This window comes from Vigna umbellata, chromosome 5 (assembly GCF_029865625.1).
Source record: "Vigna umbellata cultivar VRB3 chromosome 5, Vumbellata_1.0, whole genome shotgun sequence".
NCBI lineage: Eukaryota > Viridiplantae > Streptophyta > Magnoliopsida > Fabales > Fabaceae > Vigna > Vigna umbellata.
This window is the reverse complement of record NC_142169.1, coordinates 12,518,663-12,590,751: the sequence shown is the minus strand read 5'-3', so window position 1 is coordinate 12,590,751 and position 72,089 is coordinate 12,518,663. Positions and strand designations below refer to the sequence as shown.

At 36.5% G+C, this 72,089-nt stretch overlaps 4 protein-coding genes and 1 pseudogene across 8 annotated transcripts; 2 read left to right on the top strand and 3 right to left on the bottom strand.

The window, feature by feature from the left end:
- Positions 1-1,308: 1,308 nt before the first annotated feature.
- LOC148197716 (DNA repair protein UVH3-like) lies at positions 1,309-18,487 on the bottom strand. Of its 4 annotated transcripts, none has more exons than XM_088091822.1 (19): positions 18,345-18,487; positions 18,005-18,255; positions 17,149-17,300; positions 16,979-17,068; positions 16,714-16,837; positions 16,364-16,441; positions 10,298-10,476; positions 10,101-10,224; positions 9,510-9,587; positions 9,371-9,424; positions 8,890-9,074; positions 7,020-8,727; positions 5,368-5,562; positions 5,196-5,281; positions 4,757-5,048; positions 4,516-4,652; positions 3,829-3,913; positions 3,123-3,665; positions 1,309-2,346 (listed from the first exon to the last, which is right to left on the bottom strand). In XM_088091822.1, exons 1-19 carry the CDS (start codon positions 18,430-18,432, stop codon positions 1,663-1,665), a joined length of 5,133 nt encoding a protein of 1,710 aa, XP_087947948.1. In that variant the 5' UTR covers positions 18,433-18,487; the 3' UTR covers positions 1,309-1,662. The 4 variants fall into 4 exon arrangements, with proteins under 4 accessions (XP_087947948.1, XP_087947949.1, XP_087947950.1 ...); XM_088091823.1 differs by having other exon boundaries at positions 16,714-16,828; XM_088091824.1 differs by lacking the exons at positions 18,005-18,255; positions 18,345-18,487 and having other exon boundaries at positions 16,979-17,060; positions 17,149-17,266.
- A 20,825-nt stretch (positions 18,488-39,312) lies between these two features.
- On the top strand, positions 39,313-42,154 carry LOC148197715 (6,7,8-trihydroxycoumarin synthase-like). The gene is made up of 2 exons (XM_088091941.1): positions 39,313-40,206; positions 41,546-42,154. Exons 1-2 carry the CDS (start codon positions 39,313-39,315, stop codon positions 42,152-42,154), a joined length of 1,503 nt encoding a protein of 500 aa, XP_087948067.1.
- A 990-nt stretch (positions 42,155-43,144) lies between these two features.
- LOC148197713 (uncharacterized) lies at positions 43,145-56,862 on the bottom strand. Of its 2 annotated transcripts, none has more exons than XM_088116237.1 (5): positions 56,209-56,367; positions 55,832-56,044; positions 55,305-55,451; positions 53,904-55,196; positions 43,145-44,495 (listed from the first exon to the last, which is right to left on the bottom strand). In XM_088116237.1, exons 1-5 carry the CDS (start codon positions 56,230-56,232, stop codon positions 44,232-44,234), a joined length of 1,941 nt encoding a protein of 646 aa, XP_087972363.1. In that variant the 5' UTR covers positions 56,233-56,367; the 3' UTR covers positions 43,145-44,231. The 2 variants fall into 2 exon arrangements, with proteins under 2 accessions (XP_087972363.1, XP_087972362.1); XM_088116236.1 differs by having other exon boundaries at positions 43,151-44,495; positions 55,832-56,109; positions 56,209-56,862.
- LOC148197714 (uncharacterized) lies at positions 45,635-49,972 on the top strand. Its single transcript, XM_088116235.1, has one exon. The coding sequence runs from the start codon at positions 46,792-46,794 to the stop codon at positions 49,966-49,968; it is 3,177 nt and encodes a 1,058-aa protein (XP_087972361.1). The 5' UTR covers positions 45,635-46,791; the 3' UTR covers positions 49,969-49,972.
- A 1,167-nt stretch (positions 56,863-58,029) lies between the features above and the next one.
- Positions 58,030-59,759, bottom strand: LOC148197712 (protein NTM1-like 9; annotated as a pseudogene).
- Positions 59,760-72,089: the final 12,330 nt, after the last annotated feature.

Here is a 72,089-nt window from a genome sequence, read left to right as displayed (position 1 = left end):
TTCTAAAAAAAGGTAGGACCCAATTGAATATTTACCCCATTTCGAAGGATCAAAAGAGGTATTAAACCTTATTTTTAAAACAAAAAATTAAAAAGCTATTTCTTTCCTCTAGAACCAAAAAGTTTTTTCTTCCTCCATAAATGATGACAGTCACCAGAAACAGCCATAAGCCACTACATTCACGAAAACATTGTGAATGGCAAACCAAACCAACACCTAAACTAACAACCACGACCAGAACCACTCTGCCTCCATTGTCTTCCTCAGAGAAAAATGTGAGTTCACTACCATCTAACACCTTCGCACCTGCAAAAATAGATCTAGGTTCGTTTAACCACAAATTAACGAACAGTTCAAGAGTCTCATCCTCAATCTTCTCTCACAAAACAACAACTCCAAAATCTAGAAGTCAAATAGTGGAAGTCATTTGAATTTTCAAATCAAGTTGCCATGGAAACCATCTGCAGAAAATCAGAAACCAACATCTCTTCATCCACTACAGCTCTCTCGCACCAACAACCATCACAATCCTCAATTTCACTTAATCAATCCCAATTTGAATGATAAAACACATAAACCTTAATTTCGCCAAATGTAAATTCCTTAAAAAAAATTCCAAATTTGATTTTAATTATATTTTACTAATTTTTTGTTTAAAATATCAAAATTCACATCACTACCTCACGTAAAATATCCTAAGTCTTCAGCTAATTTAACAGCAGCAAAGGTTCAATTGTATCATTTTTTTCAAAATTAAAATTCAATTGAAATAAAAAATAACTGAATGAGCTATTTAAGAAAAATAACCATAAATAAAAATCAATGGTAAGATTAAACGATTTTATTACCAACTCATGTAGCTTCCCACGAGTATAACCAACAAACTTAGGATCTTTGAATAAGGTTTGCGTCATGCTTGAGTTTTATTTGTTGGAAAACTAGAGCATGCACATGCTTTCTTGTTGGATTGTCACACTGCACTGTAAGATCATCCTACCGGGATGTAAAATTAATTTTACAATTCAGAATATAAATTTTATATGAATTATATAATTTGTAGATTTTATATTCCAATTTGTATAATTTGATTTGTAAATTTTATATTTACGTTACAAAATTTAATATATATATATATATATATATATATATATATATATATATATATTGTTTTGAATTACATAAATAGAAAGACTAACAGATTATACCATTCAAAACTTAAATTGTAAAATGAAAAACAAAAAATATAATTGGTATTTTAAAGATTATGAACATGTGCAGGAAAGCAATGACCTTTTATAAGTATGCTGATGACGAAAACCAACTTCTATCGAATTAAAAACTACAATGAATTCCAAATACTTATGGTAGGATTGGTGGTCATCCAAAAGAGATACATTACTAACAGCTATACGTCTTAGGATTTAATGTAGCCACTTGACAATCAAAATTTGATAGTCACTTGACAATTTACATTCTCTTCGATATTAAGTTAATGAATATGCAAAATATATACCTCATAAGAGTCACCATGAGTGTAAAGCCAAAGCTTCCAAGAATCCCTTCTCGTAACAATTAAATAACAAGAAAATAAATAACTAAAAAGTCAACAATTTGGAGGGTTGACCAATATGTGCTCAAGCCTCACTCTAAGTTAGAGAAGTTTCACTTTTTCCTTCTTTTCCTCAAAAAAGGCATAGCACTGAAAACTCCAGCGGAGGCTCCACTATTGTTATGAACATTCTCTGGTTTCAAGATCCCTACGTCAGAATGATCATAACTACTAGTATTTACAAGGTCATTTCGCTTTATACCAAAGTCATAAAAGTCTCCTCCACCTTCTGACCCATTTTCAGGCTTTTCAGTGCCAGAAAATAATATATCTGAACTGTTTTTATCACGGTTAGTTTCATCCAAACAATCAGAAAAGTGTGAAAAGTCTTGAGTAGAATCCACTGTGGCAGTATTGACATCGTCAATTGTGTCCAGCTTGTCTGTCTCACCATCATCTAAACAGAATCCACCTCCCATTTTAAGGTAGTCATCAGAAGAGTCATGATTTCCAGTAGAAGAATCATGATTGCCAGTACTAGGATGATTAATTTCACCTGCATGCACGCAAAACGGACCTTCTGACTTGAAAGGGTCGGTTGGTGAGTTCTCCCTTAAAGGAAAATTCATTGCACTGAAATCTGTTGGACCATCTTCAGATGCACCATGAATCTGAGATAATTTTTCTTCAATTGGACCAGTCCGATTACTATGATCAAAGGCATCATCGGCATCTTCGGCATCTTCATCTTCAGGATCTTCGAAAGAATAGTTGACAGGTTTCCGAGATCGCAATGACTGCAAAGTACACAAATTATTAGTGACACATTCTTATTCATTTTCATACTGTTTTTTTTTCGAATGAGATCACATTCAATCATCTTCAAATGTTTTCAATACACTATAGAATTTGTCTCATTCACTCTGATTTTTTGACAGTGTTAAGATAATGATTCTGCTTTACTTGAGAAATTTCTCATTCCCGTTCTCTTCAACGAAACACTAATTTAAGTAACCAAATCAAGATTTCATACTGACAACTGACAAGTAACAGCAGGTTTAAATCCAGTTTATCAGAATGGCGGGTTACTTTTTGTTTATTACCATTTCACTTAAGCACTGAACACAAGTGTGGATCTATTCTTTTACACATAGAACTTCATAGAGTTGAGATGACTGCAAGGACCAAATGGCAGCTGTCTGTTTATTACTTTATTATTAGTGATTAAGAGAATAAAGGAAGGTTGTCAATAAAGAAACAAGTTGATTACCGTATAACTGTCCTATTTGAATATACTTTTCGACAAGTACTTGTAAGAGAAGAAAATAATGTAAAACAAATTGAGCTTCTCACATAAGCTAAAATCAACTTGCAAGCTTAACTTTTATAGAAGCCATTTTCATTTAACTTCTCCAAAAGCTAAGGCACATAAGTTGAATATAGGCTATGGAGAGACTCAGTAATAGTAGTAGTACAGTGTTTTTTTTCTCCTACATGTACTGGATAAATTTATCAAAATAGAGCTTATACATCTTTCATTTCATAAATCAGAAAACTCAAGATGGAAGTTTACCTTTCTCACGTGTTCTGAAAACTTATCCACATGCACTCTTGATCCCTGATCATCAATGTCACTGCTAGCAGATGAACTGAGATTCTCATTGTCCCTTCCTCTTTTTATTCCCATACCTCTATGTCTTCCTCGGCCACTTGTATTCTGAATTAATGCCTTACCATCACACTGTTCTTCTGTCTGCATACTTGGCTGTAAATTCTCCATCTCTGATGTACCAGGTGCTGAAGACGGATCATCGTTGTCTTTCTTTTTCTTTGACTGTTCCTTGGCAACAGTATCATTCTTCCTTTTCGTTGACTGTTTTATTTTTGATTTGCTTTGACGTTCAAGACGTTTGTCTGTTCCCCCTGAAATCTCTAATGTGCTATCCTCGGGTTCTCTCCCAATCTTCCTACTCTTGGACAACACCTCTGCAGAATCATCTATCATATCTGAAGGCAGCTTACCAGTTATTCCTTTTACTGCCTTCTTAATTCTTTTGCTACGGATTTTCGCAAATCTCTCATTAAAACTGTAAAATGCTTCCAACCGCAATTGAGTCTGCATTAAAAGATTAACGTTTTCATAATAATATGAAGATTTGAGAAGACACTAGACAATCAACAATTGGAAATCTTGCTTATTTAGTGATCAAAGTAATTTTTTAGTACAATAAAAATGTCAGTAAAAACAGGGAGGAGATTATTAAAACAAAGTTTCTAACCTCACGTTTATTATACTCCTTTAACACAGGTAATAGCAATTCGTCTGCTTTCTGGCCAATCCAGCCAAATTTCTCCCAGCACAATCTGTGGACAGGAAGTAACTTAAAAAATTTCCAAGAATATACAAACATATATTACATACGGGTTTGATAGAAAAAGATTAAGTAAATTCCAAAAGGGAGATCAATAGTGTCTCAAAGGTCAATATATACAATAAATATTTTTAGATTTATAACTTCAGAAGAAAAGCATGGACCAAAATCCTGCAAGTTTATCAAGCCATAGTGCTCACGTACAAAAAGTATCAACCCATTTGAAGAATCAAAGATAGTTTTCAAAGAAAAGCATGGACCAATATCAGGGAAAACTTAAAGTTTATCAAGCCATACTGCTCACACATGGCACAAAGTTTCAACATTCAAACCCATCAAAAGAATCAAATCCAATTCATGTACAAAGTAACTGTCCAAATAAGCACCAAAATACCTTAAACGAAACTTAAACTCTCAACTAATCCCAACCCCCTAAAGGGCTTGGTAATCAGGCAAAGTGGATTTTCCCAATAGAAAAGTAAGCAGTTGAGGAATAGAAGCACCAATAGATGAATAGATGAAGAGAAATGAGAGGCTGGCCCATTGATTTAACATAAAAGTTATGGAAACAAGTACATTAACATATAAACTCACTTCCGAAGAACAAGGTGATCTGGCTTCCCCCATGTGAAAGGCTCGGTTGATTTATCAACATGTGGAGAACAATAAGCAGAAATAACTGTTTCACTTGGAAAAGAAGAAGGGATGTGCCAATTCTTGCTAACATTTCTCTATTAAAAGAGAAAAAGAAAGTCACAAACAAAGATGATCTAATAAACGAAAAACTATACTTCATTATTTTAACACAGAACACCAAAGGCTGAAAATCAATTACATGCTTATTGAAGAAAGTTTGCTTTGTTTCTTGAATGTAATCTGGCAACTTATTTTGCTCCAGCGCATGGGGGAGGTTCTGCTCTGATGGAGACTCTTTAGCATCACAATTTAAGGAATTTATCTTTTCTTCAACTTTTGATCCTTTCTTTCTGGAATTTGATCCACTTTTTGCATCCAACCTTCCAAGGATGGTGGGATCTGGTGACTCAACCCATTTCCGGAATTTCAGGAGGCCATCTTCCTCAGGGAATGCATTCAAAACCTCAATAGCATTAACGATGCCAATCCCACTACATACATGCAGCAACACCAAAATTATCTAGTCAAGTTCATCGATGCAGAATATATATGTGTGTATGTATATATACATAAATTTACAAGGACATCTACTAAATATTTTATTATAAAGAGTAGGACAAAGGTAAGAATGTTCACACCTTACACCTTCGGTATAATCACTCCCAAGAAGTAGAGCCATGCGTATTAATTTTTCTCTAGTCAGTCCAAGCTCCTTTTCAATGTCCTGAACCAATCATAAAGAAAGGCATGAAAACAAAATGTTATTACAACTGAAATTTATTTAAGCTACAGTATTTAGCAAGTCTAGACCTCCATGAAGTATGTCTCTACATATTTTCGGTCATCAAATATATTTTTGTAGACACTGCGTGCCCCAAATAGAAGGACATCAGAGTCATCAGTTACAACACCATCAACTAGTTTCTCAAGTTCCAAATAAGCACATTGAGCTTCTGCTTCCATTGGAGCAATAATATATGGCAAGCCAAACATTTGCAGTAGTTCCTACAGAGTGTCAGATGCATCAGAAACATACGGGATTAACATACTAAATCCATGGAAAATCATTACTGATCAATGGCATTTGTGAATAATAACCGATATATAAAGCCATAGTCTAATCCAAAAAACTTCCAAATGGGTTCGTGAGGTGGTAGTAGTAGTAATACAAATAATAATAATAATAATGATAATAATAATAATAATAATACAAATAATAATAATAATAATAATAATGATGATGATGAAATAAAAATAAAAAGTTTGCTATTAATAATAAAAAAATATTAAATATCCATTGTGGGGTCATGACTTCATCTAATTGACACACAAATTGTTATTAGGCTTATTGGGTCATGTACTATTAGACTATTATTGGACAATTCATGGATGTTTTGGTTCAGGAAAATTCACATGTACAATGTCTAATACTCAACGCAACTGGAAGTGTTAAAGATTCCACATCATCCAATGATATAGTAAAATTAAAATATATAAGCAGGGGCAACTGTTAAACTAGAAACCGGTTTCAAAGGATTGAACCACTACTAAACCCAAATTCTAAAGTTCATTTATGTTAGATGGGTTTAACCTTGCGCAACCTACTAATGCAGTAATCAGATATGTTACTTCTTGATTGCACAATAAGATATACAAGCATAATAATCATCTTTAGTCACAATAGTATTCGAAGGTAAGAAATATTTGTGTCAAATATTTGTGTTCTAATTTTAAGAGTATGAATACCTTCTTTCAAGACCTAATTTTGAGCAGAACCTTTCACATATAACAACTAGGTTAAAATTCTAGTTCAATGTGTGCAGGTAAGGTTTCTCTCTGTTATTCTGTGAAACATACAAGTTCCATCCTTTGTGCTGTCAATGCCAATTAATTTCTGCTATATTCTTGAAGGCAGAAATAAACAATCAAATACGAGATAAAGTTTTATACTCAATCACGCACCACAAGAATGAAAAATACATACCATACTACATTTAATTTTTTGACTACCACACACACCTCCAAGAACTTAGCATATGTGAGTATTTGACAGGGGAAAACTAATTGTATGTTTGGGTAGCACTTGAAATCATGGTCGTGGGACAAAAACTGTTTTAATAGTACATTTCTTGTTTGGGTGCCTTCCAAAATTTCAAAATGAATTTTGAGGCAAGAATTGATATCAAGAACTGGAAATATTTAACTTTTTCTGATAAAAGAATTCATTGTGGGTGAGAGATCTTAAATATATCTGCTCTTACATCTAAAAGTGATTCTAACATACCATCCATACAAATTCTTTTAACCTCACTTTTAAAATATCCTTCTCAACCTAAATCTAGAACAAATTAGTTCCTAAATTGGATGAAAAACAATGAAAATCCAAGTAATAGGTTTTATGAAATTTAATAACTAGTCACAATATAAATCACATGTATTATAGATCAGACTCAGTTTAGCACCTGACATTCAGTGAATAATTCACTGTTTACTGACTCTGCATTCCGCTCTAGCTTCCTCTGCTCATTCTCTAGGTTAATATATTCTTGACCAAGAATGTGAATTTCTTTCTCCAGGCTAACCTGAGTTGCTAGAGCAGGAAAATCCCCTGGGCTGTTAACCGTATCACTGCCATGGCTACTGTTCCTTTTGTCAAAAAAAATTCCATTATTACCCTCTGAAGCCAAGTTTGGCTCAATAAGCTCTTCTGTTACTCCTTTCAAGGATGACTCCCCCAAATGAATAGTGGGTTTGGTAGTGTCAGTACAATTACTAAATGGTTCAGGTTCCTTAATATAGTTCTTTTTCTCCTCTTCAGTTGCGCCAACTGGAACAGCCTTGGGTGTATACTTATGATAGGAAGACACTTTATCATTATCATGTTCATCAGATAACTTCTTTTCAACCACAGGGACCTGGTCCTTCGTCATTATATTTGTATCTGAAATTGAATCTTCAGAACAAGGGTGACTGTCCCATCTGCAAGTTGTGTCAATCAATGTCTCAGTTTTATCTGAAATAAAAGTCAAAGCTGGCTTTGAAGGACTTCCATGAAAATGGAAAGTTTGTGCATTATTAACGGAAACAAAATCAGGCGTTTTATCTCTATCTTCAGTTTCAAGTAATTCCTTTTTTTCAGTACCATCTTCCCTACACAAAGTGATTCCCACCATTTTATTTTTATTATTCAGGAACCTAGTGTTCTCATTTAAAGCCATTGGGTCAGAATGATCACCATGTTCAGAATGATCACCATGTTCAAAATCGTGATCCAATTTGTTCTCATAAGTATTTGATTGCGCATCAAGCAATGACATACATTTGTGTTTTCCATCCCCTGCACTTTCAAGACTTCTCCTTATTGCCTCTTGCAAATTGGACTCCTCCTCCAACTGCCCTCGGGATGCATATTTTCCTGACAGTAAGCTGCTGTTAGCACCATCACAATCTCCTTCCTCCCATTCCACTTCACTTTCATTATTATTATCGTCATCTGCAACAGAAGACTTCAATTCCACCTTATCCTGTTTGGGAAAAACAGTACTCTTACCTTCAACTATTCCTTCTTCCCAATCAGAATGAGAAGGTTGCACTGTTGCTGCAGAATCATCAGTGTCAAATATCGCCAATGGATTTCCTCCTACTAAACTAGAAAATATATCATCCTCACCATTTGCAAACTCATTTTCGCAACCATATTCAAAAGATATATCGATAGAAGCATTCTGGTCTAGCATAATTTGTTCATTTTGCACATTCTCTCCAACTAAGTCAACATTCACCTCTTGTGATTTACCAACAGGCTGGATCCCAGAACTTTCTGATGAACCCTTAGTTTCTCCATTTTTAATTGTTCCAATATTTGAAGCCTTGTTCACCTGTGCACTTTCCTGCTCGAACTCCTTCATCAAATCCAAATTTCTTTGTATATCCCGGGTCATACGCATCCCCATTGCTCTCAATCTACTTACACGAAATTGACCTCTGTCATCAATATATGTCTGAATATTTTCATCAGCAGGCTCACCAGGTTCATTGGAAATCAATTCACTTGATTTATTAAAATCATTTCCAGCCAAAATGCTATTTGCAAGATTCTGAGAATAATGTGTTCCTTGTGCCTTCTCTTTTGTACTTTTATTTTTCTCTAAGCCGGTGGAGGTAAGTTCACTGCCATATTCAGGAATGCAAAGGCCAAAGAAGTTGTCAATTAAATTTCACAGATTATCATAATACACAGGAAAAGCACCCAACCATTTTTAAGACTAATATTTATTAGGACTAACAATTTATTCAACTATGGAAAAAATAATTGAGAATAAGGTTACTCACTGTTTATCACCAGTAAAAGATGATGAAAATATATATTCTCTGTTGGCTTCAGATGCAATCCGTGAAGTCTGTACACCCTCTACTCCTCCTCCAGCTGCAGCTTTCTGCACTTCATTTATCTCCCGTCTGAAAGCAACAGTTTTAAGGTAAGCTTGTATTTGTAGCTCAGAGAATTTTGCAGGATCCTGGAAGGAGCCAATTAATGATAAAAATTTAGTACAGTGTGCAATCACAACTAGTACAAAGGAAAAGTATTTCTCATGCCAAAATGAAATAAAATAACAGTATCAATGTCATCAAGAATCAGTATAGTGCCAAACAAAATAACTTAAAAGAACATGAAGAAGCATAGGTTTTACATTTTAACTATCCATGTCAACTCTAAATAGATACACAACTATCCAAGAAAATTTCAATATTGAAAAGATACAAGTTTGACATGTCAACATATCAAAATTAAATACGAGTTCTTTCCACAAACCTTCTTGACTTTCTGATACTTCTGTCTGTTCTCTGCAATTAAACGCTCTCTCATCTGCAGAACAATTATTCAATCACTGATGACAGAATAAAATGTAAGAGGCACTTGAGCTAAACAATAATTTTAAGAACTCAACTACCTGAACAAGAAGGTCCAGCTGCATTGATGGAGGTAATGAGGCTAGAACAAGTGGATCAACTTCACCATGCATAGCTGGCTGAAAAAAGGAAAACAAACATAAACTATTTATTTTTGTTTTTTATGCATAGATTACACATCAAATCATGCCTTTTAGGTACGGAGTTGGGGAAGCAAGGTGAAAGAAGTACATAGTTAAGTGTGTTCAGGAGCTGTAGGACAGTTATATCATGTAATGTTCGACGGTTACATGTGCATTTCTTAAAAGAGCCATGTGATAGATTTCTAATTCATTGTGTAAAATTAATAAATTGTGTTTGAAGGATGAGACTCATTGTTTCTGCTTAGGCCTGCGTTAGTATTATTTGCTACATATATGGATTAATACTAGAATCCTTTCAATTAGATCATGCAGATTGTATTTTCAAACTCAAGTCTAACACAAGGATTGATACTAGGGCAATCAGGAATCAATGTGGTTTTCTATTAAGATTACTAAAATGGAAAATGACCAAGAGCTGTCACCTAAACTCTCAGGCACAAACTAAATGAACTAACTGAAAGTCATAGATGTCTCAAAATATAGACTGACCAGTATCATCTCTTCATCTTCGTCATAGTCAACTTCATCTTCCTCAATAGTGGAAGCCCCAACAGAAGTTGATGCATTATTTACTAACTTTTCATTTTCCTCCAGAGCAATAGATGCAGCCAACCTAATACCCATCAAAACTAACAAATAAGAAATAACATTATAAATCCAAAATTACGACATTAAATGCAGCCTACATTTCGTCAATTGAGTCTTGATTGTCAGTCCTTGGTGCAACAGTGTCATGTCTGGAGCTACAACCAACCATGCCAGCTTCACTGAGCAGAATCCCTTTGCCCTTGCCCTGATAATCGACATCATGTTGTTCGTGATTGTAAACTTCCTTTAGTAACCCTTCCTTTTTCTTTCCTTTTAGCTGATATCAATAAACAATTTTATTTTTACATCTAAACTAAATGAAAGACAATATATCATATGTAGATGAGTTGTTGGCATGCCAATATTTCATATGATGCCTTAACACAAATATCATTCGAAAAATGAGAAAATAATCTTGAAAACATTCTATCTAATCCTTTATTTCATGCTGTTAGAAGTCTCACATCGACTAGAGATAAGACCATTTCATAGTTTATAAGTGGGTGCAAACCTCACCCTACAAGCCGGTTTTGTGGGGTTGAGTTAGGCTTAAAACCCACCTTCTAATATTGATAGGTTTCTTGTTAAAGAATTCCTATCTCTCACTCAACAACTCTCGGAAACAGTACAGAAAGTCTGTATAACCTCTGATATTATTGACTTTCAAGAAAGAATGCAAGAATAGGAAGAACAAAGGAAGCTTAACCTTCCCCAACAAGGATAACCAAATCCTGTTTTAGAAACTACTAACTGTCCAATCCCTCTCCCCTTATTCCCCTTAACTATTTATACACAATAAGTGTTCCCCTTTTTAACTGTCAGACAGTTAGGCCAGCTAATGCAACTAACTACTCACATACTCTTCTTTCTCCTAACATACACCCTCATCATCCTATCATTACCCCCCCCTCCATCCATAACCTTGTCCTCAAGGTTAAATTCTGGAAACTGTTCCTGGATTGTGGTTTGATCTTCCCAAGTTGCTCCTTCTTTTCCCCCTGTCTGCCATTCTACCAGAACTTGGTGACATACTTCATCTTCTTTTTGAATTTGCCTACGCTCCAAAATTCTTGCTGGCCAAAAAGCAGGACCGTCAGCTTGCAACTCCTCTGGCAACATCTTTTCAATCCCATGGTCCCCCACCGCTTTCTTTAACTGCGCCACATGAAACACTGAATGAATCCTGGCAGATTCAGGTAACTCCAATCGAAAAGCTACACTCCCCACCTGCTGTAACACCTTGTAGGGCCCAAAATAACGTGCCGAGAGTTTTGGGTGTAGTCTAGTTGGCATTGAAGATTGACGGTGTGGTCTAATCTTCAAGTACACCCAATCTCCTACTTTTATATCTATCTCCCTCCTCTTCTTATCTGCTTGCTGCTTCATTAATTCCTGAGCCCGATTCAAGTGATACTTTAGCTGTTTGAGGGCTTCATCTCTTGTCATCAAATCCTGCGCCACTGCCTCCACTGGTGTTTCCCCCGGAATGAACCGGCTAAATGAGGGAGGTGCTCTCCCATATACAACTTCAAACGGCGTGCATCTTGCAGCTCCTTGATAGCTCGTGTTATACCAAAACTCAGCCCAAGGAAGCATAGCATACCAGCTCTTTGGTTGTTCAGAGCAAAAGCACCGCAAATATCCTTCAACAATGCGGTTAACCACCTCAGTTTGCCCATCCGTCTCTGGATGATACGCCGTGCTCATTTTGAGCTGTGTTCCCTGCATCTTGAATAATTCCTTCCAGAAAATACTCAGAAATAAGGGATCTCTATCACTCACCATAGAAACCGGAATCCCATGTAGCCTGATGATCTCTTTGGTGAACACATCAGCTACGGTTTTAGCAGAATATGGGTGTTTCAATGCTATAAAATGCGCGTATTTACTCAACCTGTCCACCACTACCATAATGGCATCATACCCCTGGGATTTAGGTAATCTTACTATGAAGTCCAAGCTGATTTCCTCCCAAACAGCTTGCGGAATGGGTAGGGGTTGCAGTAGCCCTTGAGGATTTGCTGCCAAGTACTTATGCTGCTGGCATACTGCACAACTCGCCACAAATTCAGTGATTGTCTTCTTCATCCCCACCCAATACAAAGATTGGGCTATCCTCCTATATGTACGATAGACTCCCGAGTGCCCCCCAGTTTTGGTTACATGGAATTCATCAAGTAACTTTGGTATCCAAACTGAACTGGACGATATCACCATCCGGCCTTTGTAATGCAATCTTTCATTTTCTAAAGTGTAAGCTCCATGAGAGTTTGAATCCTGTTTCAGATCAGCAATCACTTTCTGCAATGTCACGTCCTCCTCTACCTCTCGCAGGATGTCGTTAAAATCCTGCCAAAAGGGTCTGGAAATGAGCTGTAATTCTCTTTCTTCCCTCTCTCCTTCATCTCTCCTCGAGAGGGCATCAGCAGCCTTATTGGTACTTCCCTTTTTATATACGATCTCAAAGTCATATCCCATTAATTTTGCCAACCAGTTTTGCTGACTTTGAGTGGTAATTCTCTGTTCCATCAAGTATTTCAAACTGCGCTGGTCAGTGTGCACGGTAAATTTCCTCCCCACCAAGTAAGGTCTCCAGTGCTGAATGGCTAAAACGAGAGCCATTAATTCTTTCTCATAAATTGACTTACTTAGAGAAGCCGTAGACAAAGCCTTGCTAAAAAAAGCTATCGGTCTCTTATTCTGGGTCAACACAGCTCCCACCCCACCTCCAGAGGCATCACACTCGATGTGAAACTCTTGTTCGAAGTTTGGCAAAGCTAACACGGGAGCTGAGGTTATCGCAGCCTTCAACGTATCCATCGCTTGTTTTGCTTGCTCGGACCAGTCAAACTTACCCTTCTTCAATAGCTCCGTCAATGGTCTGGCCAATTTTCCATATCCCGCCACGAATCTTCTATAGTAACCCGTTAACCCCAAGAAACCCCTTAATGCCTTCAAGCTCCTCGGCTCTCCCCATTCCACCACGGCTTTCGTCTTATCACCATCCATCTCCACCCCCTGTTCTGAGATTTGATGGCCTAAATATTGGATCCTCCTTCTTCCAAACTCACATTTCTTTTGGTTGGCCACCCATCCATTCTCCTCTAGCACCCGTAGCACTCCGTCTAAATGCAGCAAGTGGTCTTCCCATGTGGAACTGTAAACAAGGATATCATCAAAAAAAACTAACACCCATTTCCTAAGATACTTCCGCAATAGCTCATTCATCGTACTCTGGAAAGTAGCAGGGGCATTGGTGAGCCCAAATGGCATAACAAGGAACTCGAAATGGCCGAGGTGAGTGCGGAAAGCAGTCTTGGGCACATCCCCTTCCTCCATTCTAATCTGGTGATATCCAGATTTTAAATCAATTTTCGAAAAGTAACGTGCACCGGTCAGCTCATCTAGCAATTCTTCTATCACGGGGATAGGAAACTTATCGGGGACAGTTGCTTTATTTAGGGCCCGGTAATCTACACAGAATCTCCAACTCCCATCCTTCTTCTTCACCAAGATGACTGGACTAGAGAATGGGCTCGTGCTCGGACGAATGATGCCTGCCTTCAACATATCTTCCACCTGCTTCTCAATCTCCCCCTTCATGAGGTGAGGGTAGCGATATGGCCTCACATTTATGGGGTCTACTCCCTCTTTTAGTTGGATGCGGTGTTCTCTGTTTCGGTTTGGAGGCAGCCCCTGAAATTCACGGAAAACGGAATAGTGCGCCTGTAGCACCGCCTGTAATTGTTTTTTCTGCTCTTCCGTCACATCACTATCCCACTCACTGCAGTTTTCCTTCTCCACTTTGCACAGATTCCAAACCACAGCCCCTGAGTCAGCTTCCACTAGTTTAAACAAGCTCTTAGCATTCACCACCTGTCTCGATAATGATGGGTCGCCCCTTATACGTATCTTCTTGTCCCCCACTTTATAAACCATAGTCATTTTTCCCCAATTGGTGCTTACTTCTCCTAGTTTGGCCAGCCATGCAACTCCCAAAATTACATCTACACCCCCCAGCTCAAAGACGTAAAAATCTTCCTCCACATCGACTTCCTCCAGCTTCACCGTCACCTTCTCACACCGGCCCCGCGTCATTCTCCGATGGCCATCACCCAAACTCACGCAGTACGCCGGGGTGTCCGTCACCTTCAATGCTAATTCCTCCGTCAGCTTCCGGCCTATGTAGTTGTGACTGGCGCCGCTGTCTATCAGCACCACCACCCTCCTTTCTCCGATCATCCCCGTCAATTTTAGCGTTCTGGCCGACGTTAGCCCTTCTGCAGAACAGGCCGATAACTCCAAGAGCTTCTCTCCTTGGGTTTCGGGTTCTTCTCCCACTTCCTCCTCCTCGTCTTCCGCTAACAATAATACCCTCAAACTCTTATCATCACAACGATGGCCGGGCGCGAATGGGCCACCGCACCGGAAGCAACGACCCTCCTTGCTTCTCTTGAGAAACTCCGGATATGGTAGGTTTCTCACCATTCTTCCACGGTTATCGTTCCCACCCGCAATATTCGGTCTCGTATTCGCGTTCGCGATACCCCCATCTCTTCTCGCATTTCCCGCCGTCTCCACTCGGCCTCCTTGGTTTGCCGGATTACGAATCGGGTCTGTTCGTATCACTCCTCCCGATGATCGCGCCCCTACAGGGTTCATTCGGAACCCACTCGCAAAACCCCCTTGCGCTCTCACCATCGCATCCTCCACGTCCCGAGCGACCCTCATTGCCTCCATTAAATCCCGCGGGTTCTGGATTCGAACCTGCCCCTTTATGTCCTCCCGCAGTCCGGCGAGGAAATATCCGAGTACTTGCTCCTCCGGAATGCCCCTCGTCTGTCCAGTCAATACCTCAAAGGTGCGCACAAATTCCTCCACCGTGCCCTCCTGTCTCAACGACGCCAACCTTTCGAACACCGTTCCTCTGAATCCCCCACCGAACCGGTTGATCATCGCGGCCTTCAAACCGTCCCAGGAGCGATTTCTTGCTTTCTGTCTCCAGAACGTAAACCAGTACGCTGCGCTTCCCTCCATACTCACATACGCGATTTCCACTTTGTCTTCATCGCTCATCACCTTCTGAATGTCGAAAAACCTTTCCGCTCTGTTGAGCCAACTCAAAGGCTCGTCTCCATCGAATGTCGGCAATTCAATCCTTTTCCGCCACGGCTTTTGTTCCTCGCCTCTGTTTCCATTCCCTCCATTCTCATTTTCCCCCACGACTCGGTGTCTGTTGTCGTTCACCGAACTGGCATCAGAACTCCCCTCCGGTGGATTAACGCTCGTACCCAAGACCCTCATAATTTGCTGCAAGTCTCGTCGTACAGCCGCTGACTCAGCCTTCATTCCCTCCATCGTGATCTCAATTGCCTCCAGTCTCGCATCGGTATGGTTCTCCATCTTCGTTCACTTCTCGCAAAATTTGGAATCCGGCAGGTCGGACCAAATTGATAGGTTTCTTGTTAAAGAATTCCTATCTCTCACTCAACAACTCTCGGAAACAGTACAGAAAGTCTGTATAACCTCTGATATTATTGACTTTCAAGAAAGAATGCAAGAATAGGAAGAACAAAGGAAGCTTAACCTTCCCCAACAAGGATAACCAAATCCTGTTTTAGAAACTACTAACTGTCCAATCCCTCTCCCCTTATTCCCCTTAACTATTTATACACAATAAGTGTTCCCCTTTTTAACTGTCAGACAGTTAGGCCAGCTAATGCAACTAACTACTCACATACTCTTCTTTCTCCTAACATACACCCTCATCATCCTATCAAATATGGTATCAAAGCCATGGTTAGAGCCTATCCTAGCAAGTTCTATGTGGGCATTCTATTCTTCTATTCCACCCGCTATCGGGCCGTTATCGGACCACCCAATTTCTACTATCACGCACGAGATGTCTATACCTCGACGTGAAGGGGGTGTGTTGGAAGTTTCACATCGACTAGAGATAAGGTCAAAATATAATATATAAGTGAGGTGCAAACCTCACCTTACAAGCCGGTTTTGTGGGGTTGAGTTAGGTTTAAGTCCACTTCTAACACATGCCAATTAATTTGTTAGTTAGAAGTGGCAGAAAGCTTCTTTACAATAACAAGAGCAAGACAAATGGCCAAATGCATGGCAGAAGGTAATATCCTTTATATTTAAAATCTGACCTGTGCAAGAATATCGAGTTGCATAGACTGTGGCAAAGCAGCCAATACAGCTATATCAACTTCTGCATTTACTGATGGCTGAGGAGGAAAAAAATATAGATACAGCCACAAGAGCTGAGAAATCAGAAAATTTACTAGCAATTAACAAAGAAAATACAGAGTAACAGCAAAAAGAAAAAAAAAAGGATGAAATATTTCCTCATTTCCCAGCAATCTCTCTATTGTTACAAGATTGGAAAATTCATGGGCTTGATCAAGAAACAAAATTATATACACAAAGATAATAGAAAAAACATATCATTGTAATGGCTAATTGTAACTATTCCATTCTTCTACATTTGCAAATTTACCAGTAGAATCTGTTCTTCTGCGCCATGTTCTTCCTCTGAAGGATTAATTATAATAGACGGCACTCCTTTTCTAGCATGTTTTCCACTTTCCTCTGCAGCTATAGATGCTGCCAACCTAAATGAACTTGGCCAAAGATTATATAGACAAATTATCAGTCTTATTCAAGATCAAATACATTAAGATAATATTTTATGTAAATTATGTGAAAGATAATTCAAGCCTGTTAGTCCCTTTCATTTAGGAAAAAAAAATAAGGTTGATTACATTTCATCAAGTTCCTCCTGGTTGTAACTTGAGGATAATGTTGCCTGTGAAGAATTTATGTCCTCCTTAGTTGCAAATTTAGCTGCAGACCTAAACAAATAGTTCAAAACAATAAACATAACTCTGATAGAAGAAGACATCTACAATATACACCAGCATATTCAGATTACATTTCATCTAGCTCTTTCACGTGACTTCCTCTTGAATCACTACCAACAAAGTCCTTTTCTTTAGATCCATTCTGACCCTTAGTATTACTATTCTTCTGCATCCTCTGGCTCTTAATATCATCAGCCAGTTCCTTCAATCTTAGTGTCTTTAACTGTAAGCGAAGTAGAAAAACAAACGTTAAGATTGAAATACGTAACCAAAATCTCGATACAATGGACCATATTAACGTCCGAATATGCGATAACTGTATACACATTGGCATAAATGGTACAACAATTCTTTGTTTGGTAGTATTATAGGAAAGCAGGGTGGAAAATGATAATCTAAATTAGCTACCCTCAAATATACAAGGTCCATCAAATCACAAATGTTATACATTCCAACATTAAGATTTAATGCAATTGAATTCTTTTCACTTTGCAAGTAACAGAAATAAGCACAAGCGTCCCTCAAAATTACAGAATCAAAACGCTTTGAACCACACCACAATAAACTCAACATGCAAGTGAGCAAGAGACGATGAAAAATAAACACATTGCACCACCATCACATGGACAATAAAGTAGGAGAATGAGAACTCAATGGATGAAGAGTTTTTGTTCTTCGTCACTCATCGAGGTACATCAAAGAATGGAAAATCATTTATAACTTATAACTCGCTTTCTTACTACAGAAATACCCGACAATCGAATAAATAAGCTGCTCTCCATTCTAACCCCTCCAACACTCTTCTACTTCAAAGCGAATTGAGCTATTTTTTTTTTCCTTCTATCGGAATCGAACAACCAATTAAATCACCAAAATAGGGACAAAAAAGTGATCATAGTTTCACACTTGGCAACGAAACGATCGTACATGATTGAGCAGCATTTTCTCCGCAGTTTTGCGGACTTTAGCTTGAGCGTTTTCGCGCTGCCGGCGGCGGGCAATGACGGTGCGGCGCTTGAGGGCGGGGGTCCCGCCGTCGAAGACGAAGACCGGCTTAGTGCGGAGGAATAGAAGCTTGCAAATGCGTCGGAAAAATCCCAGCAAATGGGCGTTGCGAACCATTTCCCCCTTCTCGTCGCGCATCGCTTTCATAAACTGCACCATCCATATGCTCGCATCTGCAATTAGGGGAAATAAAGAAAAAGGATCAATTACTTAATGCGGGGAAGAGAGATATAGAAAGAAAGTGATAGGGTTTGAGGAGTACCAACGGCGAGGGTTTTCCCGGCGAGGGTTTCCACGGAGACGCGGCGACCGACGGGGGAGAGTAGTTCCCAGAGACCGTGGACTCCCATTGTATTTCTGGTCAGTTACGTTATCGCGCCAAACAGCCAGTCCAAGTAATAATATAGTTTGGTATTTAAGTCGGTTTATATTTTTCTTAATACAACAAATATAACAGGGTAAATTATGCAAATGCTATTTAACTTGCTTTTTGTTCAGTTCATTTCCTTGTATTTAAAAAAAAAAAAGTCAAATCATCTTACGGACTTTTTAATTGATTAAAAATAATTCTTTTAACTCAAATTTAACTTCGTTAATATTTAAAAATGATTAAATATATTTTTAGTCCTTAAACTATCAAGCGATTTTATTTTTAGTCTCTTTTTTAAACTAAGTTACATTTTGATCCTTCTTCTTAAAGAAATCATAATTTTTCGTCCTCCAAAATCAATAGCGTTAAAAAAAGCCTGAACTGACTAACGGTGGAGTGTCACGTCATTTTTTTTTTCTGAGTCAATCTCCCTTCCTCACTGGTGCCGTCTCGACTCCTTCGCGGTCTCCGAGTAGTTCTTCCTCTCCAACTTGGCCCTCCACGGCGAGACCCGCCTTGACTCTTTGGCGGTCTCCGCCGCCCCTTGCGGCCACTGCCGGCAGTTCTTCTAGGAACTCTGCGACACCCCCGATATTTAATTCCTGATCACCTCCCACGCCAACCCTCACTTCACCCCTCTCTCCCCCTTCCTCTCACACCGCTTTGGCCCCCATGATCTTCTCTACACTTCCTTCACCCCAGAGCGACCCTCAGATCGACACGTTCTCGTTTTGCTCGATGACTTCGCCGTCAAATCCTCACACTCTCTCTTCTTCAACTCCCTCAAATCTCGAGGCTTCGATCTCCATTTCCACCTTGCCGATGACCCCCAATTTCAGATTTTGTTGATTCGGGTCATGATTTGATTGTTGCTGCTGATAGCAATGCTTCTGATTTAATAAGGGAAATCGCCACTGAGTGTGGAGTGGACTTCGATGAGGTGCTTGCCATCTTATTAGCTGAATTGATTTTGTGTAGATGGTTTTCCTTCTTGTATGGTTGTCGTGTTCCAGTACTACAGTCTTGTAATTTGCTTAGTTGTTATTTTTTGTGTTTTCAACTCAAACGATAAGGAAGGGCATCCAAAACGAAATTAAGAAGAAATTTTCTGAGTTTCTGGGTTTGATTTGGGGTTTTTTGGGCTGTTGCGTTTTTTGGGTTTTGTCTTGCAGATCAAGAGGAGAAAGTCGGGAGGAGCTTCACCGTTTGGATGTTCGACGATGTTGCTTGCGGCATAGCGAAAAGTCTCACGGTGCAGGTTTCCTAGAGGATTGGGGGTTTTGCAATTCTGATCGTTATGGTGTGGAGGCTCGCGACGACGGTGAATGTTTGGTCATGGTGGTGGTCCGATGCGAGCTTGCAGAGGATGAGGAGGTTTTGATGGCGGCCTTGCGATGATGAAGGGAGAGTGGTGGCAGAGAGATTGAACTCGTAATGGCACTGCTCGCGTTGGGTGGTGGCGCGATGAGGTTGCTCGCGTCTGGGTGTTGATGGTGGAGGTGCGTGATGGAGGATGGCGGCGGCTAGGGTTTCTACGGCGGCGGTTTCATGGCGGCATGGTGGCTGGCCGGCGCGACATTGTGTTGGCAGTGTGGTGGCATTGACGGCGGGAATGATTGACGTGGCAGAAAAGCGGGGAAGGTTTGCTCAGTGTCAGAAAAAAATGGTGTGATACTTCACCGTTAGCCAGCTCAGCTTTTTTTAACGCCGTTAGTTTGGAGGATGAAAAATTAAGGTTTCCTGAAGGATGAGAATTAAAATGTACCTTACTTTGAAAGATGGACCAAAAGTAAATTCGTTTGATAGATTAAGAACTAAAAACATATTTAACCCATTTAAAAATTAACTCACTTTTTTTCCTTCCTTCTGTTCTTTCTCTACCTTTTAAGGAAAGTCTCTTTCTTTGCCATATTTAATCTTTTATTTTCTTCCTCCACCTTATAACCTCTTCTTTACTATCGTCAATGTGCAAAACAATTTTCTTTTAGATAACCTTTTCTAATATTTGATAAAAGATGCTCCTGATGGCTTCTCCTATGATTGCCGTATGATTGTTTTGACTGCTTTTCTATAAAAGTTGATGTTCTCTAACTTATAACTTATTAGGCTAATTGGTATAGCTTGTTGGGCAAATTGACATAACTCAGTTAGACAATTTAGTCTTCTTCATCAAGCGAATTGGGCCAAACTAATTGGCTTGGAAAATTTACTTAAATAAATTGTAACTTAATTATGCGATTTCTTCTCATCTACACAATATTCCACATATATAAATAAAATACTTCTCTTTCCAAAATTATTTAATAAAACCTTAATAAGTAATAATAAAAAGACCAAAGGATAAAAATAAATATAATAAAAACAATGATAAAATATCATTGTTGTATGTCCGGAAAAGAAAGGCTTTCTCTGTTTAAGTTGCTCTCTCACACCTATATCATTCCTTTTTTTTATCTTCTTCAATTAATAATATTTTGTTTTCCTTTTTTCTTTTATGTCTTCTTTTTCTTTTTCCTTGTTCTAGTTTTCACTTGTTTTATTTGTTATCATGTTACATATCACTTTCATTGTCTTGAACACAACCTCTTTGCTTACTGATTTATCACAATGTTGACTTTGTTATGGTACGAGAGTTCTTATTTTGAAAAGCTTTGTTGAGTGACTCTGATTCTTTTTTTTTTTCATGAGTGCATATTTTTTCTGCATTTTAAGTGTAATTTCGAAATTTTGATGCAATTATTATGTTTAAATGATTTATTTGAATATGATTTCTGACAATTGAACTTATAGAGTTTAAAAATCAAAAGGTCTTAAAAAGTGATTTTTAGTTATATAAATTATTTTTGATATTCTAATGTTTGTTAATGCAGCTAAAGTTAAATTTTGATTTCATTCAAAGTGTGAAATTAAATTTTTCGACTTACAAAATAAGGTCAAAATTAGTTTATTCTGGAAAGAAATATACAAAGAGCTAAATGTACCCCTAGTTTTCACTTATATAGTTTTTTCAGCATTGGATCACAAAATTAGGGTTTACACCTACTGATTTTCCTATTCCACAACCCTCCTACTACATATTAAATCAGGTCCTTTAAGATGTTGCCACATGCTGTAGAAAATGCACAGCGAAATGATTAGAGCGTATAAAAAACCAAGAGGGGATGAATTAGTTCGAGTAAAAAATCGCTTTACTTAGAACTTTTTTTTCCTTTTCAAAGTTTCTTCGATAAAAATGGAAACTCATGTTGTTCAAAAGCAAATAAGTAAAGTAGAGTAAGGAGAAGAAGAATTACACAAGTAATTTTTATACTAGTTTGAATCAAAATATTTTACATCCACTTGTTAATCTCTCTAATGAAGTGATTAACTTTTCCACTAAAAATGTAAAGCCGTTTACAAAATGATAATAAGAATGAGATTAGAAAACACCTCTCTTAACGAATAAGAGATGACAACACCTTCCTTTGACCCACAAAGGAATGAAAAACTTGATTTTGCTTGGTACAAAAACACCTCCAACTTAGACACACTAAGTAATAGCTTTTCCTTCTTCAAGCACCAAAAACATAAGCTAGCTTAAACAATAAGAGTATTTTAGACAGTTATTTGTACTTTGCAATAGTTTAAGTCACCTTTTATGAATTATGAAACATATTATATATAACCCAAGATTCGAGCTAGGTCAGAAGTTGAACAGACAACTCCCAACTGCCAGTGATAATCGATTATCCCAATTGATAATCGATTATCCCAAGTGATAATCGATTATCTGCGAACCTTGGTAAGTCATGCTTTCAGTGATAACATATTATCCTGAGTGATAATCGATTATTGTCGAATCAAAGTGTTTTATTGATTTTCTTGTGATAATCGATTATCCTTAGTGATAATCGATTATTGTTGTAAGCTTTCTATACTAAATAATAGATATAAGACTTATTTGAGTTACAAATGAAAATCTAAAGCTACTACTATGAAATCTACAACAAAAAGCTTTAACATAAATTCTTCCAGTCATGTAATTTGTTCTTCAAGTCTTTAAGTACATCATCATCAAAATCTCTCAAGGCTTCAATCCATCCTATTGGTAACAATCTCCCCCTTTTTGATGATGATAAAAAATTCTTTGTTTAAAGGCTTTTTGTTGATACCTACATGATTTCCTTTTAAACAGAACCAAAATCATTAGTTGAATAAAAATCAGCAAAAACAATTGTTGTAACCTGTTTCTCCCCCTTTTTTATCATAAGCAAAAAGACCTTAGAGACTCCCCTAAAGAGAATATCCCCTTAATATGACAATCATCAAACAAGAAAACAATTTTAGACAACAATAAGCATAGTTGTACTGATATTGAAAACAACATTACAAGTTCTAAAAATTGGCATTAGGGGAACCATTAGAATCGTAATCTAAGTAACACTCAATGTTTTGAAGCCTATTATCTAAATCACAAATAAGTCCACAAAGATGATTATATTGAGTTACTTGAAGATTAAGAAACTCTTAATGTCTAAACCACCGAAGATTACACATCTCCTCCATTTGGCGTGTGAGATTTGCAAGATGTTCACAAAGGAGCATGGGAGACACCAACATGAGATGGACCAACTACACTAGTTCAATCAACTCAGCATCTTCATCATTATTAGAATCTTCTTTGTGAACGAAGATGTTATCCCGTGGGACAAAACCCATCTGCTTCAAGGTGCCTTCCCCAATCTCGTGTGTAGACAAGACATGAGAGACTTTTTCTCCAATAAAATTTACGCCATTGTAATCACAAATTCTTGAGACAAGTCTCAAGATACGACAAGCTTGTTACAAGACAAGCTCATCTAGCAAGGGTTTTGAAGTTTAACTAAATAAAATGAAATGAAGAAGCCTATGTGTATAGAAAACTCTAAGTTATCTCTAAGCTAGAAAAACACTTAATAAACCAGCCAGTTTGAAAACACCAAACATTGAATTAGAAAATCCTAAATTAGGAGACCAACCTTAAAAACAGAAAATAGACACCAAACACTAAAGTAGAAAACTTCAAGATCAAGCTTAGGATAAGAAACAAACATTAAACATTAAGGTAGGATATCCTAGTTTAGAAAACCAACTTTGAATTAGGAAAACACTAAAGAAAAATACTAGGTCAGAAAACACTAGGCTAGAATACTGTAAAACTAGAAAGGTCAAATGAAAATAACAAAATAAAGAGCAAAAGCTAAATACTTAAAATGCTAAGGTAAAAACCCTAAAAAGAAAATCGTATAGGAAAAAGTCCAATGTAGAAATCCATATAAAGATCAAACTAGGATAAGAAACTTAGGATAAAAGAGAAATAAGAAAACATAAGATTTAGAACCAGAACTCTCAATATAGAAAATCTAAAACCAACAATAAGAAACCTACACAAGACATAGAACCTGAATACCTAGACAGAGAAAACCTACACAAAAAACATAGAACGAGAATCCCAACATAGAAAAGCTTAGGAAAACACTTAGGTAATAGATAAACATCTAGGATAAAACACTCAGATGTAAGACCCGGAAAAAATGAGGGGTTTTAGTAATAAAGTTTTGTTAAGACTTAAGTATGTTTATTTTAAGAATTGATATGTCTAGTAAGTTGTTGTGTGTGAATATCTTTATTAGTGTTAAGAAAATTTCACAATACACACTCATATATTTTCCTAAAATTGAGTCTTCTATTCATTGATAATTGAAGGACTTTAAATAGTTGTGATACTTACAATATTACAGAAATAAAAATAATATCTGAAAATAAAATATCAACTATCTTAAAAATAAAATCTGCTTAATCTATCATTAAATAATATTGTACCTAGATAAACAGAAAATCATAACTACCTATCCCAATTTTATCTCTATCAAATCAAACTAAATATTATTATACCCAAAAACTAATAAAATAAGATTTAAATAAAATTATTAATAAAACCTTAAAATTTAAGTTTATCCCAACAAACTCTCCCATAAACTTAAATTCTTCCTTCCTTCACTCGGTTTTCCATGTGTATCATCCCACACCGAGTTTGCTTCTTTCAATTAGATTTGAGTTATTCTTTTTCCTTATGGCCCTCTTGTCTTTTGTCTTGGTTGACCTCTTTAATGCTTTGACTGACTTTGTTATGCCCGACTTCTCAATAACCTTGACCAACTTGTTTTTGACCTTAGGCGATTTCTCAATAATCTTGGCCGACATCTTCATCGGGTTCTTCTCAACATTTTCATCTTCCTCTTCGTCTAGTTCAAGAACACTAGATGCTTTCTCTTCCTTTTCAAGAGTCGCCTTCTTCAGCTCCTCAAGCTCAACTTTCTGTTTATTCATAATTTCATTAGCTTCATCTAGAAGTCTCCCTATCCGCTGAATCTCTTCATCTTTTTTTTTTTGAGTTCTTTCTCCAAGATTTCGTTCTCCAAAATTGTTGCATCCTTTACTGAGATTACTTCATCCATTGTTGGGATTGGACTCTCCATGTCCACTGCATCCGAGCTCTTAGCCATTAACAGAATTTCATACTCTTCTTCCGCATCTTCAGTAATGAGATTAGTCTCCCCTTTATCTCGATCTTGTAATACTTTGCAATATGACTAGCTTTGCCACAATTGTAGCACTTGCTTGATCTACACTCGTTTGCATAGTGGTCATACTTGCCACACTTAAAACACTCAACTCCTGACCGATCTCCTCGGCCTTTCCCTTGTCCTCGGTCACGCCAATTCTGTTGACTGGTTTGCTCTTCTCTATCATTCTCAAAATTACCTCGGCCAAGTCCACCTCCTCCTCGACCTCCTCGCCCTTTGCCGCTAGGACCTCGGCTCTGAGTAATCCAAGTTTTATTTGAGTCAAACTGTACCTGTAGTGCTTGATCGTCGGGTAGAACCTCATCATCCCAACTTCTTCTCCTTTGTTCGTGGGCTTCTAATGACCAGCAAATTCATCCACTTTGAGAACCGACAAGTCCTTTGATTCTTCGGTGGCGCACACAATACTTTCAAAATCTTTTGTAAGGGATCTCAAAATTTTTCCCACAACCCGGCTAGATGGCATTTGTTCTCCATTCCTGCCGAGTTGGTTGGCCACCTTCTTCACCCGAGTTATGTACTCGATTATATGCTCTTTGGGCTCCATCTTCAATTGTTCAAACTCTCCTCTTAGAGCTTGTATTCAGACTTGTTTAACACATTTATGACCTTTATATGCAACCTTCAATATCTCCCAGGCTTCCTTTGCTAATTTGGCATTCGCTATTTTTTCGAATCCCGACTCATCTACTACATTGTAGAGGAAATACAATGATGACTCATCTCTTGCACGTGATTTCTTTAACGCGATTATTTGTGCCACCGTCTAATATTCGACTTCATCAGGTTCAACGATCCACCATATCCCAAACATCTTGGGATCTTAATAACGCCTTCATTTGTAGGCACCAATTATCATAATTGGGCTTTTCTCGTCAATTGTGACACACTCATACCATTGACAACCTTTGTCATCTCCCTCACAAAAAAATCAAGCACTTAATTTTTCTCTCACGGTGTTTGAGTCTTTCCTCTCTCTCGGTACTCAGAGCATAAAGTTCTGATACCACTGTTAAGAAAATCTCACGATACACACACTCAAATATTTTCCTAAAATTGAGTCTTCTATTCATTGATAATTGAAGGACTTTAAATAGCCGTGATACTTACAATATTACGAAAATAAAAATAATATCTGAAAATAAAATATCAACTATCTTAAAAATAAAATCTGCTTAATCTATCATAAAATAATATTGTATCTAGATAAACAAAAAATCATAACTACCTATCCCTATTTTATCTTTATCAAATCAAACTAAATATTACTATACTCAAAAACTAATAAAATAAGATTTAAACAAAATTATTAATAAAACCCTAAAATTTAAGTTTATCCCAACAATTAGAACATAATTGTGTTAATTCTTTGACTTATTATTAATAAATTGTACCACAAGGTTGATATATTATCATTTTGATGATTGACTAATAGAAGGGTTGTTTAAGATTGAATAAATATAAGTTCAATTCTAGAGAAAAAGAGAATTAAATGAAATTTTTGTTTTGTTGTATTTTGGGCCTCGAACAAAAAGGTTTTTTACCTTTATTTAATTGGTGAAGAAATTAATTAGGAGTGTATAGGAAGAAAAATAAATAAAATATAATAAAAATGTGTTTAGTAGACGTGAGATCAATGGGAGATAAAGATTTAGATAAATTTAACTTTTAAAATATATTATTATAAGTGAGGAGATATTAAAGATAGAGTGGAGTTATTTTATAAATAATAACATATGGAGGGAGAGATATTTTTGGTGTTGAGTTAAAAACTCAAAATAAAAAAGAGAAAATAAAATAGAGACTTTTGAGTGAGAATAGAAAGAACATAAATCCTCGAAGATTTGTCAAGAACATTTGTAGTTTTAAAAGTATAGACAAAGAAAACTATAAAGAAAACTATAAGATTGACCAATGTATAAGAAAACTTACTTTGTTTTATTACATGAGGAATGAGAATACGTGATTTATTTTATGAAATTGTTAGTGTAATTGTGAACGTTAAATGATAATTGCTATAATTGCGTTTCAGTGTAGATTGAATGGGTATATTGTTTCTTAAAAATTACTAGGCTTTTATTGTAACATCCCAGATTATATATGAACATATAACATAGTGAGTCCACATTTAAATAAGAGAGAACAGTTAGAGTAGACTGTAAATAAAGTTAAGCTTACAGTCATCCCAAAACGAGGCAGAATTTAAAACTTAAGCAAATGGAGTATTTCAAAAGGGTAGGAATCACAGGTGGATTCATAACATCTGAATAGTAATTCCAAATATCAAGAAAAGAACAATTATAGAACCCTAAGGAGACTAAGCAGCAACCTCGTCTTCCTCCAAAGCCTGCTCTAGAGGCACCTCATCCGCCTATGCTCACATCCAAATGGATGATCATTGCAAAAGAAAGCATACCCAGGCAAACACAAACACACAAGCAAGGGTGAGCTAGATATAAAAGTCATGTTATAGCAATCATACACAATAGACAGTTAAATACAGATACTAGACCATACAAACTTGACTTGTTACACTTAAACTTGACTCGTCCGGACTAGAATGATTGCCGAGCTATGGCGGGTTATGCACTCGTGGTGGCCTCTACTGCTTTGCAAAGCCATTGCCAATGGGTTTCACCCTACCACACTCACGAGGTTAGTCCGTTATCACTCACCTTGGGTCATACTGGAAGCACCCAAGACTAGGACCTCCTACTACTCCTCACCACATGCATCAATCCTCTCTACTTGAGAATGAAAGACCATTGGAGCGTCAGGAAAACCCCCAATACTGAGCTACCATGCAAATCATTCTAAACATTAAGGGCACTACCATGAATCTTCTCCTTGAAGATCGTGGAATTACGTCCAACACTATAGGGCACCACCATGTGACCACCCTTTGAGATCCATGGAATTACGTCCATTAACCACACTTGTTACACTTACGCCAATCACAACTTTGGTTCATATATGCTTTCAAACTAAAATTCCCGTACAATATACATACCCTCGATTAGGTTGCAAAAAAACCCAGCCACCCAAATCAGTTATATAGACATACATACACCCTGGCAGTCAAACAACATCAAACAACTCAAACAGATGAGTAAAACCGTGAAACTCAACGAACCAGGTCGCACACTGTTTGGACGAACGCTCACTATCACTAATACAAGATCAATATCGAACGCTAACGAACGCTATCCGAGAATACACGACCGAACACTTTTAGACCGAACTCTGTGAGGTCGAACACTGTTTTGGACGAACGTTTAATAGGCTGAACAGATCACTATGTGGTCGAACACTGTTTGGACGAACGATAAGGAAAACAAATATGATCAGTCGAACACTATTTGGCCGAACACTAATTTGCCGAACACTAGTTGCTGAATACTAGGCCGAACACTTTTTGGGCGAACGCTATTTAGACGAACACTATTTGCTGAATACTAGGCGGAACACTATTTAACCGAGAACTATTTGGACGAACGCTTACAAATCAAATACTATTTGGACGAATACTATGAAATCGGATACTATAAGGTGGAACACTGTTTGAACGAACGCTATAGATCAAATACTATTTGGACGAACGCTAACAGATGGAATACTGTTTGGACGAACGCAAAGAGATCGAATACAAGGAAACCAAATACTATAAGGCGAAACACTATTTGGACGAACGCTATAGATCAAATACTATTTGGACGAACGCTAACAGATGGAATACTGTTTGGACGAACGCAAAGAGACCGAATACAAGGAAACCAAATACTATAAGGCGAAACACTATTTGGACGAACGCTATAGATCAAATACTATTTGGACAAACGCTATAGGTCAAATACTATTTGGACGAACGCTAACAGATGGAATACTGTTTGGACGAACCGTATTGAAAATGAACATACTCAGACAACACTGCTTGGACGAACGGTATTTTCTAATTCTGCAGAATTATGCAGAATCGTTCCCAGACTTCCAGAGCCCCATTTTTCATCCCCTTTTCCCCAGATCCACGTACAACAGCACAATTCTACAACCACTCATACAGATTCATACACAACAAAGTCACTCTAAATACAAAATTTGTTCATCAACGATAGTATATTATGGATTCCAGTACATGCATAGTTCATACAATCTAGAGAAAAGGATCTATCTCCCCTTACATCAAACAGTTCCAATTATAGCAATCAGTTTATCAAACATTCCACAAGCCATCAATCAGAGTTTTATAATCTCAACACATAACACCCAATGTTTCTTAATCGTAACAGAAAATTCCCAACGACATGCCAATCAAATTATTATACATACAGAGCATATAATATTAAATCAAATAAACATAACCAGCTCCCCTTACCTTGTGGTTACAGTACAGTACAGCTCACAATAATAACAAGACTTTGATAGCTACACAGCCAGCACCCAACAAGACCCTACAATCCACTGAAGTGGGAACAACACAGCTCTTAGAGCTAGAATGTACAGAAAATCGAAATGGGGCACCACCAGTTGCATGCAACCAGTAGAGTTGTATGCCCTAGGTTCAAGAAAAGGGGAGGAATTGACTTACCCGTCCAAATCAGAATTTCAATCGGATGAAAGGGAAGCTCTCAACTCCGTGAACGAGAGCACACCACCTATTTGAAATTTCAACAGTGGAAAGTGGTGGAAATGTAGAGAGAAGTCAGAGCAAGAAGAGGAGAATGGAACTGAGTTTAGAGAGAGAAAGAGTAACTGAAAAATAAGTTCAGAGTTGGAGAATGAAGGAACCCCTCTAAGATCATGGTGCCTTTGACCCTTTGGGCCTGGCTGCCTCAAAAAATAAGGCCCCACAACCCATATAGTTTTCGGGACCTTACATTTATCATATCTGTGGGCGGCTTATGTTCTGCAAAGTTTTGTTTCGGTTAAGCAACTTATAGTCACGGTGTAGTCCTTGAGTTCTATCCTAAATATCCTATGCAGCTTTATGAACCTTTTTGTGGGATACGGTGAAGTTAAAATTTTCGGCATGTGATATGCGACGTTTTTCTTACTCCCTTCAGATATATTTTTTTCCTATTTCCCTTAGTGGTTTCTTTTCTTTCAAAGTGGTGCTTTGCAATTTACTTGAATGACCTTTTATATAATAAGGAGAGACAAAAGAAAATAAAAGTTTTGGTGCATTAAATTCTGGGATTTCATCAAAAGTGGGGGACAACTTACTTGAATTAATGGGTGGGACCATTATAAATTTGATTCTACAGTTTTGGGATTTGCATAAAACCCTGGTCATGCAGGCAACATTTTTATTTGGTTTTATCTTACGGTAAAGATTCTTTTACATATCTAAATATTTTGGATTGATTTGACACTATCTTACTTATTTTCTATTTTCTTGTTTTTTGAAATAATATAAAAATTTATATTTTTTTTATCATTTTAATTTTATAATGTGTTAAATGAATATATTTATGTGATGTTATGATTGCTCTTTATCTTATTATTCTTTATTTTCCGTGGCATTAGATCATTTAATGCAGGACCGTGATACGTTGACAACGCAAATTTGATAACATTTTGATAACAACACGTGTCAGCGTTGTATTGGATCATTTTTAATTTTTTTTTAAGAAATCTGATTTGAAAATAAGAAATCTGATTTGAAAAAGGGATCAGGGTTTCAGATTTCATTATTCCGAAAGCACCCTTCTTCGTTCAACACTCTCTCTCCTCTCTCAATTTTAGGGTTTTCATGATTTTCATTTGAACTTTTCTCTCCATTTTGTGCATTTCTCTCTCGACGTTCAGCAATCTCTCTCGACGCTCAACAATCTCCGTCGTCGCTGGCCCCATTCGAAGTCTCTCTTTCTCTGTCGAGTTCGTGAATTCGACGATCTACGTTCACTGATCTCCGTCGTTGGTTTATTCAAAGTGTCTCCTTCGGTGTCGATTGTGTCGAAGTTCTGAACTTTTTTTGTGCAATGGGTTCGTCCGCTGACATAGGTTCTTCGAACAAGGTATGTACTGTTTTCCTTTTCTGAATTCGTATTTTGGGGTTGGGCTTTTGCTTTTGGCTTTTGTTGATCATTTTGGTGGTTTTTGTTGATTATTTGTAACCAAAAATAATTTTTTTTTCTACAGTTTGTTCGTCATTCATTAAGAGGTGAGGTCCTGCACCATTGACACAAGACAGATGCACTTGTAATCGATTATTGGGACCCTGTAATCGCTTACTAGGGAAAAAAATCCCCTTTTGTATTGAAAGTTGACAAGAACTACCCAGGCCTGGCTTAAGCACTCCCAAGGTTATTTTGGAGTCCTTATGACTATGTTTTCCGGATGGATCACCCTTGTTGTTGATGGTTCAAGGTGTCCACAACAATAAATGTGAAGTTTGGTCAGTCCTATGTGTAGAGAAGACCCATTAAGGGTGTTTATAGGTTGACAAGTGAGGTCCTGCACCATTGACACAGAACAGATGCCCTTGTAATCGATTACTGGGACCGTGTAATCGCTTACCAGGGAAAAATTCCCCTTTTGTACTAAAAGTTGACAAGAACTACCCAGGCCTGACTGAAGCACTCCCTAGGTTCATTTTGGAGTCCTTTTGACAGTGTTTTGAAGGTTTTCTGGATGGATCATTATTGGAATACTTCAAGTTGGAATACTTCAATATTAAACAAATAAAAAGGGAATAATGAAGGGTATTGAGTAATGAAAAATTATAACAATATTAAAAACCACATACATTAATAGGAAAACGTAACAATAGTTCATCAAACCACAAACTTTGAAATTAAAAAGTACATAATAGTATTAGAAAATGTACATAACAGTTCATCATACATTGGTGCACTAAATAACTCATGGCCATTAAACTCACTCATCCATCTAAAATAACAAACATGAAAAAATACCTTGAAATGAAACTCATTTATGAAGCTTAGAAAAACGTTATTTTGGGGAAATTAATTTCACCTAGTATAGTGCTCTAAAAATTAGGAGTTAGCAGTCATTCGAAAGCTCTTTGAGTCTAGATTCCAACAAAACAAGAATCAAGTCATTTGGAGTTCGGTGGAGAAAGTTAAGAACAAAACAAGTAGCAAAGGTCAGAAAAACAAAGTTGGGGAGTGTTGTTCATCCAGGTGGGGAGTACAGTTGATGTTTCTGTACAAATGACCATTTTTCCTCTGGTAATCGATTACAGGGGTCTTGTAATCAATTACCAGAGGAAAAAGGGTCATTTGTACAAAAACTTCAACTGTACTCCCAGCTAGATGAACACTACTCCCCATGCTCTATTTTTGTTGAATTTTTCATTTTTTGAGATGGGTGAGTGAGTTCAATGTTATTGGGTGTGCTCCCTGCATAAATAATGAGGTTAGGTCATTTATTTCTTCAAAAAAAATGTCCATTTAGGTGGTTTTCTTCAACTGAGGTGAGGTGCATGACCATTGTTGTAACACCCCTTCTCCGAGTCTCATAGGAAAATTTTTCATTTTATTAATTAAGAAATATGTCATCTAATGTTGTTACAATGAAAAAATTTTAAAAGGCATTTTCAATAAATAATACATCTGTCAACAAGAGGGAAAGATATACGTATAAGATAACATGTTGTCAACTTTGACCTTTGCTGACTATTTTAATCATAACTTTTTTCACAGACCTTCAAATGATGAGATTCTTTTTTTATTAGAAAGTAGACTCAAAAATCTTTCCAATGACTACTAATTTATAATTTTTGGACATCTGAGTAGATGCATTTAATTCCTTAAAGTTAACGTTTTATATATTTCTACCACCTCTGACCTTTGCTAGTTGTTTTACTCATAACTTTGTCCACCGAACTCTGAATGAGTTGATTCTTGTTTTGTTGTAATGTAGACTCAAAGATCTTTCAAATGATAACTAAATCATAATTTTTAGACCACTTTAGTAGATGCAATTAATTTCCCAAAAACAACGTTTTTCTAAGCTTCCCAAACGAGTTTACTTTCAAGTTATTGTCTCATGTTTCTTATATTATTCTAATTTATTTTATTTCTTTATAAAATGTCCATAATTGAAGGTAAAATAGTAGTATAATTAAGGTGTGATGTGATTCTACTAGCACAAGCCAAACACTTATATGGACTGCACCTACCTTGGTTTAAACACCTATATGAACTACTTTGTCCATAATTGAGTGGGGTAAATTGTGTTTTGATGCCCTTGACACCATCAATGATTAGCAACATGAGACATCCATGCAAAAACTGGAAAAAAATCACCCATAAGGACATAAAAATAACCCTGGGGAGTAATGTTCATCTAGTTGGGGAGTACGGTTGAAGTTTCTGTACAAATGACCATTTTTCCTCTGGTAATCGATTACAGGGGTCTTATAATCGATTACCAGAGGAAAAAGGGTCATTTGTATAGAAACTTCAACTATATTCCCCAGCTAGATGAACATTATTCCCCATGGTGGTTATTGCTTTATTTTTGTTGAATTTTTCATTTTTTGAGATGGGTGAGTGAGTTCAATTTTATTGGGTGTGCTCCCTACACCAATAATGAGGTTAGGTCATTGATTTCTTTAAAAAAATGTCCATTTTAAGTTGTTTTCTCTAACTGAGGTGAGGTGCATGACCACTGTTGTAACACCCCTTCTCCGAGTCTCATAGGAAATATTTTCATTTTATTAATTAAGAAATATGTCATCTAATGTTGTTACAATGCAAAAATTTTAAACGGCATTTTCAATAAATAATATATCTGTCAACAAGAGGGAAAGATATACGTATAAGATAACATGTTGTCAACCTTGACCTTTGCTGACTATTTTAATCATAACTTTTTCCACATACCTCCAAATGATGTGATTCTTTTTTTATTAGAAAATAGACTCAAAACTCTTTCCAATGACTACTAATTTATAATTTTTGGACATCTGAGTAGGTGCAGTTAATTCCTTAAAGTTAACGTTTTATATATTTCTACCACCTCTGACCTTTGCTAGCTGTTTTGCTCATAACTTTCTCCATCGAACTCCAAATGAGTTGATTCTTGTTTTGTTGGAATGTAGACTCAAAGATCTTTCAAATGATAACTAACTCATAATTTTTAGACCACTTTAGTAGATGCAGTTAATTTCTCAAAAACAACGTTTTTCTAAGCTTCCAAAACGAGTTTACTTTCAAGTTATTGTCTCATGTTTCTTATATTATTCTAATTTATTTTATTTCTTTATAAAATGTCCATAATTGAAGGTAAAATAGTAGTATAATTAAGGTGTGATGTGATTCTACTAGCACAAGCCAAACACTTATATGGACTTCACCTACCTTGGTTTAAACACCTATATGAACTACTTTGTCCACAATTGAGTGGGGTAAATTGTGTTTTGATGCACTTGACACCATCAATGATTAGCAACACGAGACATCCATGCAAAAAATGGAAAAAATCACCCATAAGGACATAAAAATAACCCTGGGGAGTAGTATTCATCTAGTTGGGGAGTACAGTTGAAGTTTGAGTACAAATGACCCTTTTTTCCTATGGTAATCGATTACAGGGGTCTTGTAATCGATTACCATAGAAAAAAGGGTCATTTGTACAGAAACTTCAACTGTACTTCCCAGCTAGATGAACACTACTTTCCATGGTGGTTATTGGTCTTGTTTGTGACTTTTTGCATTTCTTGTGAATGGGTGACTGAGTTCCATGTGAATGGATGTGTTCCCTGCACCAATGAACATATTAGGCCATTGAATATATGGCAAAAATGTGATGGATCTCATCTAGCTTATATGAAAGCACATAAACGACCTTTTTTTTCAACAATTCAATGGCCTAACGTGTCAATTGGTGCAATAAATACCGCCCATGACCATGAAACTCACTCATCCATATGAAAAATTGGAATAAAGAACCCAATTGAATGATGATGAAACTCCCTCTTCCAAGGAAAAAACATGACAAAGCTTTGGAGAAATGGCGCACAAAAAGCTAGTCGTAATCGATTACACACGCACAGTGCTCGGTCTTCTACTAGCTACTCGTAATCGATTACACACGCACATAATTGTCTATCTTCCTCTTCCTCACAACACCACTTGGATGCAATCATAAGCAACCAATTTTGTGGACACCCTAAGTCCTTTCAACCACTACTAAGTACATCCACACGTCCTTGGTCATAAAAATCAACCAACCAAGTGAAGATCTTGCAATAAATTTCACCAAATTAGGTCCAACCCCTCAATTGGGAGCTCTTCTTCCATAGCAGGGGAGTGGCGCTACACTTTCGGTACAAATTTGTGATTTTTCATTGGTAAGTGAATACAGGCTACTCATAATCGATTACACACGCACATAACTGAGAACAATTGTCTTCCAAAAACAGAACTTCCAGGCAATCAACAACAACCAATTTAGTAAACCTATTGTTTTAGTCCAACTCCTCATCAGTACAGGGACACATCAATTTTGACCCAATAAGTTAATGATTAAACTCACTCAACCAAAAACACAGACAAAAAAAATGAATATGAAGAATAATTAATCAAGAATAGTTTAGCTGTATTCATTTGTTATAATTCTGTACAATTCTGTAAAAAAATTTAATAGTATAATTTTATACAATATCTATTCATTTTCTATAAAATAAGAATATAAACCAAGAACACATTTCTAATGCTATAGTAATCCAAAATGTTGCAGCGTTTGAAATCTTCGGACGTTATCCTCGTCTAGGATCCAATCACATAAATACTTCTTCCTAAACGCAGCCAAGTCTTCCTGAAATGAACATTTTGGAATTTAGAAATAATATGAAGACAGCGATAATGTAATATTTACAAATTCATAATTTTACCTACATTTGTATAATAAGGCACATGCAGTAAGAACTTGGAGAAATTAAAGTGAGGGAAGAGAAGTTAAGTCATGAACTACTCAAGGGAACAACTAGACTCTACATTTTTGTCGTTAATGACACATTATTTGAAGAGAAAGTCTATGAGCTAGCCTATGCATGTGCCTAAAAGCAAATTTAAAGACATGGAAAGTGAAATATTCATAGAAAGAGTTTGCAAGTTGGAAGGGGAAAATGGGTAACCACATCCATTGCACGATATAGAGTACAAAGAAAGGAAGAAACCATTGACAAACCAAAAAACCACAGGAACGAAGCGTGATACGTGTGCGAATAAACAATACCTTTGGATAAAAGACGAAAATCGTTGCTGACAAAGTGACCACCGCACCCAACCGACGAAGGACCAACGACGACGGCAAAAAAACGAAACCTTTCGACAAATGACGCCAACGATGGACCCAAGCGAGACTTCCTCCCAACACTTCAATGGCGGACCAACACACACGACTTCGTCTAGATAGAACAGTGGACCCAAGAACGATTTTCACAGCGATGGACAAAGAGCATTTCGTTGGTGGAGCGAGAGTTTCGAATGGAAAAGGAAAAACTAGTGAGAGAGTTTCGTAGAGATGAATTTCACTTTGTGAAAGACGACAACATGTTCAACATTTTTCTTTCCGAAAACACCTCAAAAACAAAATTAAACTTTAAAAAAAAATCATTTAAAACAACACATAACGACACGTGTTGTTGTCAAATTGTCAAATTTGCGTTGTTGAAGAAACGTTTTCCTTTAATGTATCATGTGACATGCCATTATATTATACATTTTTCTTATAATATGTTAAGTATATAACATACGAAAGTAGAATTATATACTTATACATATATAAATCTTTTGAATGTTTCGAATATAACTGAATATTATAATATTTTAAATAGGAAGTTAGCGAAAATTAATAATTTAGTAAGAATTTTTAAGATTCTAATTAAACTGAGTAGACTATAAAAATAATATATATATATATATATATATATATATATATATATATATATATAAATATAAATATTTTTAATGTGGAGAATTTATTTATTGTTAAATAAATAGTGGTTTAGATTTTTTTAATGGTATTGTAAATGTAACTAAATTAAATTTTATGTTTGACAATTTGATGTATTATTTTACGAAAAATTGTAGAGTTTTGTAGTGTGATTGGTATAACATGACAATATGTATATGTTTGAAATGGTTGTTGGACTGGTTCTATTTTTTTTTGTGATTTTAGACTGTTGCTATATAGTTTGAGTGTGTGACTATTACTTTATTATTTCGATGTGTATCCAGATTATTGCTGTGTGGGTTGGGTATGTTGTCGTGTTTGTTTAGGACGTGGTCATGTTGCTTGGTTATGTTAACAAGTTCTTTCGATATTTTTCAAGGGGAGTGCTTGATGTTGTGTGGTATGTGTTTGTGAAATATTGTTCAAGTGGAATTCACATCGGGTCCATATTGAGTTCACATTGGATTTTTAAAAAGGACTTTAGATGTTGAGAGTTGAATAATGTTAAGCAGAGAATGAGAATAGTTCTTGTGTTTAGAGTTAGGTTTGACCTATAGTTGAGATTGGAGTATGAGTGAGTGTTGTGGTGTATCTGAATAGGTGAATGATGAGCATGAAGAGTGGAGGATAAAGTTTACTTGTTGTAGCTAGTAATTTCTGGTGCTATCTATGGATATGTGCTTCCTTTTTCCTTGTGTGCATTGGAAAGGTTATTCGGATATTGAACCTTCCTTGTGTGGGGTGAAAGTGTCTTCCTTGTCCTTGTGTGGCAAGATTGCATGTTCCTTAGCTGGAACGCGGGACTAGTCGAATGTACCTATGGAGAATTTTCATATTGGGCTGTGGGAGCAGCTACAGTCGATGAGGTAGGGTACAGGAGTGAGACTGACTCTTTCCACTATGATGTTTATGGTTTAGTGATGCTCATGGTTTGTTTATAACTAGGATAGTCATGGTGGTGGTATATCTACAATGATGATCGTGGTATGGAATGCTCCAGGAGTTGTTATGCCTAAAGCGTCTAAGAGAGTTGAAGTCAAACACTTGATGATACCTGAAAAAGGTACTCAACGTAGCTGTCGAAAACAGAATAGGTCGAGACAATGTCTCTGACAAAATATCTTAAAAGACATAAAAATATAAACATTAAAAGAAAGCTTAAACAAGTTAAACGCTATTTGTCTAAAAAGAGACAAAACCAAAAGAAGCGTCACAACTGTCTCCCTCAATGGTGATAATTCAACACAAATGAAAAATATAAAAGACGATACAACATCGAGCAACCAAAGTATAGAACCCCTTTGCAACTTATATAGTGTGAGGGCTTGGGATGTCGGTGTACAATGTCTTGTTTGGTTAATTCTTAGTTAGACAGTTAGTGACATCCATTCCAATCAGACGAATGGTCGAAGTATCTTAGAGACCGAATAGTCAAGCCGAAGGGGATTAATTCCAAATCATTTTGTTTAAAAGCTTAATCATGAGTAGACATGTTTGTATCGTAATTAAGCCGATCCTAATCAAAAGTCCATCAAAAAGTAAATAGAAATTCGAGATAAAATAGTAGATTATACATTAATACATTAATTACACATCTATTATCCTTGCTAATCGAACCAAACTGATTTTGAAATCGAAAGACCTCTAATAAATATTCATCGATTGGTATTAACGAACAAGAAATCAACTTGAAAACTAAAAGTGAAAGAACTCCCACTAAGAAGAAGACTGTATCCATATACCCGAAAGAATTCTGAATTACTTTCTTACTATGTGTTATGCTTTATAGTTGTAGAGTCCTCAGTGATTCCTTACAAATTGAATAGACTTGTATTAATTGCCTGACTCATCAAGAATAATTCTTTGGTTCGTGCAGGATCAGCATGATAACGATGCATACATTTCACAAACGAGTCACATCTCCATTTCTAAATCACATCATGGCATGGACTGATTTGTACATAGCCAATGAAACATTTTACATCATAAATTAAACATGAAAGTCAAATCATTAAAAAGAGCCAAAACAACGAGGAAACAAGATGACATAAACATCTCGCAAAAGCGTTAGATAAACAACTACCCTCTAATAGTATTTTGCCTTTTCACCACATTTTGAAGTTCAGAATCTTTTCTCTCTGTTTTTTCTTAAGAAGCTACAACATAAAGATGTTATTGACGTTAACCACATTAATAATCAACTGAACGTAATTGTTTTACCAAAACGGAACGAGGGAATTCATACACATATATATTTACCCACTTGATCAAGCAAATCTCATCCCACTGCAACGAAAACTCTTGTTCTCTCTCTCATTTTCTAATCGTTCATGGAAAAAATGTTACCGTTTGTTCTTTTAGCTTTCCCCATCTTGCTATTATTCCTCTTACGAATACGCAAAACATCTAAGAAACCAACCTTTCCACCAGGCCCTAGAGGTCTTCCTTTGATTGGCAATCTTTATCTACTCGATAGTTCTACCCTTTGTTTGAAGCTATATGAACTCTCCAAAAAATACGGTCCCATCTTTTCTCTTCAACTGGGTTCAAGGCCTGCCATTGTTATCTCCTCACCAAAACTAGCCAAGGAGGTAATGAAAACCCAGGACCTTGCCTTCTGTGGCCGACCCTCTCTCCTAAGCTCAATGAAACTTTCCTATAATGGGCTAGACATGGCATTTTCACCCTATAGAGATTATTGGAGACACACCAGAAAAATTTCCATCATCCACTTCCTTAGCCTTAAGCGTGTTCTAATGTTTTCCCAGTTCAGAAAATGTGAGGTATCCCATTTGGTGAGAAAGATATCGGAGCACGCTTCTTGTTCCAAGGAGACGAACTTGCATGAGCTCCTGACTTGTCTCACAAGCGCTGTAGTGTTTAGAACTGCTCTGGGGAGAAGGTATGAAGAGGAAGGAATCGAGAAAAGCATGTTCCATGGCCTTCTTAAAGAAGCGCAGGAATTGATAGCTTCAACTTTCTACACAGATTACATTCCTTTTGTTGGTGGTGTGGTTGATAAACTCACAGGGTTGATGGGTCGTCTTGAGAAAATGTTTAATCTGTTGGATGGGTTTTTCCAGAACGCCATCGATGAACACCTTGATCCTGAAAGGAAGAAACTTACCGATGAAGGGGATTTCATCGATGCATTGATTCAACTGAAGAATGACCCTTCCTTCTCCATGCATCTCACTCCTTCTCACATCAAACCCTTGATGATGGTTATTATATTCTAACCTTTTTGTTTTTTCTAAGCACCTTCAAACTTTTCTACTTTTTTTCTCACAGTCAGTTGTCTACCAGGTAAAACAGAAATCAACACTGGATCATCACGTCGTAAATGTGTATCTCCCACACCAGAAATTTTCATCAAACGAAATCACTGTTTTAAAACAATAAATTATTTATAGAAAACTATATCTTTATGAAAAAAAAAATTTAACGTACATTTTTTTTATAACATTTTAAGAACCGTAAATTTGTCATCATCTTCTCAGTAGTTTATTATTTATTTGTCACTGACATATTCTAAATCTAATAAAAAAATGACATACCAAAATGTTATAAAAAAAAATGTGTTAACATATGATTTCTCATTCTTTATAGATCATACACATATTTGACACATATAAAGGTAAATTGTCATAAATGAATGAATGTTTGTATTTGTTTTTTAAAAAAATGATATTTTGAGACATAAATTTTTTTGACACTATCTTTTTTTATTTTTTATTTTTTACTTTTTTCTTTCTTAAAAAAATACAAAAATTCACTGTTGATCATTTTATTCTTGTACTACGTGTCATCCTATCATTACAAAAAAGTAATGTAAGAAAATATATTGTTAAATCAATGTAAAAAATTTGTGAGTAAAAGCATCATTTTTCAAACATCATATGACATCACTTATCTTTTCTTTTTATTAATTTGTGAAATAATGATAAGGTAATACATATTTACATTTATTTGAGATACACTACAAGGTAAAATGATCATAAAAAAATAAATTTTTGATATTTTAAGAAAAACAAAAGAGTAAAAGATAAAAAAAGTAGTAGTATAAAATGAATGTTAAAAATTTGTATGTGTTGAAGTGTCATTTGTCTAATTTGTGGATTTGCTTATTCTTCTCTCGTGATATACACTAGTTTTTATGTACAACACCTTCTTTCTAATTTTCAAAACCAAATTATATGAAAAAGTACATACGTTTCCATTTCAAAAACTCAGAAAAAAAAATTATACTTTCGTCAATGAAGAGTTTCAGTAGAAAAGAACGGTGGGAAAATTTGAAATTATTCATTTGTTTAACTAAACATAATGTAACATCATATTCTTAAACTCCACAAAAGTTAAGAGTTGAGAGCCTCTTATACCACTCCCGGCAACCTGTGTTGGTTGCTAGTTCAAAAGTTTAAATATATGGATAATTTGTGTAGATGTGATGTTGTAAGGATCATAGCAACACAATTTTCTTTAAAGAGTTGGATTGTTTTGCTATAAAAATTTTTGGGTTAAAGTTTTCTAACAGATGAGTTTCGCATATTTTGTGTGAATCAGAATATAATTTTGGCGGGGACAGAAACAAGTGTAGCCGCAGTAGTTTGGGCAATGACGGCACTGATGAAGAACCCGAGAGTGATGAAGAAAGCCCAAGAAGAGATAGGAAATGTGTTTGGTGGGAAAGATTTTATAGAAGAAGATAATATCGAAAAGCTTCATTATTTTAAGGCAGTTATAAAAGAAACAATGAGATTATACCCACCACTGCCTCTGCTTGTACAAAGGGAAACGATTAACAAGTGTAGTATCAGAGGGTACGAAATTCCGGAGAAGACATTGGTGTATGTGAATGCTTGGGCAGTGCATAGAGACCCAGAAACATGGAAGGATCCAGAAGAGTTTTATCCTGAGAGGTTCTTGAACAGCAAAATAGATTTTAGGGGATATGATTATGAGCTGATTCCGTTTGGCGCTGGGCGAAGGATTTGCCCCGGCATTCACATGGGAGTTATGACAACGGAGCTTGTGCTCGCTAATCTTCTGCATTCATTTCATTGGGATTTGCCTCAAGGGATGAAAAGTGACGACATAGATACTGATATGCTTCCTGGACTTGTCCAACACAAGAAAAACCCTCTCATCCTAGTTGCAAAAAAGCGAGAATGATATGGAATTTGCATGACGATGTTAAATAAGAGAAAATAAGACAAACACAAGAAAATTCTCTCAGCCTTGTCCTACGAGAATTCGCAATTATCATGACAATGCTAATTGTTAGAAACAAATCATGCACATGTAGCTACTTTGTCTTGCTATATAAATCATTTCTGTCGTCTCAGTGTAACAGTTTAATATGATGTCTCGTGTTTTTCTTTTGAACACGGCCAAAAGAGATAAATTAATATTCTGTGTAATAGGTTTCTTAATTAAATCTTACAATAAATATCACTTAATGCAACAACAACAAAAATCATGGCCTAAAATATAAAACCCGTGAACTTTAGACAATAGTTTTTCACAGTTTTGATAGGCGTGGTTACATGTAATACGCATATATGGAAATAATTAGTATATAATTATTATTTATGACTTCCAAACCACAACATTATACAAGTTTAAGTTTGTGCAACTACTTTAAAAAATATTAATAGACCCAATAAATATAATTGAATCCATAATAAACAATATATTTCAATATTAGTATAAACTACATTATCAAAACAATGGTCACATGACAACACTTTAATTCTTCTGGAAAATTGTCTTTATTTTCTTCATGCTGCAAAGAATACAAAATATATTATGTCAAACTTTATAAACATGTTGTGAATTTTGATAAAAGTTAATTGAGTCTAATTAAAACCAAAGAAAATTTAGCAAATGCCAACATATAGACAACTACATTTTTCATTTAATGCTAGACGACCACATTTAGACAAATGACATCTCCCTCCGTTAGCAACATAACATCACTCAATCCATATCACTAAACTTACTAAGAAGCATATTGAAATTCAAATATGATTATATATATATATGTACTTATATCTGCATGATCTAAAAAAATGAAAACTAAAAGATAAAACAACTAATTTTTACAGGAATTTCATATCCAACTCCTCCAACATTAAAAAACAAAACAATTCTGGGTGTAACTTGAAAACATTTCTCAAGCCCTTTGCACTACTTTTTTTTTTTTTACCTAAAATACGTGTCATTGTATTATTTATGTTCTCCAAATATGGATTTTGTTGCTTTACCACAAACTTTACCGTTGCCTCTTGATCTTCAAATTTTTGTAATGTCACTCCTTTCATTTTTCATTTGCATATTCTCATTTTATAAAAACAATTTCTTCTTTTTTTTTTCTTAAACATTGAAGGTGTTATAGCCTTTTCATAACAAGTTACTCTTCTATGCTTGTCCCGCATATTCATTTGAGTTTTGAATGAAATCTTGAATCTTAGTTTACTAAAGACACCCAATTTCGATTGTTAAAAATAATAGATTTATATTCACTTCATAAATAATGGTAAAAATATCATTATGTGTTTCTTCATAATTTCTTTTCCTCTCTGACCTTCTCGACGTTGACGAGTTGTAATAAACATCCATTATGATTGTGTATCATGAATAAGTGTTATAATTTCATCATGAACATACAAACCTTTCTTTAGTACTTCAACCTGACAACATAGCATCAAGATGATGGAACATCCTCCAAGCTCTCCAAGACAATAGAAGAATAAAAGAAACTTGAACTTTTCCCAACTTTCTTATGAGAAACTCGACACTAATGGCTCTCACTTTGAAGGAAGGTTCTTTGGCGGCGAGCCTAGAAGGAATACTCTCATTTATGATGACTTTCAAAGAATAAATACACTACCAAAAAATTTCGGTTATCAATTCTCGTTCAATTCAAAAAGTGAAGATTACAAGGGGACAAAGGCTTATATATATGGTAGTGCATTCAATGGATAAATACACTTTGTATCCTAGAGACAAAAGTTCACTACAAAAAAGTATTCTGTCCAGAAACTACAAAAAAGTATTCCTATTATACATACTTTTGAATTATAATGCATAATTGTCATTATGCAATTTCTAGTAAATTGGCTATTTCAGAGCAAGTTATTTTTAATAACATATACTCTTATCTACTAATCCAATAATGGTACGAAATTCTTAGTTCGGACCATATGAAGTTGTTCGGTCTTAGATGATACTGATCTTCCCATGACCTTTAAGTGCAAGGAAAACTAGATATTTCATTCCAATTGATCTCTTCAGGATTATATACTGTAGAGTCACATGAGGATGTGTCCACTCCCCGTAAATTGTCTTGAAATATACTTTCTTGTTTCTGACTTGCTTCTTGGTTCGAAAATAGAAGATGTGTGTCACCATTTACAACATCATATGATGTTTTAAACATTTTTGATGAATGGTATTCATCTGAATTAAGATATTTAGTACACATAGTTGAACTATCATCAATACAAGCGTCCTGCAATGATTTCAAAAGAAAATAAATAGATAAATTCGTTGATAAAAGTGCTCAAAAGAATATAACAATACACTAGTGCAGAAACGGCTTTTCACGTCACCCAATAAACGTCCGTCCCACGAATCCCCAACGTATATATGTGACCGGTGGCATTATAGTAAATAAGTGGACCTCTAGACGTCCGTCCGTGGTTGAACCGGACGTTTATAACATTATAGACGTCGGTCACAAGCGGACGGACGTTTTAAAGGCTGCCTTGTCAATCCTTGAACGTCCGTCGTGGGTCGCGCTGGACGTTTATAGTATTATAGACGTCCGTCCCAGGGGCACGGACGTTTTATAGGCTAACGTTTTCAATCTCTGAACGTCCGTCCTGAGGTGAGCGGACGTCCGTCCTGACAGGGTCATCCTCTGAACGTCCGTCCTGGGTCGAGCTGGACGTTTATAATATTGGCTTCAGTCCTGGAACGTCCGTCCTGAGGTGAGCGGACGTCCGTGCGCGTGGTGAATACGTTCATTAACCTCGAACGTCCGTCCTGGGAGAGCCCGAACGTCCGTCCTCAGAACGGACGTTCAGAGGACTGACAGGGTCATCCTCTGAACGTCCGTCCTGGGTCGAGCTGGACGTTTATAATATTGGCTTCAGTCCTGGAACGTCCGTCCTGGGAGAGCCCGAACGTCCGTCCTCAGAACGGACGTTCAGAGGACTGACAGAGCTGCTGGGGTACTAATTGATTTAAGTGCACTGAACGTCCGTCCTGAGGGGCACGGACGTCTATAATATTATAGACGTCCGCGCCCCAGAGGACGGACGTTCAGAGGAGATAAAGTAATTATTACCCCACCCACTCGTCAGTGCACTGAACGTCCGTCCTGAGGGGCACGGACGTCTATAATATTATAGACGTCCGTGCCCCCTCAGGACGGACGTTCAGTGCACTGACAGAGTGGGTTGGGTAATAATTACTTAAGTCCGCTGAACGTCCGTCCTGAGGGGGCGCAGACGTCTATAATATTATAGACGTCCGTGCCCCTCAGGACGGACGTTCAGTGCACTGACGAGTGGGTGGGGTAATAATTACTTTATCTCCTCTGAACGTCCGTCCTCTGGGGCGCGGACGTCTATAATATTATAGACGTCCGTGCCCCTCAGGACGGACGTTCAGTGCACTGACATGGGTAATTGAATCGTTTAGGTTTTCATCAGAATTTTAGACGTCCGTCTTGGGACGGACGTTGATAACATTATAGACGTCCGAGCCATGTTAACGGACGTTTAAAGCCCCGCGAAATTCAATTTTAAATTCATTACAACGTCCTATTAGTGGCGGGACGGACGTCTATAATATTATAGACGTCCGTGCCCACGTGGCCCGGACGTCTATGTTCATTAAAATGGAAAGCGCGAACCGTGACCATTCACTGTTCGTCTTCTTCCCCGCGAACGCGAGTTGCTGCTGCTGCGCCGTTGACATTTCCAGGTTGGTTTTCTCACTTTTGGACCGTTTAAAATTACATTTAATCCGATTACATTGCTCTGTGATGACATGTCTTTGATTTGAACCGATTAAAAATGGTTTTGGGTCCGTTTTTTTGCAGACTCTTGCGTGTTCTTGGGCGGCTTCCTTGAGTCTTTTTGGACTGCGTGTTGGGCCGTATACTCCTCCACTTCCCTCCTTCTCATTTGGAATCTACTTTTCAGGTTAGCTTGTTGGTTGAAAATTTTGTGTATGCATGTATGTGGTATGGACGTTTTTGACTGTAAAATGTGTATTAGTTATGTTATTGTGTTAAACGATTAAGAAATGTGTATTAGTGTATGGACGTTTTTTACTGTTAAATTTTGTGTATGCATGTATGTGTTATTGTGTAAAATGTGTATTAGTTATTGTCATACATTGAGTGCCACTTAGTTCCCGTTTGAAATTTAAGACAAACGATTAATGTTTTAATCGTTTGTGTTAAATTTTGAATTGTCCGATTGGACAGTTTGAGAAAATTAATTTTCATAATTTGCAATACCATGTCAATTGGAGTTTAAGGATAAGATTGATGAAATTTCGGTTCAGTACTTGTGTTGTTCTCCGGATGCATATTTGATTGTGGTCATCGTTGACTACTCTCATTTCGTGTATTTTGGAGACCAATGCGAAATGCTGCCGAAATTGTATCAATTTTATGACGTAGACTTCAATGCACGTGGCTGAGCAAATTATGAAAATTAATTTTTTTGAATGGGTAGGGCCTAACCTTGTGAGAGTTAAAACACTTGAACTGATGATTTTACGAACATAGTATGGATCGAAGATGGATGAACGAATGTCGCATGAGTGAAGAATATGACAAGGGTGTTTCGCAGTTCTTGCAATACGTTGAACAAAATGCTAAGTCTGTCAACGGGACATATTTTTGTCCTTGTGTGCGTTGTCTTAATCAAATACGCCAAGACTTAGGCAATGTGCGTGACCATCTATTCATGTACGGCATAATGAGGACTTATACCGTTTGGACTTGGCATGGAGAAGTACTTGAGCAGCCTACCACGTCACGAGGAACAAATTATGTGGAAGAATGGATGAGTGACCATTTAGAGGACATGATACGTGATGTCGGTGAAGATAATTTTGGAAGGGCTAATTTGTATGATACTCTTATTAATGATTCAGAGCAACCGTTGTTCCCAGGATGCTCAAACTTTACACGCTTGTCTTCAACTTTAAAGTTGTTTAGTTTAAAAGCAAGGAATGGATGGACCGATAAAAGTTTCACCGAGTTGTTGGAGTTGTTGAAGGAGATGCTTCCAGAAAATAATACTCTACCTATTCGTAATTACGAGGCCAAAAAAATTTTATGTCCAATGGGTCTTGAATATCAAAAGATACATGCTTGTCCTAATGATTGTGTTTTGTACACAAAGGAGTTTGCTTCGTTAAACTATTGTCCAACATGTGGTTTATCCCGTTTTAAAAAGAAATCTGACAGAGTCACTGGTAATGAAGGTAATGATGGTGCACCTGCTAAGGTGATGTGGTATTTGCCTATAATACCTAGGTTCAAACGTATGTTCTCTGTTAAAGAAGATGCAAAGAACCTTAAATGGCACTCTGACGAAAGAAAGTGCGATAATCTTCTTCGACACCCTGCTGATTCTCCACAATGGAAAAATATTGATGACAAATTCCCTGAATTTGGTGCAGATCCAAGAAACTTAAGGCTTGCACTTGCAACTGATGGTATGAATCCTTATGGAAACTTAAGTAGCAAACACAGTTCGTGGCCAGTTATGTTGATGATTTACAATCTTTCTCCTTCGTTGTGCATGAAGAGAAAATATGTGATGTTGACCATGATGATATCGGGTCCTAGACAACCTGGAAATGACATTGATGTTTACTTAGCACCTTTAATTGATGATTTGAAATTGTTGTGGGAAGAAGGCATCGACGTGTTTGATTCACATGTTCAGGAACAGTTCCGTTTGCGTGCAATGTTGTTTTGCACTATAAATGATTTCCCAGCATATGGAAACTTGAGCGGTTATAGTGTTAAAGGTCATTTTGCATGTCCCATATGTGAAGAAAACACTAGTTACCTTCAGTTGAAGCATGGTCAGAAGACAGTATATACAAGACATCGAAAATTTCTTCCTCGTAATCATCCTTATCGTAGATTGAAAAAAGCATTTAATGGAAGTGCTGAGGATGAGGTTGTGTGCAGACCCCGGAATGGTCAAGAGGTGTACAACGAAGTCAAAAACATTGACATTGTGTTTGGAAAACATCATAAAAGTACCTCCGCAAAGAACATTTGGAAGAAACGATCGATATTTTTTAAGCTTCCATATTGGTGTGAACTTGATGTTAGACATTGTATTGATGTGATGCACGTTGAAAAAAATGTTTGTGACAGTGTCATCGGAACTTTATTAAACGTCAAAGGGAAGAGCAAAGACGGAATAAAGGCAAGACAAGATTTGGCTGACATGGGAATCCGATCTGAGTTACATCCACAGATAATAGGAAGACGCACCTATCTGCCCCCAGCCTGTCACACACTTTCCAAAAAAGAAAAACAAAGTTTTTGTAACTGTTTAAGAAGTGTGAAGGTTCCGCAAGGTTATTCTTCAAATATTAGTAACCTTGTGTCTATGCAAGACTTAAAGCTAGTTGGTTTAAAGTCTCACGATTGTCATGTATTGATGCAACAATTGTTACCGGTTCTTATTCGAGGCATATTACCTCCTTCTGTTAGGGGTATTCTGACACGTCTGAGTTTTTTCTTTAATGCCATTTGCAAGAAAGTTGTTGACCCTCGAGGTTTAGATGAATTGGAAAATGAGGGAATAAGACTACTATGTCAATTGGAGATGTATTTTCCACCTTCCTTTTTTGACATCATGGTACATTTGATTGTTCATCTAGTCAGAGAAATTCGAATATGTGGGCCGGTCTTCTTAAGGTGGATGTACCCAGTTGAAAGATACATGAAGATCTTAAAGGGATATGTCAAGAATCAGTATAGACCAGAAGCTTCAATCATAGAGCGATACGTTGCAGAAGAAGCCATTGAATTTTGTTCAAGTTATATGCCATCTTGTGAACCCGTCGGTCTTCCCAAGAGCAAAAACGAAGGAAAATGTGAAGGTAAGGGTGTTCGAGGTGTGACAATTCAAAGTGTTAGCAGAAAAGAAATTGACCAAGCTCATTTGTACGTCTTAAACAACACTGTTGATGTGATTCCTTACATTTCTGACCACGTTAATGAAATAAAGGCAGCAAACCCAAAAATGAGTGAAAAATGGCATCTTAATGAACATGTGAAAACCTTCTTGGGATGGTTTAAGAAAAAGGTGTATGCGACTCCACATGTTTCTGAAACTTTATTGAGGTTATCTCGTGGACCGAACACAGAGGTCATTACATATGGTGGGTACTATATAAACAATATTTCTTTTCAGACAAAGGTAGAAGATGACAAAAGCAGAGTTCAAAATAGTGGCGTCACACTACAAGCTGAGTCTGTGCACTTTGCTAGTTCTAAAGACAAAAATCCAATCACAGCATCCATCAGTTATTTTGGAATAATACAAGAAATATGGGAAGTTGATTACGTTACTTTTAGAGTACCAGTTTTCAAGTGTAAATGGGTTGATATAAATTCTGGTGTCATGATGGATGACCTTGGTTTCACATTGGTAGACTTGAACAAGATGAATTACACTGATGAACCATTTATCATGGCTAGTCAAGCAAGACAAATATTCTACGTAAGTGATCCATCGAATAACAAATGGTCAGTGGTTTTAGAAGGTAGAAACATGCATGGACATGATGATGACGATTCTCTTGATATACTTGAGACAACATCTGTTGCATGTAGACCCACTGAAGACCCAGTTGATGACGTTGCCGATGTAATGCAAGCAATTCGTAGTGATCACAACGAAGGCATTTGGGAAAAAACAATTAATTAATAGGTTAATATTTTCACTTTTATTGACTTTATATGTATGTTCATCATAATTGAATTATTACTAACGTTGTCTAATTTTTCAGGTATGTCGGCCTCAGACTCAGGATCGGGAAAGAGCAGACGTGGACGAGGCGTCACCCGAGTGGCAGATGTGACATCCGGACGCGTGGATGGTCAGAGGAGGCATGTTGACATTGACCCCAGATCAGGTCATCCATCAGGGCCAAATGCTGATAGGTTTAGGAGTTATCTGGGCAAGTTAGCAAAAAGTCATGTCTCTATCCTTCATGCATGTTGGGATGACGTCCCAGAGGTCGACAAGAACCTCTTATGGCAAGATGTTCAGGTATGTTTAGACTTCATGCAATTTGTGATATACTTATCTGTTAACTTTTCTCTTGGTAACAAGTTTTTTGTTTTAAACAGCAACATTTTGATATTCCAAACACATTGCAAATCAGAAGGAAAGTGTTATCGCATATAGCGATAAGATTTAGGGATTTCAAGACAAGGCTGACACGACTATATGTCTTTGGAGATAGACAACATGAAAATCCATCTCAGCATTATACCTTCACAGAGGAGGATTGGATGCAGTTTCGTGCATCTAGAGAGTCTGAAGAATGGAAGGTATGTTTCTTAAGATCATCTTTCATTGAGTTTTTATGATTTTAGACTTACTTATATACATGGTTTCACAGGATAAAAGGTTAGCCGCCCAAGAAAGACAAAGGCTAAACGACACACCCCACTTGTTATCACGAGGTGGATATGCAAAACTCGAGAAGAAACTGAGAAAGTCTAGAGCCGATGCCTTGGGACTTGAGTCGCCTGACCTAGCACCTGCACCTGCTAGGTACGAGCTGTGGAAGGCTGCTCGGACTAAATCTGATGGGAACATGACATCTTCCTCAGCTGCCTTGATCTCACAGAGAATTGTAAGTTCAAATTTTAAGCAGTTATTTGATTGTGTATCTATCACAGCATGTCTTCTAAGTAACTTGGTTTTTTTATGTGCAGGATGAGTTGGTTGAGCAGCAGACTCAGGGCACATTTGCTGGCCAAGGTAGGGACGACATTCTGACAACGGCCATTGGAAGGCCCGAGCACCCAGGACGTGTACGTGGAGTTCCAGGGGCGATTGGTCTTCGTGACTATTTTGGCCCTACACAGAAAACCCCCCAATCAATGAGTCAGGAGACACTGAGGCAGCTGGATCTTCAGTGGGAGGAAAGACTCAACCAAAGCATGAGATCAATGGAGCAACGATTCATGGATCAGCTACAAGAACAAAAACAAATACAAAGAGCGCTTGAAGAAAAGCTGCATTCCATGACGCAAGGCCACATGGGGGCCGATGAAACTCCCACAGCACCTCGTGTCAGCACTAGAGGATCATGCTCTGCTGTAGAACCCAATGAGTATAGCGGTCAATATGAGCTGTTGGTTGATGGGGATCCCCCACGCATTGTGGCTGTCGGACGAGTGCTTGAGGGAGGGGAGACCATTCATGGTGTTGCCATATTACCCCAGCACGTGCGTGTGACCATTGACGAGGTTCGGGATCCCCAGGCTCAGGTGCCTGTACCCACTCCAGAAATTAACTTTGTGGGGGAGGCCATAGGAACATTTATTGCCTGGCCTAGAGCATTGATCATGTCCCACATCGCGACTCCACAGGTATAATGTCTTTTTCCTTAGTATTTATATGTTAATTGTCTTCATATAATTGTTTATAAAGCTTTGACGTAAATTCTTATCTTCAGTTCACACGTCCTCAGAAGCAGCCAATTCATGATACAGTCATACATGAAGATGATGACATTCATGAAGCAGAGGATGATCCTATATCAAAGTTAGTGACAAAATTACCGAGATTGAAGAAAGCATCATTAGAACTATACTGGGATTTGAGGGTATTTGGTCTTCCCTCACATGTGCCAGTTTATGTCACATTTTCTGATGCATTGGAGGTGATTGAGGGAGACAGGATGTTGAATATTTCCATCATTCAGCTGTGGTGCATGTAAGTTAGTCAATTTGGTCTTTGATATTACTTTTATTTACATTCTTATATAGTTTCTAACGACTTAACTTTGTTGTTTTAGGTACATGGACACAATCGTTGTAGACCAAGGTCGGTCTTCCATGTACGGATTTGTTGAACCTCAGACCATTCAACCGTCTGGTAACACACTTCAAAACAGACAACATTATTTGCAAACATGGATGGATGAGTCCAAAAGAGACGTATACCTTGTGCCATACATTGACGGGTACGTGTTTTTATATGTGGTCAGTTTATTATTATAGTTTCCTTAATTAGTTGAATAACTATTTGTCCTTCGTGATAGGTCTCACTGGCAGCTGATGGTCATCATTCCCAAAACCTGTAAAATTATATGGTTTTGTTCGTTGCACAGGAGGATGAAAACTGAGTTGAGAACCATGCTTCAAGGGTAAGTGTTTCTCCAAAAAATGACTTCAATTTGATGTTAACCTTCAACTTTTATGATAAAATAGTCATATTAATTATACTTTGTGTTTTCAATCTGTACAGAGTTATTGGTAAATCTCGTGGTCAATTGGTTCAAATTTTGTATCCAAAGGTTGTAAGTCATTTATAGTTTCTAATTCATTTATGTTATTGAATGATCTAAATTTTTAACTATTTAGTTTGTTATTTTAGTGTAACCAGCAAGTAGATTCATGGGAATGTAGCTTCTATGTGATGTGTTGGATTAAGACCATCATTCGAGCTGTCATTACAGATGACTGGAATGAGGTAATGATGTATACCTTCAATACATTACAAATCAAAATCATCTTCAACTATATATGAAACAATAATGAATCTTTCTTGAATTTTGCAGCACTTCAAGACTACATCGCCTATTACAGAGGACACAATTAACCAGATAAGGCAGGAGTGGACCGCTTATCTTCTACAAAGATGGAGTTAGGAATAGTTATATTTCTTCTTGATTGAACATTGTTTGGTTTTAGTTTTATTTTTATGTTAATAGTTTGGTAGTGGATTGAACATTAAGTAGAAATTTGTTTATATAAAACGCATATTTATGTTATTGGAGAATTGTTCTGGGACATTTTTCTGTTTTTCAGGTGTGGTTCTATTGAAAAAACAAACAAATTTTTAAAAAAAAAACGCCCACTAGACGTCCGTTAGTGTACAGTCGGACGTCTATAGACGTCCGTCTGTGCACATACGGACGTCCCACCCCAGCCCTACACCAAAAGAACTCAGCAAGGTAGACGTCCGTCCTCAGACAGCAGCGGACGTTTATATGGACGTCCGTCCTCAGACAGCGGACGTTTATTATAAACGTCCGTGGTTAGGCAGCGGACGTTTATTATAAACGTCCGTCCTGAGGCAGCGGACGTTTATAATAAACGTCCGTCCTCAGGAACGGACGTTCATATAAACGTCCGTCCTGATGCAGCAGACGTTTATATAAACGTCCGTCCTCAGGCAGAGCGGACGTTCATATAGACGTCCGTCCTCAGGCAGCGGACGTTCATATAGACGTCCGTCCTGGCACGACGGACGTCTGAGGGACGTCTACCGCATAGACGTCCGGCGTACGCCGGACGTTAAAAGGCCAAAATATCGGACGTAAAAAGCCGTTTCTGCACTAGTGATATCACAAACTCAAGAAAAAGTGTAGTTCTCAATAATAGCCCGTCAATGACTCATGAATCACAAGAACGCATCAAAGTCAACTCAAAAAGACATTTTACGTTAAAATTATGTTGTATCTACTCGAGAAAATCCCGATACATTGTGAAAAATCTAACAAAATTCAAATCATAATAATGCACTCTGAAATTTTAATTTAGTAAATCAAAATGAAAGTTCAGAAATGAAAGGAGGCACACTCCTCAGTATTATTTGGACTTTGCAAAATAAATATTTACCAGTTTCAGGACGACTTCTGGATTTATGCAAGTGCTTTCACAATATGCCCTTTTCAATGATTTAGGGAACTCAAAAGGAGTCTGCGATGGAGTATGTGTATTTTGAAATGGAATTTTCCTACTTTCAAAAGGAATCTTCCTAGATGCTAAAGGAATCTGCATAGATCCTAAAGGAATATGCGTAGATCCTAATGAAGTCTGCATAGATCCTAAAGGATTCTGCGTAGTTTCAGATGGAGGATGAATCATTTCAGGTGGAGTATACATAGCTCCTAAAGGAGTCTCAATAGTTTCAAAAGGAGTTTCCAAAGACTTCGAAGTTTCAAATGAAGTTTGTGTAGTTTCAAAAGGAGTTAAAATAGATCCTAAAGAAGTTTGTGTAGTTTCAAATGAAGTATACATAGCTCCCAAAGGAGTCTCCCTAGTATCAAAAGGAGTCTCCATAGTTTCAAAAGGAGTATTTGTAGTTTCAAATGAAGGATGTGTAGTTTCGAAAGGTGTTATAGATCCTAAAGAAGTCTGCGTAGTTTCAAAGGAAGTATGCATAGCTCCTAAAGGAGTTTGCATAGCTCCCAAAGGAGACTGCATAGTTCCCAAAGGAGACTGCATAGTTCCTGAAAGAGTCTCCAAAGTATCAAATGGAGTCTCCATAGTTTCAAAAGGAGTCTTTATAGTTTCAAATGAAAGTAGTGTAGTTTCTAAAGGAGTTAACATAAATCCTAAAGAAGTCTGCGTAGTTTCAGATGAAGTATACATAGCTCCTAAAGGACTCTGCATAGCTCCCAAAGGAAACTGCATAGTTCCTGAAAGAGTCTCCATAGTATCAGAAGGAATCTCCATAGTTTCAAAAGGAGTCTTTATACTTTCAAATGAAGGTTGTGTAGTTTCGAAAGGAGTTAACATATATCCTAAAGAAGTCTGCGTAGTTTCAAATGAAGTATACATAGCTCCCAAAGGAGTCTCCATAGTATCAAAAGGAGTCTCCATAGTTTCAAAAGGAGCATTTGTAGTTTCAAATGAAGGTTGGGTAGTTTCAAAAAGAGTTAATATAGATCCAACTTCAAATGGATTTTGGGTAGATCCTAAAGAAGTATGCATAGCTTCAAATGGAGTCTGTGCATATGGGATATGCCTATTGTTGTTTTCCTTTCTAAAATAGGCATCGTTAGATGGGTTTGGGAAAGATGCTTCATCCTGCTCAATATCAATTAGAGACTGTTCTGCTGGGGAGATATTGTTTTCTGCCTGATATGTTAACTGACAGATTGTTTCCATTCTGCTAAAAGTATCTCCCTGAAAAAATATGTAAATATATATATGAAATGACAGAAAGAAGCATAAATTCTCGGCATGTTCGCATGTCACAGTGTATATATGTTCATGAAAGATGCTTCAGCTTACAGATGGAACTCCTTCTGCTATTGCCTGATTTTCATTGTCAGAAACCACGCTTCTACTGGATTCCTCTTCATCACATATCAGTGCAGCAGTTCCTCCTTCGGTCGTTTTCCCATGTTTCTTTTTCAAGCGGCATAACACAAAAGCATTCTGAAAAAATTGGAGTATGGTAAGCATTCATTTGGCCCAATTCACAAAAGTAAAAGGTCAACACAAATTAGGCAAACATGCAGAAGAAATTGACGGTCTTCGATGAGAATTAGTGATGAATTTTGAGTGTTCTTAGATAGAAAGACTCAATTAAACACATCCAGTAAGTAACATGAGAGGTTCTCCATAAGCTTTGTCGAGAAACTAATTATTACCAATAGTCAAGATTAAAGCACAAAATTACATGGGATATTTTAAAATTTATAAAGTTTTTCAAAAGTTAAACCCAGGCTTCAAATACTCATCTTGGTTCGACTAGTTTACACTCCTTCCACACACTGTAATTTAGTTACAAGTTTCTCAAAAAATGAAATACAAACCTGGCTTTGGAGAGAGTTAAGAGCATGATATTCGTGAATAACCCAGTTGGAATTGACACCTTTGGAAGCACGACCACTGTGGAAAACAAGAGTCTTCTTAGTCCCAATGACAGTGTTGGTGTCCCCTGTTCTAACATCACGGGGTTTTCCCGTGGGTTTCCAGAACCCACTCTTGGTTGTCCTGTTAAACCTTTCACTATTTGAGGATTTGAACTGAACACGACGGAAGAAAAACCATTCTGAGTTTTTGAATGGTATTACTGATTTTGCTAACATCTCTATTTAAAACAATAAAAATTGAAGTAAAGATCAGAACAAGACAAAGGGCAACGTTGATTTCACGAAGATTCATGTAGAGTTTGGCTTTGGATTATTACCTGGTACGTCCCAAGGTTCCACATCGCAAAGATCTATATCAGTCATGACATGGACACGGGGATCATCATCTAGCAACTTGTGTTTGAGGTAAAAGTGGACAAGTTCTTCATCGGTGGGACGAAAACCGTATCCTACAATCTCCATTGGTTTTTGTAAACACATCTCTTCAGTGTTGAATGAAGAAAAAAGGGTGGATGACGAAACAGGGGACTGAATGAAGAACGCTACTTAGTGTTTTCAGTGTTTGTGTGGTGAAATGAATTTATAATTGCACATTCATTGACTTGACATGACTCCTTAGTTAAGAAGTTGTCTTTGGAAATTACATTATAATAATACAAAGCTCTTATTTCAAGATTCGGAATATGAGGCAATCTTGCAAACTTTATAAAAAGTTCGTAAAATTATTCTATAAATTAAAACTTTAGATCACGCACTTATAGTTCAAATATATTGCATCTAAGTGATCTTATTGGCAGGTTATTTTATAAGAAAATTCAACATATAAAGTCTAAATATATGAAATGTTATCGTGATTCTAAAATCAAAATTTTTAAGTAACAGATAGATACAGTAAAAATGAAGTGACTGTATTGTACTAATACCGCGTGAGAATGAGACTCTTTTTCCTAACTCAGCACTTTCTACGAAATGTACAAAAATATATTTAACAAATTTTCTCATTCGATAGGATATAATCTGTTATGAGTGTCTATGAGAAGGACCAATGCCTTTTAAAGTTATTTGAGCCTTGGTATCCAAGTTTCTTCCGTGGCCCACCATTTCAATGTTCTTTCAAAACTATTGGTTAGTGAATTTGCTTGGATCACTTGCTTTATTTTGGAGGTTAGTTATACTCATCACTACCAATCAAGAACATGACTCCAATGGTGGATATACTTTTAAGATTTTAGTCATGTGCTAACTTCCAAGAACAGACAGTGAACTCCAACGATTCTTTTATCACCTCAATTTTTCTTTTCACATCCACGTTTTTTCAGTATCCCCGTAAATGAATTTTCATATGAACATTCCAGAAAGAGATTGGTTAAAGTTAGCATTGCTGAAACTTGGACATGCATTATCTTTTCAATAAAATTCCAGGTAGCCTTCATTTTTTAATATTTTTTTGTGACGATTTGCTTAAAAATCTTTATTGGATAGGAAACAATTATTGACTGCATATTGAACATCTGACCTGACATACATACCAGCATGTTTTTGAACAGCAACAAAAACATTTTCATTACTGATGACATAGGCTTATTAAGATATGTTTCAATATGAGTGAACACTGCTTATAAGAACCACCAACTAGATTAGCTAGTTATCTCCAGAATTTACATAAATTAGCGAGAATAGAGTAAATTCTACTCGTAAAAGTTTACTTCAGATAAAAAAAATATTATAAAAGTAATATCCTAATTTAAATAATTCTACAAAATTATATAACTTTAAATAAATAAAAAGTTACATTATTCATAAAAATAAATATTGTAAAATATAAATACTTGGATTATTGTCATTAATTTTGATCATTATGGAGGTGAGGAGAGGCGATGACCATAGAGAGAAAGAGGGACGCGAGAGATAGTGACAATCAGGTCATGAAACCCTAAACCCCAAACAGCCTCGTTTTTTCTTAATTTTTTCTCTTTCAAGCTCGCAGAATCTTTACAAACTCGTGATTTTACATCATTCAACCAATTTCACAGTCAATTTTAATGAATTTACATAAAAAAAAAGTTTACTTTCGAGTTAACTCGGAAGTCGTATCCATGCGAGTTTACGAGTTAACTCGAGAGGTTGATAACCATGACTACAAATAAGAAACTTCATCTCAATTCAAAATAAATAACATGATAATACAAGAAAAGGAACTATGGAACAGTCACCATCGACCCTTTACATACACTACTACGTGTACTGAAATTGATAATACTTCCAAACTAACGTGGTAATACACACATAAAAACCCTTAAAACTACGTTGTCTTGATGACGTTGTCTCCATATAGATGAAAGAACCTTTAGTATTGTTATCAGAAGATTGATGGCTTCCGGTTCTTCTGATTCACAATGAGAAAATCTTCCGAGACTACAAAATACATCACGTGAAGCATGGTATATCAATAGTATGTTACAGTGAAAATCAGTTCAAATGAAGCATCTGCCTCATTCGTCAAGAAAGTAATCTTCATTTTTCTAATGAATCTGTTTGATTTTCTCACCTCTACATGGAATACTGCATTCTTTTGAAACCTTCCTCTGTGATGATTAGAAGAAAGAAAATATGCTCTTCTTTTTTTTCTTCTTTTTCTCTTGGTTTGTTTCATGGACGGAAGTATTGTCGAAGGTATTTATATTTTGTTCATTGTTCACATAACCGTCATGAACAAAAATAGAATTCAGGAATTCTTCTTCATATGAAGTATGCTCAATGTTAGATTCATTTCTAGAATAGGTGATCGTGATATGAGGAGTTTGGAAAAGACGTTTGGTTTTGCTGTAAGGTCGTTTCTATTCCAGTAAAAGTAGTTCTCTGAAAATACACACAAGTATCAATTCTCGGCATTATCACATGACAGAGTGTTAATATGTTCGTAAAGAATGTTTCAGCTTACTGAAGGAATGCCTCTTGCTATTGACTGATTCTCATAGCCAGAAATCATGATTCTACTGCTCTCCCCTTCATCACCTCCACCTTCAGTTGTTCCCCCAGGTTTCTTCATCAAGCGACACAAAACGAAAGTCCTCTGCAAATCAGAAGTTATTTCATACAATGTGCAGAAATGAAAAGCCAAAACGAATCAAGAAATGCTAAAACGACGTGATTATATGCTAAAACTAAAAATATCCATTGATATATGTCAAAGGCTATAGAACAGTGAAGAAAAATCAAGAAAGAGTATTTCCAATATCAGTGTTAAAAATCTCCAAAACGCATACCAACCTGGCTTTCGTGAAAGGTAACAGCATGGTATTCATGAATAACCCAGTTGGACTTCTCAGCACGTGAAACGCTGCCTTTGTAGTAAACGAGAGTCTTTTTTGTGGCAATGAGAATGTTGGAGTCGGAGCTCCTAATCTCACGATCTTTTCCAGTGGGTTTCCAGAAGCCACACTTGGTTGTCCTGTTAATCCTTTTACTGTTCGAATACTTGAAACCAACAGGGCTGAAGAAAAACCATTCTGGAAAATCAAATTGCACATCTGATTCCCCGAATAACACTGTTTCAAACAAGAGAAAAAGTAAACATCAGTGAAGAAATTATAAGAGAAAGATAAAGAACAAGTGATGGTTGCATGAAGATGCATGAAGTGTTAAAGGTTTAGATTATTACTTGGTACGTGCCAAGGTTCCACTTCACAAAGGTCGATGTCGGGGATGACGTGGACTTGTGGATCATCACCCAGCAACCTGTGTCTGAGGTAATAGTCGACAAGTTCTTCTTCTGTGGGTCTAAAACCGAATCCTTTAACATCCATTGTAACAAAGATAGGAAGATGAGAAGCAAAGGTGGTGAAGCAGCTACTAACAAAGCTCAGTGTTTGTTTTGTGTGTTGTGTTGTGTTGTGCTGTGGCAATGAATTTATAATGCAAAAAAGTCATTGACTGACTTTACTCCTTAGCTGACAAGTTACAAAAAGGAAAAGCACAAGAACTTATGTTGTGCTGTTAAGTCTTAGGTTATCATGTGGACGAATATATGATATGTAACAAATGAAAACCGAACATTCTAGAGGTTATATATAATAATAATCAACAATATCTTATTAATCCAAAGACAAAAATTATGTCTGGATTTCATGACCAGGAAACAATTTAAATTTTCAGCTCACTGTAATACTTTACTTGCTTTAAGAACAATTTATTTTGTATATATTATTTTTCGTTACATGATTTATATGGTAAATAATGAAGAAGTTAAAATTAGAAAAAATAGACGTTAAAATTAACTTATATTACAATTAAAATTTTAATATATAAACTAATGTTAACTCTATGTTTTGTGCTTTATTATTTTATTCTCGATACTTCTTTTTTCCATGACCAATCATTTGAACTCCTTGCTCTTCTGACAACAAAAAATAGACAGAAAATTGTTTAATTAAATATGGCCACTTTTGCTTTTCTTTTGGTGGTTTATAGTTATGGTCCCCTTTACTGAGAACTTGGTCACAAAGTATAACCTTTTCAAGATTTGAGTATAGTCATGCAAACTTAGAAGTTCTAGATGATGCAAACTTACTAACATTTTGGCATCAGTTTGAAACTTGTTCTCAAAGGTTTTTCGTTTCTCCTACCATATCCACTATCCTATTCCATTTACTTGTGACTTTTGAGTCAATTTTTCTTTCTGGTTGGTCCCACCAATCCAAGTCATTGTTTTTGTCCTTAGGGTGCATTTAATGGTGTGATTTGTTATGGTGCCTTGAGCTTCTGAAAAAAAAAACACGGAAACTCATTCTGTCAAAATATGATTTTTTTCATAATAGCCACCATAATAGGTTTGTTATGGCTTACCCTTCCAAGTCATTTCAGAGTATATCACATTTGTGTGTGATGCCCCTTAGATTTGCATGTTAAGAGAAAAAATATATTAACCTGAACATATAGATTTCTATACTGGTTATTAAGCATTTTTTTTATCACAGCCCAAATCTTCATAAATATAAGAAAAAGTTCAAAAGATAAAAATAGCAAAAAAAAAAAGAACAGTCATAGCATAAGAGTAATCTATAAGTAAGTCTATGTGAGCCAGTCTTACGTCAAGAAAGATGATATTAAGTTGGACTAAGTGAAGTAAGTCATTTAAATTGGGTCTAAAGTTAGATTTCATTTAGGTCAAGTCAAGATTGATAGGTTTTAAGTTAAGTTAAATATACTTTATGTTTATGTTAAGCTTGAAAATTGAGTCTAGTCACTTAAAAGTCGAAGGTTGAATTGAGTTCGTTCAGGTTGAAATTTGAGTTGGGTCTATCGGGATGAAAGTCAAACCTAATCAATCAAACCAAAGAATCAAGTTTAATTGGCTCGGACCAAAGAGAGTCAAGTCGATGGGCAGTCCAAGGCAAAGGTTAAACGAAGTTTGCTCAAATCAAAAGACAAGTCAATGTGATGAACAGGGAGAGAGCCACGATGAGCCTTAAGCACTAAATAATGAAAAATCGGATGAATTTTGGAAGTTGAAGGCAGCTCTAGCTTGTAAGCAACAACTCCAACACGCTCAAGTATGTGAAAGGGACCATAAAAACGCTTGCCCAACTTCTCATAAGCTGAACCTCGGACAAAATTCTGGCGGTAGGGTCGCAACCGTACATAGACCCAATCATCAACCTAATAATCCACCTGCCTCCGCTTGCCATACGCAACTATCTAATTTTGAACCTTATGAAGTTTCTTTCGGAGGGTATTCAGGCGAGTTGATAACAGACAATCAATTGCCTCTAATGACGAGGAGCCTGCTAAATATTGAGGAATCGAAGGAGGTTCCTTGCCATACGTGACCTGGAAAGGAGACATTCTAGTAGCTGAATGAATAGTGGTATTGTAGCACCATTCTGCTAGACCCAAGTATTTACCCCAATCGATTGGTTTGTAGTAGACGTTGCCTTGTCTTGCGTCAAACGGTAGAGTACATGGGTATTTATAGACCCGTAGATTATTCTAGAACATGTTATCCACAACTTATGTGGAATGTCCTAGAATTTTACCCATGTAGAATGTTCTTGATTTTTTTCTTCCTATCTTAGGTTTTTCTACTATATTCTAGAAGTTTTATTACATTTTAATACTTCTACCTTAGGATTTTCTATATTCTTCTAGAATTTGCATTACACATTAATATGTATTGTAAAGTTAATTTCAACACATATAGAGCATAAACCATTATGACAACTACATGCATTAAAACTTTCTAGAAAAGTTAGATAAATAAAAATCCAAATCTATGTTGTTTTCATTTTTTTCTCCTCATCTTCTTCAATCACATGTTGTACATAATAAAGAATGGACAAAATCAGCTTGTTGTTATGGCTCATTAAACTATGAAGATTGTTTCATGTCATCCAATATAGTATGTAATTGATTCATTTTCTTTTTCAAATCTTGAATGTATGCTTTAAATTGTTATTGAAACTTTTTCATCAATTCCTATAAAGATGTTTTAGAAATTTTTGAACTTGTGGTTGAAATTACTAGTCCAAAAATTGTGAAAACTACTCATTATGTGACCCATAATAAGGTATTGGTTTCTCACATTATGGTTCAAAAAGTGATTATAATATGGCTTAGAAAATTGTTGTAGTAGTTAAGATGACTATTCAAAATATGTTTGAGATAGTTTCTCATAATGTGATTCATATATTATAATATGTCTTAAAAAGTTGTGACACATGCTGGAAAATTTTGACTCATAAGAAATGCTAGAATGATTGTTGATAAGAAAACTACAACTCATTTTCATCATAATGCATGTTAAAATTATGTTGTGGAACATGATGTTGGAGAGGATCTTTTACATTATTTTCATAAAGTACGGGGACCAACAAAAAAGAATGATTGCATATACCAAAACTATGACCAGAATTGTCGAGGCATCATTTGACATAAATGAGTATTGGAGAATTGTTGACTTCTTCATCATAGGTATGTTTCTTCATTGACACCTTTTTCGTAAATCTTTAACACTATAGGAAAATGATAAATTACCGACAGAATATTACCAACGGACATTAGGTCATTGATAAAATGAATTTACTGATAGAATTTCCGACGGGTACTACTATTGTCTTTACCCACGAATAAATTCGTCGGTAATGGCATGGTGAATTTACTTATTGGAGGATATATAGTCGTCGGTTAGTTGCTCGATCAGCAAAACCCAAAACTTGGGTTTCCCTCCCCCAACTTTCACATTTGCATTCCACCGAATTGGTTGCTTCAAACCATAGAATAGTAGCTTTCATTCATGAACGCCCTCTTCGTCATTCACGCAGGCATTCGCAGACCCTTCATTGCTGACACTTCATTCTGTCATTGCAGAGGCTGACCATCGTGACCTCATTCGAACAGAGGAACACAAAGGGTTCTTGTTCCAGGATTTGGTTAAGGCTATTAACAGAGCATCCATCTCTTTCCCTCACGCGCAAAGACAAAACCATTCGTAGAGGATTCCTCACATAATTGGTAAGTGTCTTGTTCTGCCACTTCGCAAATGGGCATTGTCCTGATTTAAAGTTTTTCCAATGCATTTAAGCTCACATTATTATACATTTCAATTTTATAAAAGTCACATTTATATGGAGATCTTTACTTCCTAAAAAGGGTTCACAACTAACTCCTCCATATTTGTTTATAGATTTCTACTGGAAGGATTATTCTCCGTCTTTAGGTATTTATTAACTACATGTACACCTGAAGTGTTGTATGTTTAGCATAATTTATTGGACCTTCTCCCTATGCCTACAGTGGGATAAATTTATTTCGAAGTTGTAATGACTATATTAGCTTCTCTTAAATTTTGTTTGTTGTGTTAGCTTATAAAGATAATAGTACACCTTAATTTCAATTCCTATGAAGAACTTCCAAACTGAAGAATAATGTTGAAAGTTTAGCCTTACCATTTCCCTTAGGTATAAATAAAAGAAGGAAATTTAACTAATTTTAATCAATTTACTCTTATGCTTGTATCATTTTTCATATTTGGTAGGCTGACGTTGGGGTCTCCTTCTCTTGTAACCCATGATACTGAACAAAACTCAAATAAAAATTCCGAATAAATAGGTGATAGACCAATATCTCTAAATTTGTTTTATTAAAAAATAGAAAAAGCCTTGTACATTAGTTCAAAGCCAATGCATCTGTCTCACGAGCCAATCATCAATTGCATCTTCCATCACTATTTGTAATCTCTATTTTGACATCCAATAGACTTGCCTTCTGCATAAACATAAATGACAATTTAGTAAGTTGCAAACCCTAAATTAAAACAATTTGAAAATGTCATGTTGCCTAATATTTTATAATGTCAAACAACTTATCTTAAGAGACAAAGTTTAAGGCATACTATCAATATTGAAACCTGTTGATGGTTACACGACATGTACAATAACTTAACATGAGCAAGTTAATTAATAAATTATTCTTTTCGAGTTAGGGGTTAAAGAATTGAAGGTGGTGAAAGGTAACACTAGGAGTTCTATTATTGAATAAAGGAAACTGAGAGGAGTTAGTATCTATGTGTAAGTTTGAGAGAACTTATGTGAGCCAAAAGTCTAGAAAGTTTTGTAAAAAATACAACCTAGTTATCCATCAAAAGTGTTCTTTAACTCACTGGCCCTTAAATATAAAACATAAAATTATCAAGAATATTTATTTCTTCCTTATTTCTTGAATAAGAAGAACCCAACCATTTGTGGTTTGTGTCTCGTTCTTCTCTCAATCAGACTCTACTCCTTAGTAGAACCTTAATCTAAATTATTCTCCTACATCAATTAAATGCATCTAGACTCATTCCCTACCTCAAAATAGAAGGTGGGGATCCCTTTGACCTTGAAGCATGGTGTTGGTGTTAAGAATTGTTTCAAGTTCTGAAAGCATCACTTTAAACGGTTTCTGCCTATTTATGCATTTAATTTTCAATTCATTAAGATTGGTACAAGCTCTAATTTCTTTACAACTTCTTAAATTACTGGTAAAAAAAAATATTTTTTACGCGCTATATACGCCTCAATTTTACAGAAACAGAAGCGTATAAAAGTGCGATGGCATTTTCGTAGTTTTAGCGAAACTTTATGCCTCAATTGTCCAGAAACAGATGCCTATATGGGAATACTGCCTCGGTTCTGTGAACAACCGAGGCAGAAAACATTGCTACCCACCTGCAAAGAGGATTTTTCACCTACCAAACTTTTTGAAATGGGGATACTGCCTCGGTTTTGTGAACAACCGAGGCAGAAAACCCTGCTACCCACCTGCAAAGAGGACTTTTCACCTGTTAGACTTTTTGAAATAGGGTTATTTCCTCGGTTCTCTGACTAACCGAGCCAGAAAACCCTGCTACGCTTCTGAAAAAACACTTTTAACTTGACAGTCTTTCCTATATAGGGCTACTGCCTCGGTTCTCTAACCAACCGAGGCAGTAGAGTTTGACAAAAGGTATTTGGAACATTCTATGCACTGACAACCCCTTATTCAAGACGTTCTGTCGTAGGCTCTACAACATCGGTTGCACTTATGATCGAGGTAGTAAGGTTGTTATTGGCTCAGTTAAATGAAGAACCAAGGCAATAGCCTGTTTAAATTTAAGAAATCGCGAAACAAAAGAACTCTTTCCCTGTTCATCTTCTTCCCCGCGAATGAACCCTTCTCCTCTGCTTCCCTCACCACTCTTTCTCTTTTGCTTCCATCGCTGGTGACTGTCGTTTGCCGTCGTCATCTCGTCCTCTCCATGTTGTTATCACCGTCAACTACTTTCTCCATTTCCTCTGCCACTTTTATCCCACGGCCTCTATCGTGCCTCTCCTCTTCCGTCATTGCCACCGCTGCGAGACCATTGCCCCCAACCGGCGTGCGTCCCCAATCGCCACCTACCCGCAACCATTGCCCCCAACAGTCGTTCGACATTGTTGTCGCGCCTTGCGTCTGACAAGGGAGTACGCCTCGGTTGTGACCATAACCGAGGCAGAAAGCCCTCTATGGTATCAGTTCAGGTTACAACTAAGGCAGAAAGACTGACGAAAAAACAAAAAAAAAAGTAAAAACCACTATATTGCTTCGATTTAGGTCCCAATCGAGGTAGTAGAGTCCAAGATACTGCCTCGGTTCAGTAGGAACCGAGGCCAAAAGTCCTTCAAAAAAATAAAAAAAGGAAAAATTGTACTACTTCGGTTATCTGTGAACCGAGGCAAAATCCTACCCCTTTTTGCCTCGGTTCAGGAATCGCTGCCTATGGGCGAAATAACCGATGTAGTTTCCCTTGAGTACACTAATATGGACTTTGACATTTGGTATTGCCACACTGGCTCTAATTTTGTTCAACCTACAGACAAAATAAGTTATGTAGTAGTTTGTCATGCAACTAATTTCATATGTGACACTAGTACAAAAAAGAGTTTTGTCATCTCGAATTCAAAATCATAATATGAAAAAGCTAACGTAAAAAAATGACTTGCAACACTTTTCTAAATTAATGTTGAATTTCAACGATAGAATTTATACTTTGCGACGTCATATGGTCATTAGACGTTGAAATTCTCAATTTTCGATGTCATAGTGAGGAAATTATTGGTGCGAAGCTGAAAATGTACTATCATATGATGTTGAATGTTCTAATCTCAGACGTCAAGGAGCTATAAGACATTAGAATAATACTTTTTAGATGTTATATGTTAATGAATTCATTAAAAGTTTGGGCGGGAAGGTGAAAATTTATTCACTTTATCTTACGTGAAACTTTCTTCTTTGTTCAAACCCTTCTCGGAGGAAGTTTTCGACAACCAACACATGTAATCTTTTTTTCATTTAACACAAAGACAATTTAATTAACTACTTTAGGTATGATTTTTTTCGTTTTGACTTCTTGGTTTCGTGCACAAGTACTCTTTAGAGCATAAACGCGTTCTCCTTTCTCCGTCACTAATGACAATACTTTATTCCGACGACGAACCCACCTTCAAACAGCTTAGTTTCATTTTGGGTTTTTGATGAACTTTCATTTTCGTTTTCATTTTTTATAGGCTATAAATTGGTTGAACGTGTTGTTATCGTTAAACTTGTTTGTTGTTCATACATCGTATATGTCGCAACCGAAATCGCGACGGGACGACGATCCAAAAAAAGGAACAGGTTTTGAAAAGAGATTTTGGAGTCGCCACCATAGTTTATTATGGAAAACTACGGAAAAACCATAAAATAGTAAGACACGGTCCACGAAAACCATATTCTGGGTTCGGGAGTCGGTTACGCGTAGGGAAGGTGTTAGCACCCTACAACGCCTGCCCTAAGGCAGTACCTTTAACTAAATGCACGAATATGATGTGGTTTTCAAAATGTTTAACTATCCCCTAAAATAAAATTCTAAATAAACAAAATATATTTTTTAGTTTTTTGGGCCCGACAAGGATTGACCTTGCTCCTACGTATTCTCATTCAAAATGAGAAATCAGGGTTACGTAGTTCTTTTAGAAATTGGAAAGCTTGTTTGGGAAATTGTTTAGAAAATTTGTTTGGAAAATGATTATGGATAAATTTGGATTTTTGGGAAGTGAACCTGACAAGGGCTAACCTTGCTCCTACGTATCTCCACTTTTGATGGAGAATCAAGGATCACGTAGTTCTGGCTAGAAATACTGTTTGTTTGCTTGAAAGTGTTGTTTTTAGTTTTTGAAGATTTTTATATATTTTTTTTTGATATTTTTATAAAAGACAGAGAGAGGTTTTTAGCACGAGGACGATGAGAGCGATCACACACGTGCTTAAGCTTTAAAACATATTTTTGGTATTTTTTATTTAAGAAAGAGAAAAGGTTTCTAACACAAGGACGATGCGAGCGATCACACATGTGTTTGACCCTAAAAATATATTTTTGTATTTTTTATAAAAGAAAGAGAAAAGGTTTTTAGCACAAGGACGATGCGAGCGATCACACATGTACTTAACCTTTAAAATATTTTTTCGGTATTTTTATAAAATAAACAGAAAAGGTTTTTAGCACAGGGACGATGCGTGCGATCACACATGTGCTTAACCTTTAAAATATTGGTTTTTTGGTATTTTTATAAACAGAAAAGGTTTTTACCACAAGGACGATGCGTGTGATCACACATGTGCTTAACCTTTAAAATATTGTTTTTTGGTATTTTTATAAAATAAACAGAAAAGGTTTTTAGCATAAGGACGATGCGTGCGATCACACATGTGCTTAACCTTTAAAATATATTTTTTGTTAATTTAAAATATTTATAATTTTAATATCTTTTTTTGTAATTTTTATGGAGAATGAAACAAACAAGTCTAATAGATATAAATAAAACAAACGGGTGTGGGCTATCATACAAGGGGTTGCATATAAAATCCTAACAGTCAAACAAATAATAAAAGCATAAAATAAAATAAAATAAAAGCAGAACAAAAATAAAAGAAATAAAATAAAAGCAAGAGAACATCCCATAAGAATGGGGTGCAGAGATAAAAACCAGAGGTGTGGAGTGAAATTGAGGCTCTTTAGTTTGGGTCAAAATCTTTTTTCTCCAACTTTGTATCTGCCAAGGTGTAAAGATGAAAATGAGGGGTGCATCTTGAAATGTGTGCCCAGGTCCAATTCCTTTTTATTTTTGTTTGTAAAAATAGAGTGGGCTTAAGCCCGAATGAAATGGGGGTGTGAATGGGAAATGGGATTGCAAACGGGAGATGGGTGCGTGCAAAGGGAAGATAGTGTGTTTTCGTTTTTGTTTCAAAAAAATGGATCTGACCCGAGAACTTGGGCCCAAGGGTTTGGGCTCTTGGGATTAGCAACATGAGACATCCATGCAAAAACTGGAAAAAAATCACCCATAAGGACATAAAAATAACCCTGGGGAGTAATGTTCATCTAGTTGGGGAGTACGGTTGAAGTTTCTGTACAAATGACCATTTTTCCTCTGGTAATCGATTACAGGGGTCTTATAATCGATTACCAGAGGAAAAAGGGTCATTTGTATAGAAACTTCAACTATATTCCCCAGCTAGATGAACATTATTCCCCATGGTGGTTATTGCTTTATTTTTGTTGAATTTTTCATTTTTTGAGATGGGTGAGTGAGTTCAATTTTATTGGGTGTGCTCCCTACACCAATAATGAGGTTAGGTCATTGATTTCTTTAAAAAAATGTCCATTTTAAGTTGTTTTCTCTAACTGAGGTGAGGTGCATGACCACTGTTGTAACACCCCTTCTCCGAGTCTCATAGGAAATATTTTCATTTTATTAATTAAGAAATATGTCATCTAATGTTGTTACAATGCAAAAATTTTAAACGGCATTTTCAATAAATAATATATCTGTCAACAAGAGGGAAAGATATACGTATAAGATAACATGTTGTCAACCTTGACCTTTGCTGACTATTTTAATCATAACTTTTTCCACATACCTCCAAATGATGTGATTCTTTTTTTATTAGAAATAGACTCAAAACTCTTTCCAATGACTACTAATTTATAATTTTTGGACATCTGAGTAGGTGCAGTTAATTCCTTAAAGTTAACGTTTTATATATTTCTACCACCTCTGACCTTTGCTAGCTGTTTTGCTCATAACTTTCTCCATCGAACTCCAAATGAGTTGATTCTTGTTTTGTTGGAATGTAGACTCAAAGATCTTTCAAATGATAACTAACTCATAATTTTTAGACCACTTTAGTAGATGCAGTTAATTTCTCAAAAACAACGTTTTTCTAAGCTTCCAAAACGAGTTTACTTTCAAGTTATTGTCTCATGTTTCTTATATTATTCTAATTTATTTTATTTCTTTATAAAATGTCCATAATTGAAGGTAAAATAGTAGTATAATTAAGGTGTGATGTGATTCTACTAGCACAAGCCAAACACTTATATGGACTTCACCTACCTTGGTTTAAACACCTATATGAACTACTTTGTCCACAATTGAGTGGGGTAAATTGTGTTTTGATGCACTTGACACCATCAATGATTAGCAACACGAGACATCCATGCAAAAAATGGAAAAAATCACCCATAAGGACATAAAAATAACCCTGGGGAGTAGTATTCATCTAGTTGGGGAGTACAGTTGAAGTTTGAGTACAAATGACCCTTTTTTCCTATGGTAATCGATTACAGGGGTCTTGTAATCGATTACCATAGAAAAAAGGGTCATTTGTACAGAAACTTCAACTGTACTTCCCAGCTAGATGAACACTACTTTCCATGGTGGTTATTGGTCTTGTTTGTGACTTTTTGCATTTCTTGTGAATGGGTGACTGAGTTCCATGTGAATGGATGTGTTCCCTGCACCAATGAACATATTAGGCCATTGAATATATGGCAAAAATGTGATGGATCTCATCTAGCTTATATGAAAGCACATAAACGACCTTTTTTTTCAACAATTCAATGGCCTAACGTGTCAATTGGTGCAATAAATACCGCCCATGACCATGAAACTCACTCATCCATATGAAAAATTGGAATAAAGAACCCAATTGAATGATGATGAAACTCCCTCTTCCAAGGAAAAAACATGACAAAGCTTTGGAGAAATGGCGCACAAAAAGCTAGTCGTAATCGATTACACACGCACAGTGCTCGGTCTTCTACTAGCTACTCGTAATCGATTACACACGCACATAATTGTCTATCTTCCTCTTCCTCACAACACCACTTGGATGCAATCATAAGCAACCAATTTTGTGGACACCCTAAGTCCTTTCAACCACTACTAAGTACATCCACACGTCCTTGGTCATAAAAATCAACCAACCAAGTGAAGATCTTGCAATAAATTTCACCAAATTAGGTCCAACCCCTCAATTGGGAGCTCTTCTTCCATAGCAGGGGAGTGGCGCTACACTTTCGGTACAAATTTGTGATTTTTCATTGGTAAGTGAATACAGGCTACTCATAATCGATTACACACGCACATAACTGAGAACAATTGTCTTCCAAAAACAGAACTTCCAGGCAATCAACAACAACCAATTTAGTAAACCTATTGTTTTAGTCCAACTCCTCATCAGTACAGGGACACATCAATTTTGACCCAATAAGTTAATGATTAAACTCACTCAACCAAAAACACAGACAAAAAAAATGAATATGAAGAATAATTAATCAAGAATAGTTTAGCTGTATTCATTTGTTATAATTCTGTACAATTCTGTAAAAAAATTTAATAGTATAATTTTATACAATATCTATTCATTTTCTATAAAATAAGAATATAAACCAAGAACACATTTCTAATGCTATAGTAATCCAAAATGTTGCAGCGTTTGAAATCTTCGGACGTTATCCTCGTCTAGGATCCAATCACATAAATACTTCTTCCTAAACGCAGCCAAGTCTTCCTGAAATGAACATTTTGGAATTTAGAAATAATATGAAGACAGCGATAATGTAATATTTACAAATTCATAATTTTACCTACATTTGTATAATAAGGCACATGCAGTAAGAACTTGGAGAAATTAAAGTGAGGGAAGAGAAGTTAAGTCATGAACTACTCAAGGGAACAACTAGACTCTACATTTTTGTCGTTAATGACACATTATTTGAAGAGAAAGTCTATGAGCTAGCCTATGCATGTGCCTAAAAGCAAATTTAAAGACATGGAAAGTGAAATATTCATAGAAAGAGTTTGCAAGTTGGAAGGGGAAAATGGGTAACCACATCCATTGCACGATATAGAGTACAAAGAAAGGAAGAAACCATTGACAAACCAAAAAACCACAGGAACGAAGCGTGATACGTGTGCGAATAAACAATACCTTTGGATAAAAGACGAAAATCGTTGCTGACAAAGTGACCACCGCACCCAACCGACGAAGGACCAACGACGACGGCAAAAAAACGAAACCTTTCGACAAATGACGCCAACGATGGACCCAAGCGAGACTTCCTCCCAACACTTCAATGGCGGACCAACACACACGACTTCGTCTAGATAGAACAGTGGACCCAAGAACGATTTTCACAGCGATGGACAAAGAGCATTTCGTTGGTGGAGCGAGAGTTTCGAATGGAAAAGGAAAAACTAGTGAGAGAGTTTCGTAGAGATGAATTTCACTTTGTGAAAGACGACAACAGGTTCAACATTTTTCTTTCCGAAAACACCTCAAAAACAAAATTAAACTTTAAAAAAAAATCATTTAAAACAAC

Excerpts from the sequence above, each read along its gene's own strand:
- LOC148197715 (XM_088091941.1), top strand. The coding sequence starts at position 39,313 with ATGGAAAAAATGTTACCGTTTGTTCTTTTAGCTTTCCCCATCTTGCTA. Across the intron at positions 40,207-41,545 it reads ACATCAAACCCTTGATGATG|AATATAATTTTGGCGGGGAC; the intron begins GTTATTATATTC and ends TGTGTGAATCAG.
- LOC148197713 (XM_088116236.1), bottom strand. The coding sequence starts at position 56,371 with ATGTGTTTACAAAAACCAATGGAGATTGTAGGATACGGTTTTCGTCCC. Across the intron at positions 55,452-55,831 it reads TTAACTCTCTCCAAAGCCAG|AATGCTTTTGTGTTATGCCG; the intron begins GTTTGTATTTCA and ends CAATTTTTTCAG. Across the intron at positions 44,496-53,903 it reads CAGAAGTCGTCCTGAAACTG|GACGCTTGTATTGATGATAG; the intron begins GTAAATATTTAT and ends AAATCATTGCAG.
- LOC148197714 (XM_088116235.1), top strand. The coding sequence starts at position 46,792 with ATGGATCGAAGATGGATGAACGAATGTCGCATGAGTGAAGAATATGAC.
- LOC148197716 (XM_088091822.1), bottom strand. The coding sequence starts at position 18,432 with ATGGGAGTCCACGGTCTCTGGGAACTACTCTCCCCCGTCGGTCGCCGC. Across the intron at positions 17,069-17,148 it reads GTGAAAGAGCTAGATGAAAT|GTCTGCAGCTAAATTTGCAA; the intron begins GTAATCTGAATA and ends CTATTTGTTTAG. Across the intron at positions 8,728-8,889 it reads TCTTTTACTGGTGATAAACA|TGAACTTACCTCCACCGGCT; the intron begins GTGAGTAACCTT and ends TGAATATGGCAG.